This window comes from Lycium barbarum, chromosome 2 (assembly GCF_019175385.1).
Source record: "Lycium barbarum isolate Lr01 chromosome 2, ASM1917538v2, whole genome shotgun sequence".
Classification (NCBI taxonomy): Eukaryota; Viridiplantae; Streptophyta; class Magnoliopsida; order Solanales; family Solanaceae; genus Lycium; species Lycium barbarum.
The window spans coordinates 123,076,664-123,148,752 of record NC_083338.1 but is presented as its reverse complement, the minus strand read 5'-3'; the positions used below and the strand labels follow the sequence as shown (position 1 = coordinate 123,148,752).

At 36.7% G+C, this 72,089-nt stretch overlaps 2 protein-coding genes, 1 long non-coding RNA gene and 1 other non-coding gene across 4 annotated transcripts; all 4 read left to right on the top strand.

The window, feature by feature from the left end:
- The first annotated feature begins 19,094 nt into the window (after positions 1–19,094).
- Positions 19,095–23,390, top strand: LOC132627024 (uncharacterized). Its single transcript, XR_009577747.1, has 2 exons — positions 19,095–19,415; positions 19,709–23,390. It is a non-coding gene; the product is annotated as an uncharacterized LOC132627024 (long non-coding RNA).
- Positions 23,391–43,691: 20,301 nt separating this feature from the next.
- On the top strand, positions 43,692–43,798 carry LOC132629578 (small nucleolar RNA R71). Its single transcript, XR_009578346.1, has one exon. It is a non-coding gene; the product is annotated as a small nucleolar RNA R71 (small nucleolar RNA).
- A 7,931-nt stretch (positions 43,799–51,729) lies between these two features.
- On the top strand, positions 51,730–66,044 carry LOC132628843 (LRR receptor-like serine/threonine-protein kinase EFR). Its single transcript, XM_060344605.1, has 6 exons — positions 51,730–51,786; positions 51,859–51,912; positions 52,043–52,075; positions 56,796–56,869; positions 56,925–57,047; positions 64,766–66,044. Exons 1-6 carry the CDS (start codon positions 51,730–51,732, stop codon positions 66,042–66,044), a joined length of 1,620 nt encoding a protein of 539 aa, XP_060200588.1.
- Positions 64,731–67,990, top strand: LOC132627021 (probable LRR receptor-like serine/threonine-protein kinase At3g47570). The gene is made up of 2 exons (XM_060342073.1): positions 64,731–66,997; positions 67,485–67,990. The coding sequence occupies exons 1-2, from the start codon at positions 66,235–66,237 to the stop codon at positions 67,868–67,870; spliced, it is 1,149 nt and encodes a 382-aa protein (XP_060198056.1). The 5' UTR covers positions 64,731–66,234; the 3' UTR covers positions 67,871–67,990.
- The last annotated feature ends 4,099 nt before the right edge of the window (positions 67,991–72,089 follow it).

Sequence of the window (72,089 nt, the reverse complement as noted above, 5' to 3'; positions counted from 1 at the left end):
CGCAAACCGTTTGGCGGTCCGTCAAAGTGGTCATCAAATTATGTCGGCGGGATTTTATGTGAGGCTTTATATTTTGTTTTTCCTCATTTGGATTCATTATCCTTCGATTTCACACCCTAAGGCTCTCCAAAACCCTTTTCCCAAGTTCATATACTAATCAAGGCCAAGCCCAAGAGAATCAAGAAATTCAAGATATTCAAGTGCTAGAAAGCTCACTAGGGTTAGTGGAGTTCAAGTATCTCTTTGGTGTTGAAGTTGGAGGTTTCATGCTAGTGAAGTAATTTGATCCAGAGCTTGTTCTTGTGTGATTAAGGTATGGTTTCATCTCCATTATATGTTCTTGAGGTTGTTTGATTGTTATACAACTTGATTGAAGGAAGAAAGTAAAAAAGGAAGTCAAATATGGATTAGAGACCATGTTGATGAGTTTATGGACTGTTTTGATCATGTTGTCGTTGTGCTATTGAGATAATTTCCTTGTATTTGGATAGTAGTTGATGTTGTTGTCATGTTGTTATTATTTTGCTAGAAGGGTATGTAGAGAAAAGGTGTATAAATACTGTTATAGACTATGTATCTACCAAACAATGTATGGAGGGACCTGGTTGAGTACCGGTTCCCTTATGCAATGCAGCAAGTAAAGAAGGCACTATTTTTACCGTAGAAAACTCCTTGCTCAAGGGATTAAAAACTATGACCTACCCCAGTAAGATTTCAACTCCACTACACAAGCAACTTCAGGTTACAACTTATCGTAAGCTAGGAACTAACTCTCATAATCCCTCAACCCTTATAATTGTGGCAACCTAGGAACTAACTCCCGTAGTCCCTCAACCTTTGCAATACACCGATTGCAAACACTTCCACTTGAATAACTCTAGCCAAGAAAACTAAGGTTGACCACCTCTAGCCAAACCCAACTAATACACCTTAGACTAAACTAGGCAAGGGTACCACTTAATAGATTGAAAGGGAAATTGCTTTACAACTATTAACAATTTGAAATACCTCCAACAACTTCTTATAAGACAAGAGTAGGTTTACAAGTTAAAGTGTATGGAACAAAGCTTAAAACAAACTAAGAGAATAAAGCATCTTCAGTGTTATAAACAGGTCCTTCAGTTTGTGATTAGCTTTGTTAAACACTTGGAGAGTCTTGTGATGGCTGCACCTTTTGGGTGATTTTTAGGTTTTTCAAGTGATACACAATACGTTGCAACATGTTATATATATAGTGGGAAGCATGTGGGATGTATAAATACCACTCATTCAATATTTGAATTAAAGCATGGGCCAGCTCAACTGTTGTATTTATGTGCAGTAAGTAGCTCGGCTTTACAACTGTCTTTGCTTACCGTACAAGATGCACAGAGAGCAGATCATAGACTAGGTCTCTATCTGGTTCTAAATTAGTTTGACAATCATCAAAACACGAATACACTTGAGCTTATCAAATACTATATACGAAGTATATATTGGGCTGTTTGAGACGTATCTTGTAATACTTGTTGAAGTAAGTATAAAGGGATTGTATAAGCTTGTGTTGTTGTTGGTTGATGTATATGTTGTTGCTAAGGAATAGGGGGAAATGCTGCCCGTTTCATTTTAGAAACGAATTATCCTTTGATATATGTGATATACTAGCACCATCTAAGTTTGTATATGCATTTCTTTGTTATAGGATTGGCACACTAGTTGTGGGAAGTTCGTTGTTGTACTGTTTGGATGACTTGAGGTATGTTAAGGTTAACTTTACTTCTTTTGGCATGACCCTTATGAACAGAACGTACAAGTGACGCTACTCCATAACGAATTTATTCTTAGTAGCTAAGGATGTTCCATGTTGATTCATGTTCTAGTAAGGATGCTCATCTTTCTTTAGATTCAATAAGATTCATAAAGTCAGATGTTAATGGAAAAGCTATCTCATAACGATGTTCGGAGGTATAACGACCTTACGTCACTCCAACAGATTCAGGATGTACTTATATATATATATATATGACAGGCACCTAGACCTAACCTACCGAGTACCACTAAACATACATCTCATGATCATTTCTAGGTGGGCCATAAGCTAGCTCATGTGTGTCATACTCTTTAAGGACATATAGCACAAAATAATGGCACATCTTTGTGTAAATATAATACAACAATATGAACTGTTAAGGCTATGAAATATCTAGATACATTCATATGTCTAAGAGCCTCTATATATAGAATATAAGAATCCATAAAGATGGGGAAGGACTCCACCGTGCCCAAGTATATACACAAAAGAGTAGTACCAATAAGCTGCAGCTCCGGGACAATTGGAGCCTTTCTGGAACTTCACTGATAAACCTCCTAAAGATTAGGTCCGTCCACCAGTCTACCTGTGGGCATGAACGTAGCATTCACAAGAAAGGACGTCAGTACGAATAATGTACTGAGTAGATGAGGCATGAATAATAACATGATATGAGTAATGGAACATAACATGAGGTAAAGGAATTGTACATTTGATTGCCTCTTAAGGCAGATATCATGCATGCTTAACTTTCTAAAAAAACATTTCTCATTTGCATGTATAACATAATCATTAGCCCGCGTCCGGGCCTCCCGCGTTCAGGGTACTCATCTCACGCCGCCCACTAGTGGTATTGCCCAGCCATATAGGCACGGTGTTACTATTATTTCCATAGCTACCCACCGTAGTGGTGCTGGCCGGCCATATAGGCACGGTGTAATTACATATAAATATAAGCATGCATGAGAGCCCAATCAAAGCTACAACTCTATCGGAGTGACGTAAGGTTGGTAACTTCCGATTTATATTATGGAACAATCATCATCTCTATATCTCACCTTGAAGGAACAATCATCATAAGGTGAGATCAACAACAGTGAATAAAATCATGGAATTCATGGAATAATTCAATAATCTCATAATAGCATTAAAATCATAAGTTTTGGAATTTTTAGAATGGAATCATCATCATCATTATGATCATAATAGAAAACATCTTATCTTTAACATCATAAGAAACTTTTATGAATCAAGAATTTCTAACTTCTGGAAGTAAGAAAGTTATGGAAATATGTGCGGAATCATAACATAGGAATCATGCCTTTTGAAAGAAAGGGACTAGCCTTAACATACCTGATTGACTTCCTACTACTTAACGCTTATTCTCCCGAGCTCGTAAATCTACATTCAAGAGAAATCGTACTACTATTAGACTTATCATCATATGCTTATCTCAAGTCTTTAAATTAAACTTCTTTAGAATTCTATCGAAATTCGGGCAGAATCTCCCCTGTTTATATGCCTAACCCGCAATCACAATTCAACAACCAACAACAACAATAACAATACCAGTGTCGAAAACAAGATTATCATCACCAATAGGCTCCATAAAACATCCCGCATGATGTTTTCCAAATTTCTCAACCAACCAACTTGTTATACGACTATTTAATAACTTTATCTCATAAATAAACCTAAAGCAATATTAATAAGGGAAGATTCATACGTTACTCCCGCTAGAACCGCAATACTCTAATATCCATCTTGAATCCAAGTCATGATCCCTCGCAAGACAATATTACAATCGTAACTATACACTGTCCGAACCTAAATCCAGGGAATTCCACTTAATTCGCGTCAAAATTTCATGATTGGAAGTTGGGGGAAATTTCTAGAATGTTTGGGGTGTTTGGAGATATGTTTGGATGAAAAATGAGGGGGTAAGCCCCCTTTAATTAAGTTCTAGAGTCGGGTTGCACCGAACTCGAAATTGCTCAGCACGTTCGCGCCACCTTGGGATGCGTTCGCCCTGAGTCATACACTGGCTCCTCTACAAGTTCGCGCCACCTTCAGGCGCGTTCGCGCAGAGTTAATCTCTGCTCTAGCATCCTGTTTTAAAACACTCATAACATTTGATTCTAATGTCAGATCGGCACGTGGTTTGTTGTGTTGCAAACTAGACTTCCCGAACTTCATTTAGGATTTTGTTTCACTTCAAAACTCCTAATATACTAAAAGATATTATTTCCCCAAGTTAGACCAAAATTATCGTACGAAATCCTACCCAACTTTTCTTCAAAGTTCCAAAAACTTAGCCTCCTTGATTCATTTGTTCTCTAACCCTTCTGTGCCCTACTACATGAGTTTAAACCCTCATAATCGTAAGATAAGCAGATATAATCTCATATATCTTTCGACAATAACTCCCAGTGTACACAATTGAATGATTAATACTTAGCGAACCTTAACATACAAAACTACGAGGTGTAATATTCCGCCCCCTCCCCCTCCCCCCTAGAAACATTCGTCCTCAAATGTTAACCTCTTAGAAATTCTACGAAAATTTTACCAGAGTTTCCCCTGTAATTGTACCACGACTATCCTATCATAACTGATAACGTCCAAATACACTCCTCAAAGAGAAAGTGTACACGGTCGTATGTAATATATTTACCCAACTATGAGTCGGGGTCGATCCCACAGGGAATAATATGCTAGGCGATTAAGAAAGTAAGGAATTTTCACCAACTACGCTAAAGCCAAACGATAAATGGTATTTTGGTTTTTTGTTTGAGTAAATTATGACTAATGCGGAAATGTAAACTAACCTAGAAAGCAAGTAAAATGATCAATGGCCACAAGTTTGGATACAAAGGAAATTACACTCAAGTAACGATCCAATATATTTCACGATTTTACAACTAAGAACGGGTTTATGTCAATAGATAATGATATCTAAAATCTCATTGAAAGTCTTCCAACCAAATCAATGAATTTCACTCTAAGCTTTTTCAAGCCTTAGAGTGTGATATTAGGCACAATCAATTTAACCTCAAGTAACTATTCTCTTCCAAGCTCAAGTTATTAGATGAGTTTAATGACCCAAATTCTTGTTAATTAATCTTTCACAACCTAGATTTCCTTTTCCAAGCTCAATCTAAGTAAATGGGTGAGTCCTAGGGTTAGCTAATCCCTTTGGAAACATTCAAGAACGGGATTAATTAAATCAACAAAGACCCACTTCAATAGCAATAAAAATCATTCAATACATAAGCAAAACAAGAATTTCAATCCAAACTTTAATCAAGAATATTTTCATAAACAAGATTCAAGTCTAGAAATGAAATACTACACACTAAAATATTCAATACAAAACAAGGAATTGAAGAAAGGTTTAAGAATTATCTCATTAAAGTGCTCCAATCTTCTCCTCCAATTGTGTAGGTGAAAACCCTAGCCTCCAAAACTTGCAAAATGGCAAAAGATGTAAAATGTTTTGCCCTAGCCTCTCTTTTGTAGCTCCCCCCAATTTTTCCAAGTCCAAAAAATATCAAAATCTGCCCCCATATTTCTGTTTTTGCAATTCTGCCCGTTTTTGCAAAACTGTCCACTTTTGACAGTTTTGCAAATCTGTCCCGTTTTTGCAAAACTGTCCAGTTTTGACAGTTTTGCAAAAATGTCCAGTTTGACCTCTTTTTGACTTTCTTTTCACTTGGTTTCTTCCGATCACTCATTTCAGCTACTTGGCTTGTTTTGCTCTATTTTGTTCCATTTTGGTCCATTTTGATCCATTTTGCTCTTTTATGCTCTCCGGGCATCTTTTCCTACAAAACAACATAAAAACACAAAAAGTAACAACAAAAGTGCTTAAGGAGTCACAAAAGCTTAAGGAATTAGCGTCGAATATCGCGTAATTTCACGACTCATCAATAACCACCCAAAATATACAATGACTCACAGGGCTACAACATTAATATCTATGCTGGCCACGCACAACCAAGAAATTCCTCAAAGAAGCATTACGTACCTGAGGGTGCTGGTGTCTCCGTCTGCACGTCTTCTGGAAGTGAAACAAATGCGGGTACCTAGACTTCATATCTTCCTCAGCTTCCCAAGTCATTTTTTCCCATTTATTATTATTTCTCCACAGGACTTTAACTGAGGCTACATCTTTGGTTCTAAGTCTTCGAACTTGCCTATCAAGAATGGCAATGGGTACTTCTTCATAGGATAACTTCTCAGTAACCTGGACATCATTTACAGGCACAATTCTGGAAGGATCTCCAACGCACTTACGAAGCATTAATACTTGGAACACTGGGTAGACTGATTCCAACTCTAAAGGCAGATCTAACTCGTAAGCTACTTGGCCTACCTTGCGCACAATCTTGTAAGGCCCAATATACCAGGGACTAAGTTTAACTTTCTTACCAAATCTCATCACACCTTTTATCGGCGACACCTTCAAGAATACCCAATTATTAACTTTAAATTCCAAGTCTCGTAGACAGTTGTCCACATAGGATTTTTTATGACTTTGGGTTGTTAACAACCCATCTTGAATAAGCTTGATCTTTTTCACCGTTTGTTGGATTAGATCTGGCCCCACTAAATTTGGCTCCCCTACTTTGAACTATCCAATAAGCGATCTACATTTCCTTCCATATAGAGCTTCATACGGGGCCATCTGAATACTGGAGTGATAGCTATTGTTGTAAGAAAATTCAATAAGTGGAAAATGATCATCCCAACTCCCTTCAAAATCCAGCGCACATGCTCTCAGCATATCTTTAAGGGTCTAGATAGTGTCCTCAGCATATGTATACATACATATATATATATAGACATATATAGACCTATGACCCCTCAGACATTATATACGCATATATTATGTATTATATATGGGATATGGGGAGGGTGACGACATTATATACGCGCTACCACCTGATCACATGATGATGATGACGATGAAGATGATGCCCACAGAGATCGATATGATACGATGGGATGCCCACAAAGTCTTAACGGGCGTTATATACACATATATATGTATGACCCTTATGCATACATGCACAATATTTATGTACATCATTGGCCCACAAAGGCAGTTCAGACATATAGGTTGTATACCTTTCATCCTATGTTCTCTTATGTCTCTTTCATGTTACTTTCATACCTGGTATACTTAGTGTTTTGTCCGTACTGACGTTCTTTTTTTGGGGGCGCTGCAATTGATGCCCGCAGGTTCAGGTAGATAGGTTGACAATCCGCTATTGCTAGGGCTGAACACGAAAAACCGAAAAACCGAACCAAACCGATAACCAAACCAAACCGGAAAAAAAACCCGACATTTATTTGGTTTGGTTTTTAAATTTAAAAACCGACTATATTTGGTTTGGTTTTGGTTTCAAGTCTAAAAAAACCGAAAAAAACCGAACCAAACCGACGTTATATATACATATTTTAAAAATTAAATTTGTATATATATGTGTGTGTATTTTGATTTTTTTATGAAAAAATTACAATTTATATTGGGTTTTTATACTCTTGATCTTGGGCCATGCTTTTGAATTAAACTATATTGGGTCAAAATATTTTGATGGACTTCTAATGAAATGAGCCCATCTTGCACGGTTGGACCCAAAGTAAAAGTAAACAAAATGTGGACTTCATATGCAGAGCCACTCACAATTACAAATTTACAATTTACACATTTCACATTTGTATTCTCCGAAAACCCTAACTCAAGAGTCAAGAGGTGTCCATGGAAGCAGTATCTCCTAGCAATGATCATGTAATTTCATCTCTTAAGCACCTTTTGTTATCTTTTCGAGTATATTGTTCTTTGTATTGTTAGTTTCTTCTTTTTCTTCTTTCCTTTTTCAATGGGTGATTTAGAAATTAATTTTCTGGTGCATGAGAAAAGATTATGCCATTTTCGAAGCTTGGTACAGTGAAGGAGTCCATTTTGGGACGATGAAACACTAGGGTTTGCAAAGAGTTTTGATTTTATATTTTCTTTCAATTTGTTAAAGAGAAGAACTAAATGGGGGAACCAAATAAGAATAATTAATAACGAAATAAATGGAAGGGGGGGGGATGGGGAAAAAAATAGGGAGCGAAATTTCTAGTTTTTTCTATCATCATTTTTTTTTAATTTTTCTTCACTTGTGATTCCATCTTTCGTCTTTCTCGCAGATGGAACCAAAAGCTTCAGAAGCAGAGGTGAAAGATCTTTCAGAAGCAGAGATAATTTCTCGACCAAAAGGTAACAAAAGGCGAGTTGCTGATTCAAGTATTCCCTCTCCTCCAAAAAAGCACAAAAGAACAACACTGGCTGAAACTGATCTTGGCATTGAAATGGGAAGGGAAACATCTCAAATTTGGAAATACTTTTCCAAATGTATTGATAAAGATGGTAAGCGAAAGGCCTCGTGCAATTATTGTGCTAAAAAAATTGCTTCTGATAGTAGGACAAATGGGACAACTACATTATGGAATCATTTGAATAATACTTGTAAAAAGTCCCCTTTTAGATTCATTGACAGGAAGCAAGGGAGAATCAGGTCTTACTCTATTGAAGGAGGGGGACAAGGAGGTAATAGTGGTACTGGTAAGATGGAAAAAGTCGTGTTTAATATCAACGAAGTGCGAAAGGCTATTGTTGAATTTGTTATAATTGATGAATAACCATTCAGAGTCGTCGAAGGGGAAGGTTTTAAGAGATTGATGTCACTTATTTTGCCTAATTTTGTTTTGCCCTCTCGTATGACTGTTGCTAGACATTGTTTGAGAATCTATAACGAGGAAAAAGAAAAGCTAAAAAAGCTTATTAAGAACCAACATATATGTCACACTAGTGATACATGGACATCGCTTCAAAACCTAACCTATATGGTTATAACTGCCCATTGGATTGATGATAATTGGAACTTGCAAAAGAAAATTCTTAACTTTTTTCAAGTTCCAGATCATAAGGGTGAGACAATTGCAAAGACGATCGAGGCTTGTTTGATAGATTGGGAGGTTGACACTCCATTCACCGTGACCCTAGATAATTCTACTGCCAATGATGCTGCAATTAGACACTTGAAGGTGAGGATTAATGACTGGAAAGGTATCATCTTGAACAATGACTTTCTACATGTAAGATGTAATGCTCACATTCTGAATTTAATTGTAAAGGAAGGGTTAAGTGATCATAATGAGTCCATTTCTCGGGTCAGGAATGTTGTGAAGTATGTTAAGTCCTCTCCTGTCAGATTTGCTTCATTTAAGTTGTTTGTTGAAAAGGTTAAAATAGATAGTCATGGTCTTTTGAGTTTAGATGTCGAAACTAGGTGGAACTCAACATACATGATGTTGAGTGCAGCTATTAAGTTTGAAAAGGCCTTTTCAAGAATGTTTGTTGATGATCACAAGTACCAAAAGCATTGTCTTAAAATGACTGGGACCAGAGGGCATCCAAGTGGGGATGATTGGAAGAAGGTAAAAGGTTTTACAAAGTTTCTCGACATTTTCTATCAGATTACTTTGAAATTTTCGGGAACTTTGTATGTTACTTCAAATTCTTTCTTCCATGAGCTTTTTAATCTTCTTGGTTTTATTAAAAAAAATTCTCATGGTGATGATTTGGTGTTGATTGATATGGCTGATAAGATGCAAGGCAAGTTTGATAAATATTGGGGCGATTTTGATAATATAAATATTTTATTATTTGTCGCTGTTGTATTGGATCCCCGGTACAAGATGAGGTATGTGAAGTTCATTTTTGCCAATGCTTATGGTAGTTTGGTGGGAAATTTGAGATCGGAGAAAGTGATGAATACTTTAACTCGTTTGTATCAACATTACCGAGATTCTTCTTCTAAGACTTCTGATATTAATTTGGGAGGTCAATTTAACATGTTGACTGAAAGTGATAGTGGCGAGATATGTCAATCACAATGGGAAAAATATTTGCAAGAGGAAGATAATGTTGGAAATAAGAATGATCTTAAAAGGTACTTGATAGATGATATGGAGTTAACCAAAGATTTGAATATCATGGCTTGGTGGAAAGATGCAAGCAAAAGGTATCCAATTGTTTCTAGGATTGCGAGAGATGTTCTTGCAATTCCTATTTCTACTGTTGCTTCCGAATCGGCTTTTAGCACCGGAGGACAGATTCTTGATTCATATCGAAGTTCTTTGTTCCCAAAAACTGTAGAAGCTTTAATTTGCACTCAACAATGGCTCAGGTCAACTCCCAAAGAATACAACATTGAAGATATTCTAGAGGAAATTCAAAAACTTGAAATAGTTGAAAAAGGTAATTTTATACCTTTAACTCTTTGTGAATATGTTTAAGTTTCTGAATTCATTTAATGTTAATATTTCAATTCTTTTCTTTCAGAATATCCCGATGATGTTTTGAGCATTGATTAGCTCAAATGATGGAAGCAACTTCTACTATATTCTTATTGCTTGAAGTTCCGGATGAATTTTGTTTTAATTTGCTATGTGAAAGAGTGTTTTACAGGACCCTATTATGATGTTGTTATTGTAATACAACTCTTTTTAAAGTTGGATGATGAAAATGACATTACTATTTTCTGTTTACGTTGAGCCCTCTATTTAAAGTTGATTCATGTGTTGAGCCATGTTTTATTTTCTGTTTATTCATATGTATGGTGTGTTAAATATGAAGTAGAGACTCATAAACTTTAGTAGATTTTTCGAGCAGTTTCATAATCCTAAGCTTGCCTGAAATTATGAACAAAATGGAAACTGATTGAAAAGACTTCTCTTTCTCCATTTAGCATATCTGAATTGCAGCAAGACCTTCCATCAATATTTTATGAATCTAGCTATTGTTAAGATTTATTATTCTACTTAAAAGAAGAACAGAACAAGAGCCACGTTTTTTTGCTGTATAAGATTTATTATTCTTTTGTTGTATAAGCTTTATAAACTGACTCTTTATAAGAAAAAGAGTATGATTGCTGAAGCCATGAGATACTATGGACTATGGTACTGAAGGGGCATCTTGCAATTTGAGGAATGGCTTTAACAATTTCAAATTTTGTTTTGTGCTAGCTCTACTGTTCTTGGCAAAACTACCCATTGCTAAGAATAAGTATGCTCCTGAGTTTAGTTTTAGGAGTGACTATTCTTGGCAATACTATTGCAAATAAGTTTAAATTCAAATAGTGACTACAAGGTGTTTTAAAAACCGACAAAAACTGAAAAAACCGATAAAAACCGACAAAAACCGAATACTAAAAACCGATATAGTTTGGTTTGACAATTTGAATAACCGACTCAATTGGTTTGGTTATTTTTTAAATAAAAACCGATCCAAACCGAACCGTGAGTACCCCTAGCTATTGCAGGCTGCTGTTCAGTAGATATTAGAGCATTCCTCTTGTTTCGGAGTTGCTGTTGTATTTTGGTACGTTATATTTTTTTGTGTGTATATGGGTATGGCGGGGCGCTGTCCCAACCTTGTTACGTCATATACTCCAGTAGAGTCTTGTAGACAAACATAGTATGGTTAGACTTTGTAAAGCCACCTCGGCCTATATTTTGTTGTATAGTTTTTCATGATGGCCTAGTCGGCTTGCATAGTTGTATAGTATGTCTTCTTCGGCTAATCCCTTTTTCAGTATATCTCTTATATGATTTAATAGATTTTCATTTGGTAATCCCGAGATCCACTCTTATTTATGATTATGATAGGAAAATATGTTTAGCGGTGCTCGGCAGGTGGGGTACGGGTGCCTGTCCCGGCCCTCCTACAGGTCGTGACAAACTTGGTATCAGAGTAGTTGCGTTCTAGGGTTGTTTACAAGCTGTGTCTAGTAGAGTCTTGTTTATGATGTGTTGTGCACCACACTTATAAACATGAGGCTGTAGGGCATTTAGAAAAATGGTCTTTCTTTCTTATCTTAGCTCGTGTGATAGAGTCGTACTATCAGAATTTTTTTTCCTGATAAAGTATTGTCATTTCGGCGATGCTTGTGATGAGGAGAGCTTCAGCCAGGCAGAGAGGTAAGGCTGTGATAGATGAGGGTGCCAGTAGAGTGCTACCAGTCGATGGGGGTCAGGGTGAGTCCTAGAGTGAGGCCCCCATCTCATTCTTCTCAGAGCCTTTCCACCCTAGCGGACCCTAGAGGGGTTGCGACTACAGTACCTCATGTTCCACCATATGATGCATCATGCTACGAGATGCGAGATGCTATTTAGTTTTTGACCCAGTTAGTAGCCACTCAGGCCCAGTGTTAGCGTATAGGTACTGGTTATGGTGATATGTCTGTTAGTGCCAGGGTTCGAGACTTCATCATTTTGAACCCTCTAGAATTCTTTGGATCGAAACTAGATGAGTACCTACAAAATTTTATAAATCGGATGCTGAGGACATTGCGGGTAATGTATGCTTCAAACATTGAGTCAGTAGAATTGGCTTCGTACCAGTTGCGAGGTGTTCTTGTTCAGTGGTATGAGACCCGGGTGTCGTCTAGAGGGGCTAATGTACCCTCAGCAGTATGGTAGGAGTTTAGAGAGGCTTTTCTTCGGCACTATTTTCTAGCAGAGGCTCGATGGCCTCGAGTTGATTAGTTTCTAAATTTATGCCAAGGGAATATGAGTGTTCGAGAGTATAGTTGTTTTTTTAATTCACTAGCTAGGTGTGCTCCCACAATTGTAGCTGAGATGAAGGATCGGTTTTACCGGATCCTCAGCCGATATCTGTTCCTCCATATAGGATGGCACTTGCTGGGTTGAGGGAGCTGAAGGAGCAGTTGAAGGACTTGCTCGAGAAAGACTTTATCAGGCCTAGTACATCACCGTGGGGAGCGCTTGTGTTGTTTGTAAGATAGAAAGATGGCTCGTTATGGATGTGTGTTGACTATAGGCAGCTAAATAAGGTGACGATAAAGAACAAGTATCTACTCCCGATAATTGATGATTTATTTGACTAGTTGTAAGGTGCCAGATGTTTTACGAAGATAGATCTGAGATCGGGTTCCCATCAAGTTAGAGTCAAGCAGAAAGACATTCCGAAGACAACTTTCAGGACCAGATATGTTCACTTTGAGTTTAGTGTGATGTCATTCGGCTTGACAAATGCCCCAGTAGTATTTATAGATTTAATGAACCGCGTATTTAGGCCTTTCTTGGATCAGTTCATGATCATATTTATCGATAATATTATAGTCTACTCTTGATAGACTGAGCATGCGGATTATTTGCGTGCAGTACTCAGACTCCTTCAGGATCTGAAGTTGTATGCAAAGTTCTCCAAATGTGAGTTCTGGTTGAACTCTGTGGCCTTCCTGGGGCATATTATATCATAAAAGGGCATCAAGGTTGATACATACAAGATAGAAGTTATGAAAAATTGTCGTAGATCCACGACACCGACAGAGGTTCGTAGTTTTCTGGTTTGGCAGGTTATTACAGGATATTAGTAGAAGGTTTATTTTCCCTTTCCGTACCGCTGATGAAGCTAGCTCAGAAGGCAGCTAAGTTCCAATGGACTGACGCTTGTGAGCGGAGTTTTCAGTAGTTGGAGGGCGGATTGAATTCAGCACTAGTTCTGACACTTCCAGAGGGGCCATAGGGTTATGTTATTTATTGTGATGGTTTAGGCATTGGATTGGGTTGTGCGTTGATGCAGTGTGGTAAGGTTATTGCTTATGCTTTGAGGCAGCTCAGGAAGCACGAGAAGAATTATCTGACCCAAGATTTGGAATTAGCTGTAGTGATTCAAGCACTGAATATGTGGAGGCATTACTTATATGGTGTTCATGTTGATATATATAGATCATAAGAGCCTTCAGTACATCTTCAAGCAGAAGGAGTTGAATTGGCGTCATAGGCGATAGTTAGAGCCATTACAAGATTATGATGTTGACATTCTATATCATCTAGGGAACGCAAAATGTAGTGGATAATGCCCTTAGCCGCATATCCATAGGTAGCATATCTTATTGGCGTCCAGAGAAACAAGAGATAGCTCATGAGCTTCATCAGTTAGCTAGCCTAGGAGTTCGATTATTGGACTCAGGAGATGCAAAAGTTATGATTCAGGATTTAGTAACATCATCCTTAGTAGCTGAGGTTAAAGAGCGCCAGTATGAGGATCCCATGCTAGTCCATTATAGAGATACAGTTCCTCAGAAAGAGAAGACATCATTTGAGATTACTGGAGATGGAGTCCTTAAATATCGAAACAGACTATGTGTTCCTGATGTTCCAGGATTACGCTGACAGATTATGGGAGAAGCTCATCATTCATGTTATTCTATTCATCTAGAGATTACAAAGATGTATCATGATGTCAGAGGGGTGTACTGGTGGGACGGTATGAAGAAAGATATAGCCTAGTTTGTACCTCAGTGTCATAATTGTTAGCAGGTTAAAGTTGAGCACCAGAAGCCCGGTGGGTTGCTACAGAGTATAAATATTCTGACTTGGAAATGGGAGGTGATCAATATGGATTTCATTACAGGCTTTCCCCGTTCTCAGCGTAAGTTTGATTCGATATGGGTGATTATTGATAGGCTTACAAAGTCAACACATTTTCTACCTGTCATGACCACTTATTCTGCTGAAGATTATGCGAAGTTGTATATTAATGAGATAGTGCGACTTCATGGTGTTCCAGTATCTATTATTTCATATAGAGGTGCACAATTCACAACTAGCTTCTAGAGATCTTTCCAGAAAGGATTGGGAATACAGGTGAGTCGTGTCATAACATTCCATCCTGATGTAGGCTATGTGTCCCCCAAACACTATATGAAGAGACTTGGTTGAGTACCAGTTCCCTTATGCAATGCAATAAGTACAGAAGGCAAGATTTTACCGTAAAAAACTCCTTACTCAAGAGATTAAAAACCACGACCTACCCCAGTAGAATTTCAACTCCACTACACGAGCAACTTCAGATTATAATCTTGTAAGCTAGGAACTAACTCCCGTTGACACCTATGATTTATTTTAATTACCAGAGTCTTTGGATATCTAACGGAGCGAAATGTGTTTTTTTTTACAAGTCAAAATGATTTCATAAATTATTTAAATAATATTTTTTGCCATTTCATTTGGCGAACTAATTTCTATAATATTATAAATCATTTATAAATTAATTCACACATTTTTATAATTAATATGAGTAATTTACCAAGTTTAATTAAGAAGATAATTTAAAATAATTATTTAATTAATTGAAAGTTCAAATTAGCAAGCATTTTGCTCCATTTAAATCAAAAAAATCTGATTAATTAAATGAATTAGCCATTTTACCCCTCAAATCTTAATTCTGCATAATCAATTTGCCTTTATGCAATTTTTAGATTGATCATAATTAATTAAGTGCTTAACTGTGGCTATATTTATAAATTGGTCACTATATGATTAATTTTGACCTTAATTGAAATAGCCAACTTCATGGTTTAAGTCAATTTGGTTCACATTTTGAAAAATTAGCCTTTAATTGGTTAAATAAAGCCTTATTTGAAATTGCCAAACTCATGGCTTAAGTCAATTAAGGTCATTCCTGCAAAAAAATAACTTTGAATTGTTTGAGTAGATTAATTATGGCCTTAATGGAAATAGTCAATTCCATGGTGAAAGTCAATTGAAGACATATTTGCAATTTAAGTCCTTTTGCATATTAACCATATCCATTAGTTTGGTTAATTGGTTAATTAAGTTGTATTTGGTTTTTAATTGAAGGGTTAAATTCGTTAATTGTCTTAGTTAGGGCCATTTGTTTAATTAAAGTACCTAAGTCATTTTATATATATACATGCATATCTACGGATATACATGTGTATACATGTATATCACGTATACGTGTGTGTATATAAGTCCCCCTCCTATCCTCTTTTTAAATCGGTCGGGCCCATTTCATTAAAGGACTGACCCAACCCATCCACGTTTATATCCACACAAACAGACCTCAGGGCTCTCATTGGTGAAAGAGGGAATCGCCGACTTTTGTAGGACAAAAAAAAAAAAGTTGAACCAAACTAACACAAAAAAAAAAAAACACATAAGTAGGTTTCACGCACTAATTTAGTGCGTGAAAGGACCAAACTGCAAAAATAAAAGTTTGGCCTTTCACGCACTAAATTCATGCGTGAATGAGCATGCGTGCATAGTGTACTAAATTAGTACTAAATTGTTATTCTTCATCATAAGTTGGCGAGTCTTCTTTATTGACTTGTGCACTTATCTCCCTTGCAACAGGCACCAGTCAATAAAGAAGACTTGCCAACTTATGATGAAGAATAACAATTTAGTACTAATTTAGTACACTATTCACGCATGCTCATTCACGCACTAATTTAGTGCGTGAAAGGCCAAACTTTTATTTTTGCAGTTTGGTCCTTTCACGCATTAAATTAGTGCGTGAAACCTACTTATTTTTTTTTTTTTTGTGTTAGTTTGGTTCAACTTTTTTTTTTGTCCTACAAAAGTCGCGGATTCGTGAAAGAGGCCAAGGGTTCCAAAGGGAAACCCTAGCCGCCTCTTTACCCCTCCCTCTCTCTTACATCACTTGTCGAAATTTGAAATTTTGAGGGCCCACGTTGGTGTTTGTGGTCGTTGTACGGTCGAGAATGGCAAGAGCATTTATTGATCTGTCATTCCTCACCTACTTCCACCAAAGAACCAACCCAAACACGACATTACACTCCTTCTCTTTGCTTTTTTTGTATTTTTTGGGTCAAACTAGTACAAGTCCTTAGTAGATTTTTTTCCTAAGGTGTTTTGATTCCTCGAATCCTATTGGCACAATTGGAACCAAAAGGATCCGTTAGAGGTCGCCTAAATCTGACCGTTTGTGCTTTTGTTTGCTTGAATCTTGACCCTTGAATGTGATGTGAGGAAGCAATTATGAGGAATTGGCATTTGTCCCACATCGATTTCAAACTAGGGTTTGGGGATTTTTGGGGTTCTATATAAAGAACCCCTAATTCACACTTTCAACAGGACTAAATATCTGATATTCACACAAAAAACTCAAAATACCTTGGGTCTTAGCAACTTTTCTTGAGACCTTTAATTTTTTGAGTTGAGTTTAAGTTTTAAAAGTTTGGTTTTTGTTTTCTGGGTGTGTAGCTAGCGATTTGAGTGGAGGTGAAAGGTTCTCAAATCCATTCTCAACCATTGGCTGCGCCTAAGAAAGGTCAATCATCTTCCTTTAAGTTATTTTCAGTAATTGTTTGAGTGTTTTTAACTGCTTATGAGATTTAGAGTAGTTTAGTTCCTGTTTGTAGTTGCTTTAGTTGTATTATGCATAATTAGTCTTTGATTATTCTTGTTTAGTTTAGTTCTGTATTTGTTAGCTTTATATATAAGTTTTAGATCAATATTATGCTTTAAGCTTACATGTATTTGTTTGTAATAATCACTTGTTAGTTTAAATTAGGTAGCCTGTTGAGCATATTCCTGTGCACTAGCTTTTTGCATGATTAGTCTGCCTAAACTAAGTCAGTTGGGTTCTATTTTGATTTAGCATTATATAGTTCGGGTCTGAACCTGCTTAGTTGTGCTATAAGGATCAATTTTGTCTCAGATATTTCTTAATTTAGCCTACAACTTGTTTAATCAAACCTTTACATGCCAAGTGCTGCTAACATGTTACTTTAAATCCATTTATTGCTCTGTATGCTCAGTGTTGGATCATGTTAGTGAGTCTATGATTTCATATGTTCAAATATTGTGATCTGGGCTCATATTTTGGTGTCTTAAATTGTTGTGAGTCTGCTTTAGATTAGCATGACTCTTGAAAGCTTATTAGCACTTGCTCTGCTCAGTTTTAACTAGTTATAGTTGCTTATGACTATGTTTAAAATGAATTTAGTATAATATTAACCTGTTGTTATTGTAGCCCATTGGATCCTGTTTGCTTGAGAATGTTATGTGAAGTTCTGTTAGTTGGATCATAATTGCATATTGACTCATAACCTGTGAAAGCATGCTAATTTGAAAACAAATAGCGTGAAGGATCTTGTTTGGTCTAGTCCAGTGTGTGCATATCACTTAAATTGTTTTTTGTGGTTAAGTTTGCATGATAAATCACTTACAAATTGGAGGCACATCTGATTAAACCACTTTTTGCCGAATATTAGTTTATTCATGTAAGATTCCATGTGAATATCATGCTGCACCTAATTGAATGTCTCTATTTTATTGAGTGATTACTTCTGCATAGTATCAATTGTTGGTTTGAGCCTGTTTAAAGTCCATAAATACTTCCTTTAACCCTGTTTAACATTATCCTATCAGTGAAATAACTGGTTCTGTGTTTGAAAGGCAGAAATGAAGCTTAAAGACTTGCACATAGAGACTATATGCCTTTTTGAAACTTGTTTGTTTGACTTTTAGGACAACTAATGTAACATGATCTAAGTTTGTGAGTGTGTATCCTTATCTTAGATGGTACTATGTTGCACTTATAAAAATTGCCTATTTATCCAATTAATCATCTATGGAAGCATGTCTACTCTGTTTGCTTAGGATCATATAGGGCTGTCATTGAGAATAAACCATTTAGTGCGCATATCCATATGATAGAAGGGTTTAAACATCCTGTCAGTCCTGCCTGTCTATATTCGGTTAAACTTATCAAATACTTATGCCTCTTAACTGAGTGATTGTGTATTGTTTCTTTGTGAACCTGCTGGTGTTGACACCCAATTTTGGCCCTCCTTTTTTGTTTAATTAATTTCACTATGCTTCTCAGTCATGAAAATTCCCCAAAAATGAGTTTGAAATATTTTCACTAATTACTACACTATTTTTAAGATATTGTTTCTCCAAATTAAGAAAGGTTTCTATCGTTTCTCAAAAATCACCAAACATCATATTTTTATAATTAAAAATTACTAAACATCATTCTTTACAATTAAATCACTCAAAAATAGCATTGGTGTTCCTATATGACATTTTTCCTTTAATCCTATTTATTACTATATTAATCATCTTCTTACTCTATTTTTAAAACTTAATACGTATATTAAATTACTTGTATTGAAATTTATATAAGTACACATCTTGTGGGAATTATTTAGGTCAAAGAAGCATATTTTAATTAATTGATTAGAGTAAAAAGGGGTTAGAAATTAATTCATCTACATAATATTGGGCCAATTCCCTTCTCCTCCAAATTAAATCAGCAACCCAACACCTCTAGCCCAATTCCCCACCGACCCGAACCGCCCCAGCCCAAAACCCCACCGACCCGGCCCAAATCTAACTAAACTAAAAAAAAAACCCTAAGTCCCAAAGTCAGTAACCATTTCATCTAACCAAACGACCCTCTTCAACCAAACAGCCCTAACCAAATGACCGCCGGTTCCATCGACGGACCAGCGTACACAAGCCGTCCTCGACGCCACAGCCGTCACGTCCCTTCAGTCCTCTCAGCCTCTTTACGAGATTATAGAACCATTAATGCTCTGCAAACTAGCTTGTTCAACTTCCAAAGAGGGCAAACGTGAGAATCTTGCGAATACAAGGACGATTGAATGGATAAAAAGACCTCACCCTACCTTCAGAGCTCGGTTTGCTGAAAAATCTTTCGGATTTTCAGTTTCAACAGTCTCAATCTTTCAAATCATCTCTGAAAAAGGTGATTTCTTTCTCTTCCGTTCTTGGTTTCCTTTTGTTTGAAGTTTATTTCAAACGATTTCACCCCCCTTTTTGTGGTTTTCAATGTTGAATTTGAGTTCCCATTTTTTCAGCTATAAATACAGCCCCTCTACGGGCTGTTGAGGACAAGTTGAAAAAACCATAAAAAATCCCTTTTATTTTTCACAAGCTTCCCCCTCATAAAATTCCTTTTGTTAAAAGCTTGGATTCTGTGAAAAATCTTTTTTTTTTTTTTACTCTTAAGTTTTTGATTGTCGAAATCCCTTCTTTTAGTTCTCGGCTGAGCAAGGACTGTTTGGAGCGGATTCGGAGACTCGACGATGACATTAGCCCCAGTTCGCTGTCCTAAAGAAGGTAAACATACTCGTCTTCTCTTCATCTTTAATTTTACAGAAGTGGAAATGTAGTCGTTTAATAGTTCTTGTCATTCGCTTGGATTTCTGCCTGCTTAAATCTCCTCGCTGCTCTGTTTTGTTCTAGTCTTAGATAAAATAGTTAATAAGGATTAATTGCACTCAGAAATGTTAATTACCTAGTCGACTACATGAGCATTGATATTCATTTTGTTTCGAGGGGTTGTTTGCATCATTATTAAAGGATTGTTGTTACCATAATATTACCACGAATCAGTAGATATTAATTTAGGTCGGATTGGATAAATCTACTTAATTCTCCGAGCATATTGTGAGCTTGAACTTTGTGCTTACTGGTTTTCGCAAGCCTTGTGGCTTAAGTTCCGTGTCTCAAAAGTAGTCCTCCTCTCTGTTAAGATACAATCATGTATCATGCTAATAAATATAGGATCCTTTAGTTGAACGACTTGAATGATATGTCCCCTAGCGAATTGCATGAATCTGTTTTGGTAAACGCAACTCGACCTCTGTGTGTGGTAGCCACCTCTTAGTGTATCTGGGGTCATAAGATTGATGTGAATCTTTATGTTTAAATTACAAAGTTATTATAAGTGTTTTTGCTGAATATTTCCACATCTTGGTTATCATTTCTTTGTGACAAATATAACCCGTCTCTTTGTCTAAAGGTCTTTATATACATATATATGTACAGTCATTGTTCAAAAGAGTTCAGTGTCTTAATTTAAATGACGTAAGATTAGTTGATAAGTGGATAAATGGAGTCATTAGTTTAAAAGCTTTCGTTCTTGTTATCAGCTTGCTTAAGTTAGTTCAACGTTTGAGTTCCTGTGCTACATGTGATATTTGCTTCTGTTTCTGATTATGTAGTTAGCAATGCGATCGCTTTGAGTTTAAAGATTTCTGAGAAGAGCATGAATAAATTTATGTTTTCCCTTAGTAGTAAAAGGTGTATTTTCTGAATATTAGCTTGTAGCTTGGTTAATAGTATGCTGCCAGTTGAAGTTGTTATTTGAAATGGTTTGAATGAGGTTCTGTTAAGATTTAATCAAGTTCCCACTGTGCTTTAATCTTGGTAAGGAGTTCCCTTTTGATCATGACTTATAGCTAATCCCTGTTTGAAGACAATAAGGAATTCACTGTCTTGTTCTAGCATCTGTTGAACTTGGATTTGTCCCCTTAAAATCCCTTTCGAGTTTTGATATGAGTTTTAGATGTTAAATCTTGAAAAGTCACCGTTTGTATGAGGTTCCGTGTCATAACGTGATTAAATCTTGAGACATGTTCAAAAAAAATACTTTAAACTTGTCAGGTGCTTTGTTGAACACAATAAATCAATATTGAAATCTGTTTCCCACATCCTTATCATGCTATAAGGAGCTTCATGACTTCCTCTCATTTTAGTTAGTTGCTATCACTGTTAGCTTCACCATCCACTAACCTACCTAATTGCATTTAAGTTTTAAAAATCATACGAATAGTTTGGTTGCTAGTGTACTTCTTTTGGGTCTGATTGTTGATACTTAAGATCAAGAATATGTTCCTCTTTGAGCTTAAATAACTAATTTTTTAAGATTTTGGAACACTTAAACTTGCATTAAAAGGGAAATGGGGCTATTATATTCGAGTTGCTGGTATGATTAATGTGCTGACTTACGTATTTTGGAGAATAGGATATGTTTTAGAAATCTTGTCTAGTGAACTATATCTTTTGTCTAAAATTGGTTTTGAATGTGCTCATGTTAAAAATTGAATTGATATTTAATTTCTTGAGAAGATATGTGATTATGCCTTGTTTCTTTGTTAGATACCTTAGCCGCATATTAGAATTTTAAGTGGCAGGATTAACTAATGCCTTAATCAAAAACTCAGAAACTTTTTTTTTTCTCTGGTAAACTTCTTATTTTTTTTAGCTACTGGTGAAAAGGGGGTTTGCACTAGTAAGATTTTGGGAATGAATTTAATAAAGTAAACTGTCTTACTTCTCTTTTCCATCCATTCATGAGATTTGAAAATACGTTTGAATCCAATGACTGCTTTGCTTCTTCGATATGCCCATAAATGGTTAATAATGAACTTGTAAAGTGTGCTAAAATTGTTGAAGTCTGTCACAGTTTTTTAAATGGTTTGATAAAGTATATTATTTTCATAAGAAAAAGGTCACTTTAACTTAGTCTTATTGGTATAGTCTCTCCTCGCCCCCTCCGTATGTTAGCTCGCTTAAGTTGTAGCTTTATTTTTAGGAGAGTTCTTTGTGTGTTGAGACGAAGTGGCTGCTTTCATGTAAGTTTGCTAAAAAAAAAGTTACTATTTTGACTAGACAAAAAAAAAAGTTACTCGTCTTGATTAAAGGAAAAGTTATTGATTCATGAAAATAAAATCCGTCGAACATGTGAATAACTTCGTCGCAGGGCTAACTTTTCTGTTTCCTCAAGTCGTTCGTATGTTGCTTGTTTGACTTACTGTTATATGCATGTTTCATTAGACTTTGTGCGTTTGACTGTCAAAATATATGAGTCTCTTCCTTCAAACCAGTGACAACAAGTATTCGGAGATGTGGTCACCGAAAAACTACAGTGGACTTTTGAATTTGTGTTCGAGTTCTATGGTGAAGTATGTACTATAAAGTACATATTTAGTTTAGGATGGGTCTATTAGGAGTATTAAGCTTTTGTTGTTTTGAGGATCTTAAGGCAGTTTCAGTTGTCCATAAAATATATGAAAGGAGATTTTGTTTGTTTGTTTTACCCAAAAAAAAAAAAAAAAGGAAAAAAGAAAGAAAATGAAGCATGGATATATGCAGGGATTCAGTAGCTGTTTGTTTTGCTTGTTTATTTTGGAAGTTGCTATTTATATGAGCTTAGTAAAGTGTGTTGAAAACTATTGTTGAGATTTGTTAATGTTCCTAAGGTTGTAAGAATTTTGTTTGATTAAGAATTTTTTCCAGAATATGATTAACTCTTTAACAACTTCCTTGAAGTTCAGGCTTTAAATTCCTCGTTAGCATTCTGGTTGTATTTTTTTTTCCCTTGTGAACTACTATAACTAGATAATTTTTGGTGTATTACCAAACCATACAAAGATTTATGAGCTGTCCAAACCATACAAAGATTTATGAGTTCTTCTTACTTGAGCATCTAAGTTTGTTTGCTGCATAACATTAGTGACAAGTATAATATTGTAGCTCCATGTTTCGAATGTTAAAAGGAAGATGTTTCTTTAGATACCATGTGATATTTAGCCTTCGTTATTGACGATCTAGAATTCTCCCTAATCCTTATTATTATTTTTTTCTTTCCTTTTCATGAAACACTCGGGGGCATTTGGAGTTATGGCAACTCCGGATTCTATCCGGATCAGAGAAAAAACAGTAGCAGCCTCCTTTGCTTGTGTCTAGCGTCGTTCGTTCATGTCAAGCGTCCCCGTTCTCCTCCCTTTGTTCAAACTTTATGTCTTTGCGTTAGCATACATGTTTATATTTTTGACTAACACTTTGATTGGATTGTATTTGTAGCATATTTGTTTCTTGCTTGTGAATGAACCCGTGGAAAAATGGCTGAGCATAACAGCGAGTTTAGTCCTTATCTTCCACCTCTTTTGATACTAGATTTAGCATAACCTTTTGAGATTTTTTTTTTCTTTTAAAGATTTCCCAACAAATTTTCAGGTCACAATTGGTTTTTCAGAAAGAGGCAAAAACCAGATTGTTTTTCATAAAAAGGGGCATTGTTGTCAATCACATATTTTTAGGTCTGTTAGGGTAAAAATGAGACCAGAAAAACAGTTCGGTTTAGAAACAAAAAGAAAAGCAGCAGGACGTTTTGGGGCCACATAATATGTATAAAATGGGAAATCATATCTGAGCTTTAGCGCGACTACTCTAAGAACAGGGTATATCTCAAGGCCAAAAACATTTGCAGCATTTATTTTTAACTAACATGAGCAGGCCTTATTATTTAAGTACAAGAACTCCATATTAGGGTCCAAGTATAGTGGCCAAGCTATCTTATAAGAGCTATAAGGTACATACTCTATTTTCATACACATATACATACTATATATACTATCTTATTTTTGTTAATTCCTTCAATCACCTTTTGCATTATACGTATATATTACAGTACTATATGTTATTATCAGTTGCTATTTTCTGAAACTGTGTATATATTGTTTTATGCTATATATATTTTATGCTATTTTTACTTATGATAAACCCACCCCATATTTATGTAATTTTCTCATAAATTACATACCTTCTTACTCTACACCGCATATATTATTTTATATACAATATACTCTTTTTTTTCCTCGTGCATACATTATCATTAACTATCTCTTTTACGTGTTCACTCGCATAGTTATAATTACCTTAAAACTTTTTTTTTTCTACGTAAATTGTTTTAGGAAAGTAGTGTTCTTTTTTCACCGATTTCTAAGAAAAAATATAGGTAATAATAAAGTAATTAAAGAATTTCCCTCTAGTGTTAGTTAAGCTAAGTTTAAAGATTGTCTTCGGATAGGCTCTGAGGGATGCTTAACACCTTTCCCTCGGGGTAAACAAAACTCTTACCTAGAATCTCAAAGGTTTCAAAGACTAAAAATGGAATTTACATTTTTTTTTACAAATGGTTTCCTAATATTTCCTAAAATTAGGTGGCGACTCTGAAAATTTGAAAAAACCAGAGGAAATATATTCATAAGTTGTGAACTAGTTTTAACCTGTTAAAAATAGAGCATGACAGCTGGTACCTATCAGAGCATGCTTATCAACCAACTTAAGTAAGTTAAGGTCTAGTGTGGCATATGTTCAATGTGGAATTGAAAAGAATGTAAAAACAATTTGACAGGAGTTCATGAAGGCCTTAAATCACTCTTTGAAGTTTAAAATGACATGAAATGTCTTAATCCTAAAAGTAGTGCACTTATGGTTTATTTGGCTTTTAATTCCTATCTATATATATTTCATGTTGTGCTCTTTTTTCTTTCCCTTTTTGGATGTAAAAAATGAATAAATGTGCTTCTCTCTGGATCTAAATACTAATTTCTCTACGGATATACAAGAAATATACCTAAATATATTATATACATACAGTTTTGTATACAATTGGTGTATAAACACTTGTATATCTAATATAAATATGGTATATCACTTATGTGGATTTGGAATTGCTATTTTGCCTTATAAGTAGTATTGATTTGGGCTTGTTTCTTTATGCTTCATGACTATGTTGGGCTTTTGTCTCGTACTCATTGTGAGTTAGGATCTTTTCCTTTACTTGGGCTGCATCTTTCATCATCCTGTTTCCAACGGGGCTTGTGGTTATAATCTGGGCTGGTTGTTTTCTCTATGTATGCCAACTGCTTAAGGATAATTTTATGCATGCTTCGCATATACTTGGTATATTTGTATAGTTTAGTTTATATTAGATGAATGGACATGTCCTAGATATCTTCTAATCCTTGTTTTATTTTTATGTCCCATGTGATTAAATGTCGAGGCCACTTGGGCCTTGCATTTGAAACCTATTGGACCTGAGGCCCAACCTTATTATTTTTTATCGAGTCTGATAGAATTGAAAGGGAAGCAAATATTTGCATTAGAAGGCCCAGTCATGGGTGAAAATGACTTGCATTATTGAAGGCCCAACTATGGGTGAAAATAACAACTGGTGGGCTTAGGCAGGCCCACCAGCCTAAACTTTTCTCCTATATTTCCATTCTTGTATATATGTATTTGAAAAACAACTTGTATAATATTGAAATCCTATGGATGCTAAAACTTCGGAAAATGATTAGTATTATTAGGATGACGCCTAAACACTTTTAAAACCACGCTTAATTTAACACTTTGCATGAAATCAACCTTTCTCAAAGTTTAAAACTGATCCAAAAGATGGAAATGAGAATGGTTTTGGGCCTTGCGCCCCCTTTAAATAGTCAAAAAATGTTTGAAGGTGTAAATTGATTTTTGGACCTCAAGCCCACTAATGGACCGCCTTTTCCAGAATAAAACTGATCAGATTTGTACTCTTTGGGCTTCACTTATATTTGGACTGAAATTGACTTCAAAAATGATTTAATCTTGTAAAATTTGAAATTTATTGGACTTGGGACACAATTTTGGAATTAAAAACTCAGATTTTCTATCAAAGTAACTTTGGCAAAACCTGTTTGGACTGGGACAATTTTGTAGAAAAGAACAAGTGTTTCGGGCCAAAAGCCCAACTTGAAGGTACAAAAAGTAAAGGAAATCTACTTGGACCAAATTTGAGAATAAGATGGCTTTGGTGTGGATTAAGTTGACCTATTGAGCTTCAACAAATAAATTGGACTTAAATAAAAAATGACTTAAATAAAAACATTATCATTTTCCTTATATATGTGTGTGTATAAAAGCGGAGATATACTCCATATTTTCCTATATTATATTATAAAACCTGTAAGTACTATACCCATTTATTAGGACTAGAATAGTAGTGACTCTACTTGGGAGAGATTTCGGGTGTGTCCTAGTCCGATAATAAAGTGAGTTGAATACTTATGTAGATTTTCAAAACCAAAAACCCCTTTTCTAAGGGGACTTTTTTGTCGAAATTTCTTTTGATGTTTATGATAAATGAATGACGTTTTTTTTTGCGAAAAATTAAACATTTAAGTAGATAATACATTAATCTCATATTGAAGCTCGTAGGTCAACTGTATTCTACAGATCTTTAATACTAGGGTGCGTAAAACCTTCCCTTGGAATCACCAAAATCCTTACCTCGAACTTTGGTACCAAAAAGATTTCTCTTTTGCTTGAAAAATCTTTTATCCGATTCTCCTAGTTTTCTTTGATAAATTAGGTCGCAAATCTAAAAAATACTAAAATCTAATTAGAGCACTAACAACCTCTTTGTAGCTTTTATGCACCAACCTAAAAGTGAATCGTAACAACTCCCATAATCCCTCAGCCCTTACAACAGTACCAACGTAGGAACAAACTCCCATAGTCCCTCAACCTTTGCAATACTCCGATTGCAAATACCTCATTTTGACTAACTCTAGCCAAGAAAACTAATACACCTAGACTAGCTCTAGCCTAGTGTACCACTCAAAGGTACCCTTTGAGATTTTACTGTGACTAACTCTAGCCACACAATAATACAACTAAGCTAGCTCTAGCATAGTGTACCATTTAAGAGCTTGTGGAAGCAACCTTAAGAATTTAGAAAACCTATAAATAGCTTTCTTTCTAGGAAAAGTAGGTTTACAATTTAAGCACAAGTAAGCAAAGACTTACAGCAACCCAAAGAACATAGACAATATCTTATGTCTAGATTAGGTTCTTCACCTTATAGATGGCTTTGTTCTTAAGAGCACTTGAGAAACTTGTGTCGGTAGGTTTTGCACAATATGGATTAGGTTTTTTAAGTCTACTCAATATGTTGTCATTATCTTGTATATATAGTGGGAACATGTGGGATGGATGGAGACCACTCATTCACTTTGGCCTAAAACATGGGCCAACTCACAACTGTACTTGTGTGTAGCAAGTGGCTTAGCTTTACAACTGTTCTCTATTGACGATGCAAGGTTGATACGCTCAAATTACACCTATTAATGGCGTAAAGCGGACGTTGTCAAATATAGTAACCCAACAAGGTTGGGGTCGAATCCCACAGGGAATATGAAGAGAAAAGAGTACTAATCGTATGCGATACCAGTCTTTAAATGCTTTAATCCTATTCCGGATAGTTTGAATTGATTGTTGAATAATGTAATTGAATACTTTGACTTAAAATGTAATTAATGTGAGAGAGAGACTAAGATTGTGTTCCCCAATTTGATTAGATATTATGTTTCAGGTTTCAATGTGATATACTTCTAATGGTTGTTCTATGAATATGCACTTGGTCTCTTAAGGACTTCTTAATGTTTCGCAACAGTTAAGCAGTATTTCCTCTTTATGATTCTTCCGAATATAAAAGAGTTACAATCGAAGAGCGATCAATAATGCCAATTTAGACTTATTCTTATTCCTAAGTTAGTCTATTAAACGAGGGTTAACGCCTCGAGTCATTGTTATTCAATCTTACCAATATTGACTCTCTTTCCCAAGAAAAGTCAATATAATGGCTTCGACTAATGCTTGCAATCATTACCCAACGTTACAGCTCAAAGATAGAATAAATAACTGTTGACACCCAATTTTGTCCCTCTCCTATTTAATTTACCCGGGTTTCTAAATTTACTGACGAGCTAAATACTTTATTTTCACTACTATTATTTTCGCTACTTTTATTTTTTTTAAACATTATAAGTATTACTTTATCACAGATTTTAAACGGTTAGTCATCGTTTCATTTTCGGGTTTGGAATCGTTAAATTAATTACAAGACAACACTTTGCAAAATCTTTATTTTTTCTTCTACATATTAATTATTAATTACATAATATATATTATACCAGTTAGAATCCCAAAAAACAAATATAATTAAATAGCGGAGGAAGGACTAATATTTTTCAGCCAAATTAATGGCCCAAAATACAAATATAATATCATTTCCCTACCCAAATAATCACCCCACATTTTAATACCCAACCCACATTTATATCAGCCCATATTTAAATTAAACGGACCAGCCCACTACCATTTTAATTTCAGCCCAGCCCATATTTCACCCGACCCGGTCCACTTCTTTTCCTCTTCTCCTTTACCCTAAACCTAATCCCATTTTCCGCCTCCCTCTCCTTCTTGACCCTCATCTCTCTTTCTTTCTTTTCTCCTTCTTTTCCGCCTCTATCTTCATCTCTCAACGCCGCTCCCCTTCCCTTTCCTCCCTCTTCTCACGCTCTCTCCCACTCACCACTGTCCCCCACGCCTCACACTCCTTCCACTTCTCTTTGTCCCCTGCTCCTTCACGGTCCTCTCTTTATTTTAATACAAACGAAACCCTATAAATGAATCCGAGTTGAATCGTTAATGGGGAGAGATCAGGAAAGGAAAAGAAAAGGAAAAAAACAAAATCAAGAAGAAACAAGATAAAAGAATCAGAAAAAGATCGAAAAAGGGGGGAGTGAAACAAATCAAAAGGAGAAATCGAAAAAGAGGGGGATGAAAATCAACTCAAACAAACCAGAAGAGATCGAAAAAAGGGGGTTTCGTTGTTTTGGAGTTTTGATTTTAGAAAGGGGGGAAGACATGGGTATTCTCTCAAAATTTTGAGTTCTCTTTCGTTTTCAAAAAATTCAGGTTTTTATTTTAGCCGTCGCTGCAACTACCCGAAACTTTACCACACTCAACAATTCCCCTTTTTTTCCCACTACAAGTCTTATATTATTATTTTAATTGGGTTCGAGTTTCGTTCGAGTTCGAGCGTAGATTCGAAACCCCGACGACCTCAGTTCACTGCACACAAAAAAGGTAAATTTCGATACGTTTCTTATTTTCAGTCTTTAGTTTTTGTTCTGGTTAGTTAATTATGTATTTTCCCGGTCGTCGTGTTGTTGGTTTGATGTTTGGATGCTGTTAGGATAGGAGGATACTTGCTAAAATGAATTTGAAAGGTGTGTACTGTGGTTTAGATGTTTAGACTGAATCTCCCAGACTTAGAACCTATTTAAAGTCGAATATACATAGGATATACAGCGGATTATCAAGATAAGAAAAAGATATACGTTCGATATACATCTGACATATACATCGTGGTGTGTATATCTGAGGTATACTGGGTGTATATGGTTAAAACAGGTAGTAATACATAAGGCCTATATGTTAGACGAGTAAAGGGATGTGCTCAGCTTTCTGCCCACTTTTATGTTATCCGAATATGCTTGACGCTGTACATGCTTAGTCTAAAAATAGTATGGTTTGAATGCAAATTGGATAGTCTCGTCGATTTCTATATGCTACTATAGGATATAATGTATTCTGTCTAAGCTTGGCAGCCTTACAAGTAATTTTCATTTTCGGCCTATGCATAGACACTACGGTATACTTAGTATAAAGGATTGTATATCTCCAAAATGTGCTCATGAATCATGTCCATTTACGCGTCCTCGGTAGTTGCGAGTGAAATGTTTGTCATGAACCAAAATATCGATCTGGCACTGTTTACATCACTCTGCTCTCGTATCCAAAATCTGATTTTCTTAAATCACATCTTCTCTTGCTTCATATTGTTTTAAGTCATTTCTGTCTGTGACCAAACTAAAACTGTTCCATTTATGTTGGGTCCGCTTTATTCATTTCTTTCGTTACTTGCACATGTTATTGGGCTTACACACATTCTAATACCTATCTAACTAAGTTAGAAACACACACACTCGTATGCAGCTTGATTTCCCCTTCTCTTTGCTGTTGTTTTAATTTGGTTCAGCTCTGTTATATTAGTGTGGTAGCCCTGTTCCTGCTTAATTAAAAATTAACAAGACTATGTGACTAGTATCTAAAGTTTTTGGTATAGTGTAGCTGTTGAGATGATATAGTCTTAAGAGATGAACTGGGTGATTAAAACTCGTTATTAATTTAGTATGATCCAATGCACTCATGCTGCTCACTCATATTTTGTGTTGAATCGCTATATGCTAAGTCGGGATAGATGTTAACTCTGAAAAAAAAATGTTAGATATGGCTGTAAGGTGGTCCGGAAGCATGTCGTTATGTTTTACTCGAGATATTAAAATCTTTACCATTTGATACATGAGTGTTTCAGTCAAGTACCCCCTGTGAGAAAACTATGAATGAGCATTTATGTTTCAGTTTGTGGTTCGTGTAGCGAAAAAATATGTTCTTTAAAGAGTTTCTTTCAAGATAGAGATCACTATTTAGGTTCTATATTTATGTCCAAGCTTAGTTAGGTGCCAGATGTGTGTTCATTTTGTTGGAGTCAAGATTTAAGAGTTCTTTTATCTTATATTCTGGATATACATAATAATCTGGGAATACTGTTTTAAGAGTGAATTGACTTTCAAATTAATCTCATGCTCCAGTAGGGTATGTAATAAACATTTTAAAGCAGTAATAGTTTTTTGTTGATAATCCTATCCTTTAATTTAACTCATTTCACTCTTCGCATGCTCTGATGTTTTCTCTTTTATCTCTGAATTCATGGGGATTAGTTTTTGGTACAAGGTTGTTTCTGTTTTTTTTGTATGTGATCTTTTTTTTCTACTCATTTCCCTCGGTTCCCTCATGTTTGTGCCAAGCAAAAATTCAATAAATTAAGAGCATATTTGGTTCAGCTCAGTGGTCTTTCTCCTTCAAGTTTAAGCAGGAGTTCAATTGGACTTATAATTAAATATGCATATTTCAGTCCCTTCCTCTTGTATCTTAGCATAGTATAGATACAGCAGTGAGTTCTTTGTGCGTGTCTCTTTCTCTAGTCTGCTGTGAATGGTCATAGGAATTATAGTGCAAGTAATTTATCTCTTGGAATGCAATTGAAGTGTTCTGTCTCGTTGAATCAAAGCATAGGAAAAGAATATAAGCAACATGTGATATTATAGGCAGCGGGAGTTTTTATGAGGAAAGTGTGTGTTTATGTATGCTTAGATTAATACATTTGTGGGAGATTGGCCGGTCAGTATGGATTAAGCTTAAACCCTCCCGGTGTTAGCTATGCATGGGATTCGTGAAATCCCTTGGAACTTGTGTAATATCGGGAAGACGAGGGTGAAAGCTTTCCAACATGTACACTTTATACCTCTGTATGAATGTATATACATAAGATATACTAAAATATACACGGTGTATACATAATTTACTGATTTATTTTTTGAGTTATATTTTACATGTTTAACCTTGTTTATTGATCGTATACTAATCATTTTATTTCGTTTTTATGCATGACTATCGCATACGAGTCCAAGCGACTCGTCATCTTCCACATTCGGTATTGGGCCAAAGCCCAATAAGATCCTCTTCTCGAGTCAGCCCAACAGCAACACGCAGCAGCAGTTCTAAAATGGGCTGAGCCCATTAATTATATTTGTTCCTCCTTTTTTTTTTTTTTTTTTTTTTTGGGTGTCTAATTTGTATTATGCAGCTAACATTTTACTTTGTTTTGGTTTTCTTAACTAGATTGAACCTTAGTAGGATTAATGGGTTAATGTTAGTATAATGGGTGGTTAGTCTAAAAGAGAAACCAATAATTAATTCCATAAATCTCATTTTTCTTCTTTTTATGTTATTTATAATACTCACAATATTTATCTTTCTTAGAATTATTGGTTTTCAAAACACTATGACTACATATTTTGAGCCAAAAAAATCAAGATTCACTCTTACTAGGCTAGAAATTTAAAACATCATAAATTTTACACTAATTAGCTTATTTTGAGGAATAAGAAAAGCGAACCAATTTTCATAAACAACCGTTCACTTTAGCTTCCTCCCAATATTTGAAACACACATTTGTTAACAACCTTTACACAATTTGTATTGAACTAATATTTTTTCTATAAATTTGTCAACGTGTTATTAAAATTAATTTCACAAACAATTGTTTTCATTTATTAGTCAACGTAACTCCTTTTCTTCAGGTATTTATAAAACATTGCACCGTTTTGCGTTTTCTTCAGTTTATTTACAACTAAACTCTCTTTATGCACATCATTATTTTCTACAAGCCCTACTTTAATAACATTTTTACGTGTCCATCTATAACTTTAGCGATACTTACAAAATTATTATTTTCTATAATACTATATTCGCACTTAGCCTAATTAAATTTTAGTCTGGTCGGTTAACCATTGTTAATGGGTCTTAAAGGGTGCCTAATACCTTCTCTTTAGACTAATTGAACCCTTACTTAGAATCTTAAGTTTCGCAGACCTTAGACAGAGCTAACTGTAAAAGATAACTTTAATAAATTTAGGTGTCCTAATTCACCATAAAATAATTAGGTGGCGACTCCTTTAAAACAAACAAAAACAGGAATCTCCAATATGTCGTACTTCTAACTTCAACTCTCCGGGGTTAAAAAATAGGGTGTGACAATAACAACAACCATTATGCATATATCAATAATAGAAACCCATCCACATAATACCCATCATGGGATTCACAACCTTAGAATTGAAATTAGTTTCTCATAATGTTTGTTGACAGAAAAATCTTAAAGATTAACATAATACACTTACAATGCTAATACAATATGGAATGAAAGTGAAGTTGTTGCCTTAAATGCTCAAACAACTTCTAAGATTAAAGACCTAGGGTTTGTGCCTCCAAAACAAAATCTGAATAATCAAATAAAACCCTACATTAAGTATTTATAGAGCCAAAAATCGCGCCAAGTTTCTGGACAGAAATGCCCTTACGCTGCATTGTTACGGACCGTAACCTGTGTTACGGTCTGTCCTTCAGTTCGTCATTTGTCAGCTTTGATGTTACGGCCACCATGCGATGGACCGTAACCTGTGTTACGGTCCGTCCTTCTGCGGCGTAACTTGTGACTTTACTTGGCAACTCTCTGGAAATTTGGCTGATGTTACGGTGATATGTTACGGACCGTAACATGAGTTACGGACCGTAACACTACACCGTAACACTGATGGTTTCAATGAAAACTTTCTGGAAATTTAAGCCCTGCTACGGTTCAATGGTACGAACCGTAACATGAGTTACGGATCCCGTTACGGTCCGTAACATGAGTTACGGATCCCGTCATTTAGCTCCAATTTGTCCGTTTTTTCAGCGTTTCATCTCATTTCCGATCCTTAGTCAACCAATCCTATAAAACACAAAAATAACATAAGAAACAATGTAACAACACTTAAAAACAAGTATCATTTCTAGTTACAAAGGCATAAAATGTGCCGAAATTCACGGCACATCAACACCCCCAACTTAAGCTTTTGCTTGTCCTCAAGCAACTACAACAATGCTCACTACTAACACACGACATCTTAGCAAAATAAGAATGACTACGGTGGTTTTGGCATGTGTTTCTAGCACGGACTCTTCAATTCAAGAAAACTATTTAGGCTCTTATCCATCTCCTATTTGTGACACAAGACGCACATTTCAGAAAAATTGCAATTCACTATGCAACCTCAATTAATGACACAATCATAGTATGGGGGTCTCTATGCACATGAATTTCAATTTCCGGAAAGCCAGTTACTTTGAAACCTACAATCCTTACGCCCTCACATAGACCAAAGAATGTCCCAACACACATGTACAACATAAATGGGACAGAAGACTAAAGAGACAGAAGAACACTCACACTCATAAAGAAATTTGCATATCATGCTTGCACATACCATAGGCTTGCCTTTATTTTCCCTGCTTTCAACTTTGAACAATTTGATTGTGATCACATTAGGACTTTTTGGGCTTGTAACATTGGCCTAGGGACGGGTAGGATGAATATTTGGATATCGGTGACTCACCCTCCTCGACACTTCTTTTTGACTTCATTCACCATTCTTCCTATTATTTCCAACCCTCCATCTTCAGCGTGGATTTATTTCGAACTTATATACCTATATATCTATTTTATTTTATTTTATTATGTTTTTTCACATATATATATATATATATATATATCCACGCTGAATTATTCCCCTTTATATTCGTGATCACCCCCAACAGGCCTTTGGCTTCATTTTCCGCATCTTTGACTTATCACCCCCAACTTAGGCTTTTAGCCTCATTTTCCGCATTTTTGACTTATCACCCCCAACTTAGGCTTTTAGCCTCATTTGTCATTCTTCCGTGTCAAGGAGGGACTTGGTGCCAAATGGGTTTATTCACAGAAGGGAAAGAGGTTAGTTCATGGTTAATCGAAGAAGAAGTCTATAGGCTCAAAAATGGGAGACTAGAGATCATTTTCTGTACGGGCCAGGCTCATTTAAGATACTTTGGGGTTAATACAAAGAAAGCCTAAGATCACTTCACAATCAAATTCTCTTTAGAATTCACGCACGACCAACCGGGCAAGTTCTAGATTGCAAGCATCATATGCAAATAGAAGCTAAGAACTCACAACACAATGGCATAAGGATTGTTTAAATACTCCGACTTCATTTCTGTTTGAAGATTTCACATGCATAAACACCCTTTCTTTGCAATGCCATTAAATGAACCATACATGTCAATATCAACAACTCATTCTTGATGTACATCACAAATTATTTTTCGGAGGGATAACATTGAACTTGTAAAAACCATTTTTATCTATGCTAGAAACACGGACCACCACCACTTAAGTCATCATTAATTTACTTCTATATTAAACATCCTAAACATGCTAGGTTCAACATACACATAGCATTCTTCGGGAATAGAAACACATAGCAAAGAACAGCCGAAGAACGTCCTAACACATACTTGCTAATAAAAACAATACCAACAAAACAAAACAATAATTGTCTTAAACACATGCTTACTATCACAATTTTGGGCTAAAATGCCCACAAAAATAAAAACAATATCCAGTATACCAAAGCAATACCAACAAAACAAATAAAAACAGTAATTACCCACACCCCCAACGGAAAAACATGCATTTCCCCCAATGCATCAATATAAAGCATCAAAATAATGGAGGGCCTCCCTGGAGCTCACTAGGCGCTCGGGTCTGCAGCAACATTAGAAGGCTGGCCAGCACTAGGCGTCACAGTCGCCGTGGGTGGGTGGGGGGGGGGGGGGGAGTATGGTGAGCCGGCTCAATGGGATGGGCTGAGCTAGAAGTAGCTCCAGCGGTGTCAGAACTCAACCGGGACTCCTGGCGGATTCTTTTCAATGTACGCCGCTCCTCTTCCTCATTCTGTGGGCGCAACTCAGCATATGGATCAAGACTGCGGAGAATGGGCTCGAGGTCTGGCGAGGCTCTCCTGCGCTTCCCTTTAGCTAAAGAGTGGGCATCCTCTTCCAAATCTTCGTTGTGCTCCTCCTCAACCGTGTCCTCCATGTCATCATCCCCAAGCAAACTCTGAACTGGCTGGTATAAGCTTTGTACCAACTCTGTGTGTACTTTCGGAATTTGATTCGTCACAACACCCACTTCCTGTGTCTTCAACTTCTGCACATCATCTTTGACAGACCGCAACTCAGTTCGAATGGTGCCCAACTCCATAGCAGGGTGTGTCTTAGTCAGCTCGGTCATTCTGTTTTCGATGCCATCTATCCGAGAGTGGATTTGTAGGTGGTCCGCAGCCATTTGTTCTTTTATCGGTCGCAGCACTGCATCAATAGCCCTTGTTGTGTACAATTTTAGCTCAGTCATGAGCTGCTTGACCTGCCTATCTGTGCGATCCGCTTGCAGGACCACTGCCCCAAAATTTTCCCGGTTGAACATCATTTTTCTCGCAAGCTCGGGTGGGACTCCTGGTATTGGCTGAGCTGGTGCTGGACTTTAGGATGTTTTTCCAAATCCGCGTGGTGGCTGTCAACTTTGGCACTATGGCCCATTCAGGATCTGTTGTCCGTGCAATAACTGAAGCTACCCATTTTCGGATGGGGATTGTATCCTTCTGTTCAATTTTGTATGCAAACTCCCCTTCTTCCACTGCTGTAGGCTCTATATAATCTTCCCCGAATAGTATTTTATTTATGGCCGACGGAGAGACATCTATCTTCTTTTTCTGGAATACTACATCATTCATTGCCGGCACTTGAGTTGCTCGCTGCCCTTTCTTCACTGCTTTGAATACAGCAGCCCCATATGAAGCGTAGAATTCCCTAACAAAAACCGAGATGTAGGACCCCACGGGGTTTCTCAAAAACTACAGCTTGAGGAATCGGATAGTGTCACGAATGCCCGGATATCCTTCTAGACCATCGAAAATGACGTTCCGTTCCTCGAAAATACTTCGCCTTGGGTCCGTCCCCTCATTCTTTACTAGCTCACAACCTTTATTGTACAAGTCTTCAGATCCCTCCATAGAAAATCGGAGGATCTTCTCATTCAAAGTTTGCAGCCGAATGTCAAGTTCTCTCCTTTCCTGCTCGCGTTCCTGTTCGCGCTCTTCCGCAGCAGGCTGTCTAATGGATGGTTGAGGGCGGTGTGTTGGTGTGACAGCCTGCCTGGGCTCACTCTGGCTCGACGAACTCGACTCCTCAGCCGAGGAGGAACTTCCTGATGGTGTGGTTGGCCGGCTGGGTGCGACTGGTGGGGCTGGCCTGCTAGGTGCGACTGGCCGCTTTTTAGTCTTGGCTTCCTTGATTAGATCGTCGTCGCGCAGCTGTGAGGTTACTTTGCTTGTAGCACGACCTTTTCCTTTTTCCGCGACTTTAGGTGAAACCTTCTTTGATTGTCGTGGTTTACCCATACCTGTGGAAGGAAAAGTTAGATATGATGTACAAGAAGTTTGTTTAATTAGACATCTTATGACTTCAAGTTAAGGACTTCAATTAGGCCACCGTAACACAGTCGACGTACCGTCGATGGTGTTACGGGCCGTATCTTCAACCGTAACTCAAATGATTCAATTAAGCAAAGGGACCGTAACACATTCGACGGACCGTCATACGTGTTACGGTCCGTAACATGGAAGCGTAACACGACTGAAGTTTCAGGAAGTTTACTGGAAATTTGAGAGGTGTTACGGTTCGATGTTACGGACCGTCACTCGTGTTACGGTCCGTAACATCCCACCGTAACATCAGTCAAATTTCCAGAATGTTGTCGTGGAAATTCTCGCTGTTACGGTGAGATGTTACGGTCCATAACATACGTTACGGTCCGTAACACATAATGACGGGCAACAGATGAACAAACAAATTGCTTGGCCAAAATTTCTTGTTTTAAGCACGAGGCCAAGATTTTCGACTTAATGATCTATGGGTATGGTGTAAAACAACATTTTACCCCCTCACATATCTCGGGTTACTCAGACTTCACCCAGTTTTATCAAAATTTTCATTGAGGACTTTTATCAAACAGTTAGTGGGCAAACCGATTTAATAATTTCACGAATGAAACTTTTGATCAGAATGCCCTCCGACTCAGTGGGAAACAACATGCTTGTGCCCACGAGTCTTTTAAACAACACACATACCAATCTCCGCCCCCAACCATTACGAAATCCCGCTCAATTTCTCAATGGGGATTCAAACCCATTCCACATATTCAAAACATAACTTACAAATTATTGCACATGAATTTAGTCATGAGAGATGCAATCTTGTTGATACATTATCGAAGAAAAAGAATTAAGACATGGGTATACCTGATAGTTGTCGATGCTGGAATGAAACTTGAATTTAAGCAAAGATTATGACAAGAATTATAGCGATTGTTGGGAAAGAATTATGAGGGGGGTGGAAGATGAAGAGAGGGGAAAATGAAGAGAGGAAGAGAGGATTTATGAGGGAGAGGAAATTGAAAAATATTTGAAGAAACCGTTTCATTTGAAATGGGAATCGTCGGGTAATGTATTTAAACATTTCCGACAGTTACGTTACCTGTTACGGACCGTATTATGAGATACGGGCCGTATCTTATGTTACGGTCCATCAAACGACCCCATTTCATTTATTCATTAATGACCTGGCAGTACAATCGACGGACCGTAACTCGTGTTACGGTCCGTATCACCTGGCGTAACGTGTTCGAAATTTCCAGTGAATGCCCAGATTTTGTATCAAAGTTACGGCCATGTGTTACGGTCCGTAACCTGTATGAAGGTCCGTAACTCAGACCGTAACACTATTCCTTCATCCTTCAGTGATTTCTAGGTTTCGTCTAGCCTGTTACGCTACATGATATTGGCCGTAACATGAGTTACGGTCCGTAACATGGAGCGTCTCGTGCTGGAAATACTCAGCAGGTAATTTGCCTTTTCAATGCTCCAAATCCTACCACATTAGCACATTAAAAACACACAAGAACACAAAGAAAATACAAACTTTAAACTACTTACAAAGCAGTAAATGTGGGTTGCCTACCACACAGCGCTTGGTTTAACGTCACAGCTCGACGTGGTACCTCATTTTCGAGTTCAGGAGCCATATTTCAAACGATACCTATCTACGACCTTACCATCATCAATACACCAATGGTAATGCTTCACTCTTTGTGCATTCACCTTAAAAGTCCGAGTGCCATCCTCGGATTTCACCTCAATGACGCTTCCATTCGGAGAAACACTTTCGATTTCAAAAGGACCAGACCACCGAGACTTTAACTTGCCTGGAAAGAACTTTAGGCGCGAATTGTACAACAAGACCAAATCCTTTGGCTGAAAATCCCTTTTTAGGATCTTCGAGTCGTGATAGTATTTCATCTTTTCCTTGTACAGTGTTGCACTTTCATAGGCATTGTACCTAAATTCATCCATCTCGTTGATTTGAAACAATCGCAGCTTTGTTGCTTCATGCCAATCCATATTCAGCTTTTTCAATGCCCAAAGGGCTTTATGCTCAAGCTCAATAGGCAAATGACATGCCTTCCCAAATACCAACTTATACGGTGAAGTCCCTATAGGCATTTTGAATGCCGTGCGATATGCACATAAAGCATCATCCAACTTTTTAGACCAATCAGTGCGATTCACATTGACCGTCTTTGCCAAGATGCTTTTTATTTCTCTGTTTGAGACCTCAACCTGACCACTCGTCTGAGGATGATATGGAGTGGCAACCCTGTGATGCACGCCATATTTTTCAAGAAGGTCAGCAAATGGTTTATTGCAGAAATGAGAGCCACCATCACTAATAATAGCTCTAGGAGTGCCAAATCTAGTAAAGATGTTCTTTTTGAGAAACGCATTGACTCTCCTCCCATCATTGTTAGGCAAGGCCACCGCCTCCACCCATTTGGAGACATAATCCACCGCGACAAGAATGTATTTCAGGCCGTAGGAGCTTACGAAGGGCCCCATAAAATCAATCCCCCATACATCAAAGAGATCCACCTCAAGAACAAAATTCATCAGAGTTTCATGCCTCCGATCTATTGTGCCCTGGCGTTGGCATTTATCACACGAGCGTGCCAACATATTTGCATCACGATAAATGGCTGGCCAGTAGTAGCCACACTCTAGCACCTTGGCTGCGGTTCGATTTCCACTGTGATGTCCACCAACCGGAGAATCATGCCACGCCTTCAAAATATCCATCACCTCAGATTCCGCCACACATCTCCGGATCATATTGTCAGCACACGTTCTGAACAAGTAAGGCTCATCCCAACAATACTGTCGACAGTCTCTCAAGAACTTCTTCTTTTGATATGTCTTCAACTCTTTAGGAACGATGCCAGTTACCAAATAATTGGCAATATCGGCATACAATGGTGCCACATCATTGGAGATGACCAAGACTCTTTCATCCGGAAAAGTGTCATCAATATCCAGCACATCAATTGGTCTCCCTGGTGCTTCAAGTCTGGAAAGATAGTCAGCTACTTGATTTTCTGACCCTTTTCGATCTTTGACTTCAAAGTCAAATTCCTGTAGCAACAATACCCATCTTATCAACCGAGGCTTAACATCCTTCTTCGCCATCAAATAGCGCAATGCAGCATGGTCAGTGTGAACCACTACCTTGGCACCCAACAAATAAGCCCGGAACTTTTCAAAAGCATAAACAATAGCAAGTAATTCTTGCTCCGTTACTGTATAGTTCAGCTGAGCTCCATTCAATGTTTTGCTGGCATAATAAATTGGGTGCAGGATTTTGTTTAGCCGCTGACCAAACACAGCGCCAATTGCAAGACCACTGGCGTCACACATTAATTCAAAGGGAAGTGACCAATCTGGGGACACAACAATAGGCGCGGAGGTTAATTTCAGCTTCAACTCGTCGAACGCCTTGATACACTTCTCATCAAAATTGAATTTGGAATCTTTTTCCAAGAGTTTGCACCTTGGATTTGCAATTTTGGAGAAGTCTTTGATAAACCTTCTATAGAATCCGGCGTGTCCCAAGAAACTCCTAACTCCTATTACTGAAACGGGCGGAAGGAGTTGTGAAATCACATCGATTTTAGCTTAATCAACCTCAATCCCTCTTTCTGAAATCTTATGGCCAAGGACAATGCCCTCCTTGACCATAAAATGACACTTCTCCCAGTTGAGCACAAGGTTGGTCTCCTCACACCGTTGTAGCACCCGATCAAGATGAACCAAACATTCATCGAATGAATCTCCCACCACAGAGAAATCATCCATGAAAACTTCAAGAAAATTTTCAACCATATCAGAGAATATGGACATCATGCAACGTTGGAAGGTAGCTGGGGCATTGCAAAGACCAAATGGCATCCGGCTGAAAGCGAATGTCCCATAGGGACAAGTGAAAGTAGTCTTTTCTTGGTCTTCCAATGCGATATTGATTTGGTTTTACCCTGAGTACCCATCCAAGAAACAGTAATAAGATCTTCCAGCTAGACGATCAAGCATTTGATCAATAAAAGGCATAGGGAAGTGATCCTTGCAAGATGCAGTAGTCAGCTTCCGGTAGTCCATACACACTCTCCAACCGGTGACAATCCTTGTTGGAATCAACTCATTTTTAGAGTTGGGGATAACAGTGATGCCTCCTTTCTTTGGCACACACTGGACTGGGCTTACCCATGGACTGTTGGTAATCGGGTAAACCACCCCAGCATCTAGCCACTTAATAATCTCCTTCTTCACCACCTCTTGCATCAGTGGATTTAATCTTCGCTGATGCTCAACACTTGGCGAACTTTCCTCCTCCAACTGTATTTGGTGCTCACAAATTCCGGAGGGAATCCCCCGGATGTCTGCAATAGTCCAACACAAAGCTCTTAAATTCTTCCTCAATACTACGATGAGTCTTTGGATTTGGCCCTCATTCAGAAGTGATGACACAATGACTGGGAGGGTGGCATTTGCTCCAAGAAACACATATTTAAGATGGGACGGAAGTTGCTTGAGGTCCAACTTCGGTGGCGCAATAATTGATGGTTTTGTTGGAGGAGTTGTTCGTTTCTCTAAATCAAGAGACAGTTTCTTGGGCTCATAAGAGTAAGACCCCAGACCGGTGAGTGCATTCACTGTCTCAGTATATCCCTCCATTTGTTCAGCATCAAAATTCACCAAGATGGCCGATAGTGCTTCACTCAAACATTCCTCCTCCATTTTGAATTCCACCACTTCATCCACTTCATCAACAGAATTGATGACTGAAATACTTTGATAAGGACTAGGTAATTTCATACCTCTGCTTGCGTGAAAAGTCACCTCCTCATCATTCACCCGGAACTTTATTTCATGCTTTTCGGAGTCCATAAGAGCCCTCCCTGTGGCAAGGAAGGGTCTTCCCAGAATAATAGGAATTTCTTGATCAATAGCACAATCAAGAATCACGAAATCTGCTGGCAGTAGAAATTCCCCGATTTGAACCAGCACATCATCAACTACCCCAACTGGCCTTTTTATCGATCTGTCAGCCATCTGCAATCTCATGGTAGTTGGCCTTGGCATCGCTAGCCCCGATCTCTTAAAAATTTCCAGGGGCATAAGATTTATGCTAGCCTCGTTATCACACAAAGCCCTGGCAAAATTTTGCTGCCCTATGGTGCATGGTATTGTGAATGCTCCAGGATCTTCCCTCTTTTGCACTGTGGTCTTGGAAAGAATGACACTAACGCGGTGAGTGATACCCACAGTGTCGTGTTTCAATGGCTTTTTCTTCTTTGTTAAGAGATCCTTCAAATACTTAGCAAAGCCAGGCATTTCTTGGACAGCATCCATGAAAGGAATGTTCATCGTCAACTGCTTGAGTTGATCATAAAATCGCAAGCACTTCTCATCTTCTGTTTGAAGACTTGAACAATTTGCTCAAAGGGCGAAGAGCACCGGAAAGTTTTGCCTTCCCTTTTTCCTGGTTTTCCACCAGTGCCTTTGGTTTATCAAAATTCTGCTCTTCTTCAGCTACAATAGGGACTTCCTCCCCTGCTTCTTCCTCCACGATATCATTAGATACATCAAGCTGCCCTTCTTCTTCAAAAATTTGCTCAAGCTCAATCACCTTTTTATTAGCATCTTGAAGTACTTTTCCACTTCTGGTGCTAATAGCAAGTACATTCTCCACAGAGTTTACTCCACTACCTTTTGGATTTGGAACTGTATCACTCGGTAGTTGTCCCCGTTGAGGAGTATGCACTTCTTGGGAAAGGTCTCTGAATTGCGCTTCAAGCTTCTGAATGGAGGCTGAATGAGATAGTTGGACCTGAGACATTCCCTTGATTGTGCTCTCTGTTCTGTCTTGATTCATCAGCATTTTCTGCATCATACTCTTTAATTCAGCAGAGTCATTAGATGTGTTGCCAGCAGAGTTGCTAGCTGAATTATCTCTCCATTGTTGGGAATTTGATGCTTGCCCCCTAGGTGGAATGTAGGGGTTGGAGCTCTTGTTGCCATAATTATAGTTGTTGTAATTCCCTTGATTGGGATTGCCCTGATCATTTCTTCCATAATTATTTCCTTGGAATTGTTGTTGAGGCTTTTGACATGGGTGATTACCGGGACCTTGATAGTTTTGCCGTTGATAACCCCCTTGCGAGTTATTGACATAATTCACATCCTCATATTGTGGCTGCCCCTCTAGATAAGTTTCGTCTGAGACTTGGTACATTCCGGGAGCATGAGGTGGCATCTCATCGACAACATTCACACCTTTGGCTTCTTTCTCCATAAGCCTTTTCGATAATAAATCCACGGTGGTTTGCAATTGAGCGAATGCATGATCTCGCTCATGATTTTCTTTGGCCACCGCGGCAGCAGAGGGATTACCATATGATAGGACTTCGCTATCACTCGAATGCCAGGCTTGATTGTGGGTAGTAAGCTTGTCGAGCAACCTGGTGATGTTGACAAAGGATTTGTCCATGAAGCATCCCCCAGCTGCAGTGTTGACAGCAATTTGATTCATGGTATCTAGCCCCTTGTAGAACTTCTTGGTGAGGATTGCATCCGGAAATCCATAAGTCGGAGATTGAGCCAGATAATATTTGAAACGCTCCCATGCTGCATATAACTGTTCCCCTGGAAGTTGTTTGAATTCAAAGATCTTGTCCCCAAGCTCAGCCTTTTTGCTTGGTGGGAACCATTTTTTCAGAAATATATTGGCCAACTCATTCCAGGTGTGAATAGTATTGCTGGGAAGCTTTTCATACCATTCCCTCGCTTGGCCAGCCAAGGAATATTTGAAAACCCTTAATCGCAGTGCATCAGCAGGGACGACACCTTGGGATTGTTGAGAACATACATGCAGGAAATTCCTCAGGTGTCGGAGTGGACAATCCTCCGAAGAATTTCGGAAATAGCCTTCAAGTTTCAATAGCTGGTAGATAGAACTATCAATTTTGAAATTTGCATTTCCTGTTCTAGGCGGAACTACAGCTGAAGCATAATCAGCTTTGTCGATGAATTCCGCAAATACATTCTCATCCTCCTCTTCTTCTGGTGTAGGATGGTTCACTTGGATTCCCCCTTGATTTCCTTAATTGCGATGGGGTCTTCCTGCCATGTTCACCTGGTTCACTAAAACAGCAAACGAGGTGTGATGGAATAGAAAAAGTTTTAAAGAATAGTACACAACAATTAGTAATTTCTAAACCGTATTCCCCGGCAACGGCGCAAAAATTTGATACGCTCAAATTTCACCTATTAATGGCGTAAAGCGGACGTTGTCAAATATAGTAACCCAACAAGGTTGGGGTCGAATCGCACAGGGAATATGGAGAGAAAAGAGTACTAATCGTATGCGATACCAGTCTTTAAATGCTTTAATCCTATTCCGGATAGTTTGAATTGATTGTTGAATAATGTAATTGAATACTTTGACTTAAAATGTAATTAATGTGAGAGAGAGACTAAGGTTGTGTTCCCCAATTTGATTAGATATTATGCTTCAGGTTTCAATGTGATATACTTCTAATGGTTGTTCTATGAATATGCACTTGGTCTCTTAAGGACTTCTTAATGTTTCCCAACAGTTAAGCAGTATTTCCTCTTTATGATTCTTCCGAATATAAAAGAGTTACAATCGAAGAGCGACCAATAATGCCAATTTAGACTTATTCTTATTCCTAAGTTAGTCTATTAAATGAGGTTTAACGCCTCGAGTCATTGTTATTCAATCTTACCAATATTGACTCTCTTTCCCAAGAAAAGTCAATATAATGGCTTCGGCTAATGCTTGCAATCATTACCCAACGTTACAGCTCAAAGATAGAATAAATAACAACAACCATTATGCATATATCAATAATAGAAACCCATCCACATAATACCCATCATGGGATTCACAACCTTAGAATTGAAATTAGTTACTCATAATGTTTGTTGACAGAAAATCTTAAAGATTAACATAATACACTTACAATGCTAATACAATATGGAATGAAAGTGAAGTTGTTGCCTTAAATGCTCAAACAACTTCTAAGATTAAAGACCTAGGGTTTGTGCCTCCAAAACAAAATCTGAATAATCAAATAAAACCCTACATTAAGTATTTATAGAGCCAAAAATCGCGCCAAGTTTCTGGACAGAAATGCCCTTACGCTGCATTGTTACGGACCGTAACCTGTGTTACGGTCTGTCCTTCAGTTCGTCATTTGTCAGCTTTGATGTTACGGCCACCATGCGATGGACCGTAACCTGTGTTACGGTCCGTCCTTCTGCGGCGTAACTTGTGACTTTACTTGGCAACTCTCTGGAAATTTGGCTGATGTTACGGTGATATGTTACGGACCGTAACATGAGTTACGGACCGTAACACTACACCGTAACACTGATGGTTTCATTGAAAACTCTCTGGAATTTTAGCTCATGTTACGGTGATATATTACGGACCGTAACACTACACCGTAACACTGATGGTTTCAATGAAAACTTTCTGGAAATTTAAGCCCTGTTACGGTTCAATGGTACGAACCGTAACATGAGTTACGGATCCCGTTACGGTCCATAACATGAGTTACGGATCCCGTTACGGTCCGTAACATGAGTTACGGATCCCGTCATTTAGCTCCAATTTGTCCGTTTTTTCAGCGTTTCATCTCATTTCCGATCCTTAGTCAACCAATCCTATAAAACACAAAAATAACACAAGAAACAATGTAACAACACTTAAAAACAAGCATCATTTCTAGTTACAAAGGCATAAAATGTGCCGAAATTCACGGCACATCAAAGGTGCACAGAGAGTAAGTTACAAACCAGGTCTCTATCTGGTTCTGATAGTTTGACAATCATCAAAACACAAATGCACTTGGACTTATCAATTTTTCTCTTTTTGATAATGACAAAATCATAGACGATGTTCCCTCTAAAAACTAGCTTCCCTCTTGTTCCCCCTGCAAAGCAGGCCATCATTTTACTGCACCTGCAACATGATAGCAACATAGCTAATAATTGCCACAATATCATCACATATCAATCTTCCAGTTCTTCCCCCTTGCTTGGTACATCTTCCCACAGTTGTGAATTTACAGTCCCTCTTAATCACCGTATGTTCAATTCAGTTCACTTTCACCTCATGTTCAATTCAGTTCACTTTTTCACTACACAATTATACTTCCCCCTTTTGACATCATAAAAAAGATTAAAGCACGACCAACAAGAAGTTCAAATATATTAACTCAGAGCCACATGGGTAACATAATCATAAGTAAGATAGAAGAAGGCAAGCTAGCAATGATGCACAGGAACATAGCAATATGCCAATAAATAGATTAGCACAAGTGCATATAGTAATCAATTCAGTATACACTGATGATAGTTAAACTGCAAATCTGCCAAAATTCAAGAAAAGGAGACTTCAATTTTATGCAAAAAGGATAGGGGCTAGGAAGGATTATCTGGACAGTGTAGAGACTTGAAGGGGTTGAACAAGTATAGGTCAACTTTTATGGGCTTATCTCTGCACTTGCTGCTTCTTGAGCTTCAATTAGAATTGAAATGGTGGATGGACTTCCAGCACCTAGTCCCTGTGGCACAAACTCACACTCCTTCAAGGTGGCCGGAGAGAACACATGGTCCTTAGTTCCCAAGGAGGCTCTCCCAGTTCTTACATTAAAGTGTGCAAGGACTTTCATTAAGAAAAATCCATATGGGAGACCAGGTCCTCCTTGCACAATTCATATAACCTTACTCATTCTATAGATCATGATGGCCGATAAGTTGATTAGTTAAAAATATGTAAGAGCTTCCATTAGAATTAAGTCTGCCACCGTGACAATAGATCGTCTCTCCATCCTTGGCAAGAGTATCTTGCTGACAAACTCGAAAGTTAGTTGATATTTAGGCTTAAGCTCACTCTTACAGAGACTAGCTTTTGTTGCTAACCTTACAGCTTTAGCAATGACCTTTTTGAATTCTGGAGATCTCTTATCGGCTACAGCTCTTAGTCCCACTGTCTTTACTCCTAAGATTTTCCCAAGTATTGACTCAGTGAGCACAAACTCTGTCAAATTCACTGTTAGGGCTAGAGCATTATCACTTATACAGAGCAGATTCTTATAGAATTCAACCACTTCTGCTTCATATACATATGGTGGTGGTTGAGTAAAGAGATGGCTCTACTCCTGGAACTCCACCATTTCTATCAAATCCTTGATTTCTGGCTCCTCTCTCAACTTGACATCAAAAACCCTCCCAAAAAGAACCTTTTGATTTTGTAGGTTCTTTTTACTACTTCTCTTTTTTGAGAAACCTGGTCTCTCACTTGTACTCATCTTTATTTTCTTAAGAAACGATAGGTCACTGGGTTCCTTTTCTCCCTTCTCTTCTTGACTCTGAAGACCTATATTTTCACTCCTATCACTTTCAACTTATGGTCAAGAAAATGCTTAATTTCACCCACCATTTCTTTCTTTGAATTTTTTTCGTATCAAAGGAGTCTATTTGCTTAGGCTTGAAAAGAATTGGTGATGTTTGGAAAGAACTTGGTAACAAGATAGAGAAAGGGAGTGATTTGGATTGAGTATTGTACGAGAGAGATGTACAGATGAAGTCTTGTGCTTCGAAGGTTTGGGGAAGTGAAAAGAGAGAAAGATGAGAAGGATGTCCTTTAAAGAGGCTGAGGTGATGCTTTTAGAATAGGTGTAATAGAGGACAACAAATTGGTTTAAGTGAGTGGTGACGATTTGGCACAGACACTATTTTGAAATTTCTTGGAAGAGGAAAGGCCATATAATTTATTTGGCAATTTCACAGTTCGAATACATTTATGAGTACTGAAAGGATTACTGACCTGAGATATGGAGATCAGGTCGCTAAATGGTAATTTGAATATATCAGCAATCACTGTGAGTTGTGCAGAATTGCTTGCGCTTAAGTTCTCCTGATCCTCCCATGAATGTATACTTGCAATGGTAAAAAAGTGAGTTAGATATAGCCAAAAAACACTTGCCAGTGATGTACATAACCTCCTTTATAGCCATTGAGAGATCCCGTCCTGCACTATTTGTTAAAAAAAAAAACTCATCTCCATACGACACGCATCCTGCTATAAGCGCTTTGAAAAGGAGACCTTTTGACCTCAGTCTTGCATCTTGGAGCTATCACGATTTATCAATTTATGTCAATTGCTCCTTCTCTCTCCCACCCTTTAGGCGATGTCAGTAGTTAGATTTAGGAACCCAAACCAGCTTGGGTCCTTTGTAGTTGTAGAAAGGATGGATCATGGTCTTTCTAGACCACTCGACAGCATGTTCCTTTTCTTCCTTCGAGATCCTTTTTCTTGGGTACCTGTTTCTTTCTCTCTCATTCCTTTCTTGACAAAATTCCTCTCTGTTTGAACAGATTCAGTCCTTGTTTCACAGGTTTCCTGGTAGTGATCAACTTGTCCACTGTGTGTGCATGCCTAATTTTTCATATTAAAAGCATGATTATTGTGAAGATTATATGCCTATCTACTTATCTTGTTGATTTCATGCTTATATGCGTGAAACAAAGCCAAGTCCTCTTTTACTATTTCCGTTACTCTCATTTTTGGAAGAAAATTCATCAGACAACTAGATTCATTTGAGAATTTTGTCAAGATCGAACTTAGCCCTTTCTAATTCCTTCTTGAGCTGCTCATTCTTTTTAGTTTCAGCAGTGAGGTTCATCTTTGCTTTCTTCAGCTTCTCTTCAAGCTCCAAGAAAGTCTTGCTTGCTCCTCCTCTTCTTTTGAAGGAGATTTCCTCATCTTTTCTCACTTGACTTTCTAACAAGATATTTCGTTGGTTTGTCTCATGAACTTGATTCTTCATATCTTTAGCTAACATATACAAGTACTCCCTATCCAATTCTATTTTATTAAGAGTAAAATTTAACTCCTGTGTCTCTACGACCAGGGCGTGATACACATCAATCAACATGCCTGAAAGTGATATGAGTTTCCTTTAAGAGTAGATTCTCAGTTTTTTCTTTATATCGAAGAAATTTACCTCTTTGTTCTCCTCATCATCATCATTCGTGTCAGATTCAGCCATGAATGCAAGGTCTGACTTATGCTCAGTTGCTCCATCATCAATTTCCCTTTGTCATTTTCATCCTCAGGAGTCTCCCCAGGCTGCAAGTGGTTGCTTCAAAATCTTATCAGCGGCCTCTTTCCTTCTGAAACTCCTATCGGGAACCTGGTTCCTCTTTGCAGTCCTGTCATAATTGTCCTGCTTGTTTTGAGGACAATCTTTCATAAAATAACCAGGTTTCCTACATATATGACAGCAGTAGTCATTTCCCTAAAGTTTCTATTGGAGCTTCTTGTTCTGGGAATCCCCGACTTCTCTTGATCATTTTGTGAAAGATCCGCGTGAGATAAGCCATTTCAGACTCGTCATCATTTGAGTCTCCTCTTGCGGCTTTGAGAACTAAGCTCTTCTCCTTCTTTACCTCATTCTTTTCTGCCTTCTTCACGATTATCTTTATTTCATGAGTCTTAAGGTTCCCAATAAGCTCATCGACTGTTAATTTGCTAAGATCCTTGGCCTCAAAGATAGCATTTACCTTGCTATCCTAGGAGTCAGGTAATATACCAAGAAACTTTCTTACCAGCTTGGTGGTTGTCATGACTTCTCTGAGAGAGTGAAGCTCATTGATTATGGAGGTGAATCTGTTGTGCATCTCATGAATGGATTCACCCTATTTCATTTTGAACATCTCATACTCATTGGTGAGCATGTCGATTTTGGAGTTTTTTACCTGAGGTGTTCCTTCATGGGTAGTTTGGAGAGCTTCCCAGATCTTCTTGGTCGATAAACAAGCTGAGACTCGGTTGTACTCATCTAGTCTTATTCCATACACTAGAATCTTCTTGGCTTTATAGTTTTTCTCCACTTTTTTTCTATCAGCTTCGTTGTATTCCTTTCTCGTTTTGACAATGGTATTTTTACCGTCTTTACTTGTATGAACTGGGATATAGGGACCGTGACAAATGACATCCCATATCTCTAAGTCTTCAGCCATGATGAAATCGTGCATCCTAGTCTTCCACCACCTATAGTACTTTCCATTAAACTTGGGAGGTCTGGTGAATGACTGTCCTTCTTCCATATTTGGTGGGGTTGCCATTTCACTAATTCTTTCTAGGTGTTAATCTTTTAGAAAGTACCTGATCTAATACAAATTGATGTAGGCTATGAGTCCACAAACACAATATGAAGAGACCTGGTTGAGTACCAACTCCCTCATGTAATGTAGTAAGTACAAAAGGCAAGATTTTAAAGTGTAAAACTCCTTCCTCAAGGGATTAAAAATCATGACCTACCCCAGTAGGATTTAAACTCCACTACATGAGAAACTTTAGATTATAACCTATCGTAAGCTAGGAACTAACTCCCCTAATCCATCAACCCTTAAAATGGTGGCAACCTAGGAACTAACTCCCGTAGTTCCTCAACCTTTGTAATACACCGATTGCAAATACCTCCATTTGAATAACTCTGGCTAAGGAAACTAATATACCTAGACTAACTCTAGCCTAGTGTACCACTCAAAGGCACCTTTTGAGATTTTATCGAGACTGACTCTAGCCACACGCTAATACAACTAAGCTAACTCTAGCCTAGTGTATCACTCAAGAGCTTGTGGAAGCAATCGTGAGAATTTAGAACACCTACAAACAACTTTCTTTTTGGGAAGAGTAGGTTTACAATTTAAGCAGAAGTAAGCAAAGACTTACAACAACCTAAAGAACATAGACAATATCTTGTGTTTGGATCAGGTTCTTCAGCTTGTAGATGGATTTGTTTTTAAGAGCACTTGAAAGACTTGTGTCGGCAGATTTTGCACAATATGGATTAGGTTTTTCAAGTCTACTCAATATGTTGCTATCATGTTGTATATATAGTGGGAGCATATGGGATAGATAGAGGCCACTCATTCACTTTGACCTAAAGCATGGGCTAACTCACAACTGTACTTATGTGCAGCAAGTGGCTCGGCTTTACAACTGTTCTATACTAATGGTGCAAGGTGCACAGATATCAGGTTACTAACCAAGTCTCTATCTGGTTCTGAATTAGTTTGATAATTATCAAAACACAAATGCACTTGTACTTATCATATCCCCAGACAGATGGACAGGCTGAACGCACAATTTAGACGCTTGAGGATATGTTACGGGTATGTGTAATGGACTTTGAAGGTAGTTGGGATGATCATTTTCCACTCATTGAGTTCATATAAAATAATAGCTACCATTCCGATATTCAGGTGACCCCATATGAAGCCCTATATGAGCAGAAGTGCAGGTCACCTATTGGCTGGTTTGAAGTTGGAGAATCAAAGTTGATCAGACCAAATTTGATTTAGCAGGCAGCGAAGAAGGTTAAGCATATACAAGAAAGGTTATTAGCAGCTCATAGTCTCCAGAAGTTCTATGGAGATAATCAACGGCGAGAGCTGGAATTTCAAGTAGTTGAATGGGTATTTTTGAAGGTATCGCCAATGAAGGGCGTTATGAGATTTGGCAAAAAGGGCGAGCTTAGCCCTAGATACATTGAACCTTACAGGATTATGCGAAGAATGGGTCAGATGGCCTATGAGTTAGATCTCCCTTCAGAATTAGAGTCTGTACATCAGGTCTTCTATGTGTCTATGCTTCGTAAGTGTATTGGAGATCCTTCCAGAGTCGTACCTTTTAATACTGTTCAGGTTACAGAGCAGCTATCATATGAGGAAGTTCCTATTGCTATCCTAGATCGACAGGTCTGTAGGTTAAGAACAAAGTAGGTGGCATCGGTAAAGGTACTTTAGAGGAACAAGAATGTTGAGGAGATGGCTTGGAAAGACGAGGAAAAGATGAAGTCTAGGTACCCCTATTTGTTTCTGGTTCCAGAGCATAAGCAGACTTCGATACCATCGTCTTCAGGTATGTATTATTTATCTGCTACTCTTGTTGGTCGTGTGGGACTATTGTTGTTATTTATTATTATGGTCCTATGTGGCATTATATAGTTTGGTTTGCTGTGTGGTAGTTTAGTAGTGGTACAGTTACAGAGGAGACTCCGTTAAAATGTATAAGATTCCTGAGAGTTTAACATTCGAGGACGAATGTTCCTAAGGGGGGAAGAAAGTTGCACCTCGTAGTTTCGCACGTGGAGATTCGTTGTATGTTATTCGTCCTAGTCTTAGAATGGGATTACCTTTGATGTTATATGACACTAGACATGTTCATGTTATGTATGTGAAGGTTTAAGTTCGTGTTTAGTAAGTATTGGAAGGATTAGATGTTAAACGAATCGTAGAAAATAAGTTTGTCGAAAGAGTGCTTTGATGCCCCATTTGATGGTCTACAGAACTGTTTGACGACCGTAAATAGGTGGATCCTCAATCGTGAAATATTCAGAGAAAGTTCATGCTGGTTGGACCATTTGACGGGCCACAGACCGTTTGACGGTTCGTCAAACTGGTAGTCCAATTATATTTCATTTTCCCTCATTTGGGTTCATTATCTACCCATTTCAAACCCTAAGGCTCTCCAAAATCCTCTTCCCAAGTTCATATACTAATCATGGCCAAACCCAAGAGAATCAAGAAAATCAAGAGATTGAAGTGCTAAAAAACTCACTGGGGTTAGTGGAGTTCAAGTATCTCTTTGGTGTTGAAGTTGGAGGTTTCATCCTAGTGAAGTAATTTGATCCAGAGCGTTTTTTGTGTGATTAAGGCAAGGTTTTATCTCTATTACATGTTCTTGAGGTTGTTAGATTGTTATACAACTTGATTGAAGGAAGAAGGTGAATAAGGAAGTTCAAATATAGATTAGAGACCATGTTGAGTTAATGGACTGTTTTGATCATGTTGTTGTTGAGGTGATTTCCTTGCAGTTGGATAGTATTTGATGTTTTTTTCATGTTGTTATGATTTTGCTAGAAGGGTATGTAGAGAAAAGTTGTATAAATACCGTATATGAAGTGTATATTGGGCTGTTTGAGATGTATCTTGTAATACTTGTTGAAGTAAGTATAAGGGGCTTGTATGAGATTGAGTTGTTGTTGTTGGCTACTGTGTATGTTGTTGTAGCCAAGGAGCAAGGGGAAATGCTGCCCGTTTCATTTTTGAATCGAATTATCCTTTGATATAAGTGATATACTATCACCATCTAAGTTCGTATATGCATTCCTTTGTTATAGGATTGGCACACTAGTTATGGGAACTTCGTTGTTGGATTGTTTGGACGACTTGAGGTATGTTAAGGTTAACTTTCCTTCTTTTGACATGATCTTTCTGAACAGAACGTACAAGTAACACTACTCCATAATGAATCTATTCTTAGTAGCTAGGGATGTTTCATGTTAATTAATGTTCTAGTAAGGATGCTCAGTATTTCATTCTTCAGATTCAGTAAGATTCATAGAGTCGCATTTATGTTAATGGAAATGCTATCTCATAATGATGTTCGGAGGTATAACGACCTTATGTCACCCCGACAGATTCAGGATGTGCTTTTATCATATTCATGCATGGCACTATATATATATATATATATATATATATATATATATATATACATACCTATGACCCATCAGACATTATATACGCATATATTATGTATTATATATGGGGTATGGGGAAGGTGACGACATTATATACGCACTACCACTTAATCAGCAGGTCACATGATGATGATAACGATGATGATGATGCCCACAGAGACCGATATGATACGATGGGATGCCTACAGAGGCATGCATGCACAGTATATATGTATATCCTTGGCCCACAGGGTAGTTCAGACATACAGGTTGTATACATTTCATCCTATGTTCTCTTGCATCTCTTTTTGTTACTTTCATGCCTTGCATACACTTTGTCCTTACTAACGTCCCTTTTCTGGGGGAGGTAGACAGGTTAACGATCCGCCACTGTAGGCTGTTGTTCATTGGATATTGGAGCTCTCCTCTTGTTTCAGAGTTGCTGTTGTGGTTTGGTACGTTATATTTATTTGTGTGCATATAGGTATGGCGAGGCCCTATCCCGACCTTTTTACGTCATATACTCCAGTAGAGGCTTATAGACACACATGGTATAGTTAAACTTTGTATGGCCCCTTCGACCTATATTTTGCTGTATAGTTTTTCGTGATGCCCTAGTCGAATTGCATAGTCAGCATAGTTGTATAGTATGTCTTCTTGGGCTCTTACCTTTTTTAGCATGTCTCTTATATGATTTAGCAATTTTAATTTAGTAATCCCTAGGTCCACTCTTATTTATGATTATGACAAGAAAGCACGTTTAACGGTGCTCAGCAGGTAGGGCCCGGATACCAGTCATGTCCCTCCTATTTTGGTCGTGACATTTACAAATGAAAAAAAAAATAGTAAGTGGGTAACCTGCTCTAACAGGTTGTTGTTACATAATGGTGTAAAAAAATAATACACCGATGGTGCACCAAACTTAAACCAATCTTCATATTCTATTTTACACTAAATGATTTCATTTGCTCCTTACTCTATATCCAACTAAATCCAGGAAAGTTATTCAAAAAACTTTTTAACTTTATGGTAAATTAAAATTGTAGTATGTTGAAGAGTAAATACTAGTTAGGATACTTATGAGTTTCTCCATAGAGGAAGCGGATCTGAAGCAACCACGAATTGTGTCACTGATCATTGGGAATCATCACAAAGTGGATGGACTCCCTTTGTCCACTACTTAGATATCTCTCTAACAGATGATACATAGATTTTACCCTAACCCTAGCCATTTTCTATAATGGATAATCATCTTTTTTCTTACACCCATAATGGTGTATTTATAGGCTAGTAATAGAGTTTAGGAAGAGGAGTGGCTAATGAGTTAACGGGCTACTTAGCACCTCTTATGGGTGGATCCGGCCCAATATAAACTTTTCAACATCTCTCACTCACACATAAGGAGTGCTTATGCTTCACTAAGCTAAGAAAAACATATTCTCCTTGAAATTCTCTTGCTTCATTTCATACAGGATAAATAGGCCTTGCAACCGGCATACTATGAGAGCACTTTGCTATAAATCTATTAGGAATACAGTCAATCCTCTCTATAACAGCATGGTTGGTCCAAAATTTTTCAGCTGTGATAGAGAATGACTGTTATACACCTATAACAGCATTAACATTTAAATAATACTTCGCTATTATAGGCAAAAAATATGCATAAAATCAATTTTTCATTTTTAATTGTCAAATTCTAAGCTTAATTACACTTTGTATAACGGAGGAAAATCGTTTAATGATGATATATATATATATATATATATATATATATATTCATATGATTTTTTTTGTCATAAATAGTGTATTAAATGATCAAATATTTGGTCAAAATTTCTACTCTTATTATTGGTAATCATAGATATTCTATTTTTATAAAGATGGTTAATTATTATATTACCAAAAAAAGAAGATAACTGTTATATGGGGGATAATTTTACAAAGAACGTACTGCTATAAAGTTGGTTGTTGCTGTTATAGGTGAAATGTTGTTATAGAGAAGTAAAATATAACATAAAAAATCGGTTTCAAAAAATCTTAGCTGTTATAGAGAGGTGTTGTTATATGCGGGTGCCGTTATAGAGAGGTCTGATTGTATATAGCCTCTCATCGTCGTCATAAAAATCATCAAGTAGATCATAAGAAGTATGCTCAGTGCCCTAGATCATTCGAATCACATAGATCCATCACACTTTGATCTCATGTATCAAAGTTCTTGTGTTCACAATTATGGCCCATAAGTCATAACCGGAACCAACAAACACAAACTAAATGAGATTTCGTTAATAATCTTCTTCTTCTCATGAGTCTCTCAACTTGTATCCAACTCTCTTTTCCAGCCATGCTCCGCCAAACCGAATCTCTCATGGTCATTTCGTAGCATGCTAAGATAGCGAACATCGAACCAGGCTTCAAGCCACTGATCGGAGTCACAAGGGTACTCAATAAGGTCTCACACAACAATAAGTTAAGATAAAACTTAAGTTAGCCCTTTTGGTCGACATTTGCACATAACTTATGAAACATGTGCTACAACATTTTCTCTTTTCCCATGGAGCGTATGTCTTTATCGCATAAGATAATACTGTACGTATGATATTCAGACACCATATGCATCTGAACTGAGTTCCTTGATCTAATCAATAAACATGAACTGATATCTGGCCTCTCGAAGTAGACTAGGTGAAGCTCATTTCCACCATTAAACCACTGTAATAACCTTTTGTCATTACTTGTGCGACGCTAAAGATCGTTAAGCCACGTGCTCTCAAATTATCCTTATGATTATTTGCTTAAGATCTGGTCTCATCTCCCATCAACACTAAATTGATGGAGGCGGTCACCTATGTGACAAGGTTGACCTCTGTCTATTCGACACACTTTTCAATAATATCAAAGAATGAACCAAAAGCATTTCATAATATGAATGTACAATAAACATTCACAGTAAGAATGTACACAAACATTCAAATAATAAGTGTATGCAAATCAAACTTATTTGATTTTTAAGAAAACAGTAAACATGAACGTCGGGAAAAAATATAAAAAACCAATGACTCTATTTTAAAGCCCACACAGTCCTTGAGATCTTACATGAATAAAAACATGTATCTCTAGGATCCAACTGAGTCAATGGATCTGCAACCATTTGTGCAGATATACTTTATGTTCAGTTCTTTGCGTGCAATCATGTCATCACAAAATTAAGTTTAATGTCAATGTGTTTAGCTTTACGATGATATTTAGGATTCTTGGTGCTCAAAATAGTAGCTTGACGGTCACAAAGACTGTCATTAGTTCAATACTAATTGCAGCATCAGCATATGATTCAAGAACCTTTTTAACTAAACAACCTATTGCGCTGCTGAGGTGAGACCACAAGCTCAACTCTCATCATGAATAAAGCTACATGTGATTGTTATCATTGTCTACAATATGTCATTATTATTGAGCATAGAACACATTCTGAGGTGGACCTACTCTCTTCTACAATTAACATCAATGTATCCCCTCAATTCCATGTCATGCCTTATGGCAAAACGCATAAACAAAAGTTCCCATATGGTACCTCATGATTTGTTTTAACTGTATTTTCAATATACTGGATTTAAGTTGGTTTTATATTTGTCTGCAAGCCAATTGAGAAACAGATATCAAGTCTAGCAAACATATTTTTCATACGACTACCAACTGTAAATACCATAAGAAACTTTACTTATTTGTTCATCTTATTTTGGAGTCTTAGAACACAGTCTAGCATACAAGGCATTGTCTTTCTTCATTAGAGTTTTGATACGGTCACAATTTAGGAAGTTCAATCATTTAGAGAATAATTTCTTTAATCATTTTCTCAAAATCTTTATTTCAAGAATATATGCATCTTTACCCATATCTTTCATCTCCAAGTGAGATGATAACAAGGATTTTGCCTTTTTTATATAATTCAAATTATTTTTTAGCTATCAATATGTCATCAACACAAAATGACATAAGTGTAAAATTGCTCTCAGATCTTTTGGTATAAACGTAATGATCCCTTGTGAATCATTCTGAAGTCAATAGAATTGACCACACTAAGAAAACGTATATACCACTACCTTGAAGATTGTTTGTGGCATAACAAGGCTACAAAAGTCTACAAACGATATGTTTGTGGCCTTTTGGATGAAACCCTTAAGTTATTCCAAATTAATTATTCACTTAGTTCTCTATCGAGAGAAGACAGTCTTTACATCCATTTGATGCCATTATAGATCTAAGCTAGCAGTAGTAGTCAGAATTAAGCTCATAGAGGTGAATCCATATAACAAGCGAGAAAGACTTGTCATAGTCAATCACTCCTATTACGTATACACCTTAGCAACAAGTCGAGCCATATGTCTCAACTGTGCTACAAGTCTTGTGTTTATCTTTGGAAACCCATTTGGTTTCAATAGTTTTGTGTTCTTTCGGGAGATCAACAAGTTCCTAAACTTGGTTGATTCTCCTACACTCTGTGTATTCTTCCATTGCATTTATTCATTTTATTCTTTGAAGGGAATAAAAGAGCTAATTCTTCGCTCATTTCCATCTTGTAGGAGCACTATATCTTGATTGAGATTCATATAATCTCATATTAATCCTGTTTGGATTAATTTTGCTCCTACTTGGACCCGAAATATTCATCTAGCTCCCACTTGGAACAAGATTCATCTCACTCCCATTTGAAATAAGAAGATTATTATCGCTCCCACTCAGAGAAGGATCATTCTCATTCGCATCCGATGATGAAGGTTGATCTAAATGATAAATTAATTCATCATCACTTAAAAATCTCCAACTCAGATGAAGGGATCCTATTTGATCTCGGTCCTTAGGTTGAGTAGTTAAGCCAAAACCTATCTCGCCCTCCTTGGATAGATGTGAAACTTCTTGAGTCGAATTCAGTTACCCTCCCACTGTGATGTAGCTTCAAAAACACGTAATTTATAGTATCTCATATAGACACTTTTGCTTCCTCTTTAGCCCAATATGCCATAAGAAAAATTATGTACATAATTAAGTTGTGCATCACAGAGGTCTCACAAAATACATGAGATATATGTTACTCCATAACTCATATGGTGTAGATGTAACTGATTCCATTGGCACAAGATTAAGAACGCAAGCAACAAATTAGTGGAACACATCTCCAATTGGAAACATGTAACTTACTTGCGCCATCATTGATCTAATCATTTCAAGGAGCATTCTAGTTATGTTTTCCACAATACCTTTTATTGTGAAATATTGGAATAGTCAACTTATTAACAATTCCACTTTCATCAGCAAAAACTCACTTAATGGGACCAAGACGTATTCATGGCCTCGATTAACTGGTTCTCCATATTTTTATTAATTTGTCCAATTGATTTCCAAATTTTTTTTCACATACTTCTTAAAACAAATCGTTGCCTTAGAGTAAGTGACATCAAATGGATAAGTGACATCAAATGGACATCACCAAAACAAGTAATTTTATCAATCAATATGATGAAATTAGAAGCTCTTTGTCACATTTTCGCATTCATGGAAATACAACTTCAGAATAAATCCATGCAATGAAAAATCAGTCATGGTGGTGTTATTAAATGATTTTCTATTAGCTTTTTTGAACTAGATAGCATTTACAAGTGGAATTACCCACATGTCATAGGCCCATATAACCAAGTCTAGCATGTAAAATTTCACATCATCCTTGTGATTATGCAATAAGGAAATTGGGGAAGCTAATAATTGGATTAAAGGAACTAATATCCAAAATCCATTATAAATAAAATCATTTTTGAAACCAGAACCAAAATAAGTGTTCTTATGCCTAAATGCCATGAAAATTCCAATTGAAACCTAAATATAATATACCAACAGAAAATAATATCCCTAAAAGTATAAGAAACAACTAAAAGTGTTATGTAGGATAAAATCTCATTTTCATGTAAAACTAATTCACATGATACAATCTTATTAACAACCTTAATGTCGTTTCCTACATATATCCACATTGCATGTGTGGGATCCGTTGGAAGTTCACAGAGGCTTCATTCCCTCAGAATGTGGTATATGGCTTCTATGTCAATTACGATAAAAGACTAGTCTCAGAAAGAATGAAAAAAAAAAAAAACGCAGCTAGCAACACATATATTACTAGCGTAAGGAACACAAAGTAACTTTCTAGACTAATTATGAAGTGCTTTATTAGCTCAGTTCAATCACTAGCATGGTGATCCTTTTGATCACAACTGAAGCATTTCAGTTTAGTCAATATTTTTTTTTCTTTCTATCGTCGTGTTAGTTATCATTTTAGGATTCTTATTTGGTTGAACCTTAACTTTCCAATTTCCTCTAATTTTACATTTAAAATCATTTATTGAGTTAGAAATTATTTTGTGCAATTTTGCACCTTATTTTGCAGCCTCATGCCGCTCTTCTTCTAACTCAGGTGCTGTTTCACATCATAAGTCAGGGGCATCTTCATATGCTCCTAATTTGGGGAAGAAAACAGATAACTGCTTGAACTTGGTGCTCATTAGTCAACTTATGACCTTAAGTCTGGTAACCGTAGTGCTACCAAACTTGGATTCAAGAGCACCGCACATAATTTTGGTAACCTTATGGGTAAAATTCCCTGTGACATCTTCACAGCTTCGCAACATAATGCGAGCTAGGAAATATTTTTCAAGCATCATAAGCTTCATCCATGACATTATTTACAAAAAAAAAAAAAAAAACAAAAAAAAAAAAGGTCTTCCAGCACATATTACAGTTTAAAATTTTATAATTTTTGAGGTGAGCTTTTCACTTCGCTTTTCACTTCTGATAAGCTCTACAACAATATTCTAAAGCAGTAGACATGGTAATTATGGAACTTCTACATATTTGTAAACATAAAGTTTCACAATTAACATAAAAGCACACATGTTTAATGTTTTCGCATACACATAAATGTAACTTTAGCAATTGACAGGGCTATTAAACATAACCATGAATCCTAGAGTCGAAAGTTCACTACGTTTTCAATCATCGTCTAAGGATAGATGTTAAACATAAAATAACCATATCAACTCAAACTAAGTCACCAAATATTTCAATAAATATTTTATTTCTTAATTAAATAAGTGGTATATGCCCAAAAAATATACACACCAAATAGAAAAATTCAGATCTTATTCTAGATACACTTATATATCAAACGAATAATTTAATTATATCTGAAAAATTAATTTTCATATGTTTCCTAGAACGAATTGAGGAGAAAATCAATATTTATACCTAATTTCATTTAAAAATAAAAAAATTATTTTCCATAAACTTTTAGGTAGAGTTAGACATGTTCTACGCATCATATACAGATTTTCATATTTTTATTTTTGAAAAATACAACATAAATTAATTAATACGAAATTAACAATTTCAGAACGGTATTAATTACGGGAAAAAAATAATTCCAGTGTCTAAAAATTATTTAAAAAATATGAAAAAATCATAAATTTAATTTCGAGCAAAACAAAAAATGAATTATTGAAATCGAAGTTCTGCGTAAACCGCAATCTCTAGAAATATGTTTCAACCGAGAGTGGGCTTCACTAGCAAACAAAACTGGTCATCCTATTCAGCTAACTCCACCCATTTTGCTAGAATGGGTCAAAACTACCCAGTCGCGTTTTTCTTCACATTTTGGCTATTGTGATTACATTAAAACACAAAGTTTTGTCCGGAACGTATTTTAGGATTGATTTCAAGCATCAACTGCTAGAAAAATCGTCAAATAAGGTGCCAAATTGGAAAAAAATGAGTTGTTTTTTCTTCTCCGACGGATCTGCTGTTTTCTGGCAAATCTAAGTAAAACAGTCCAGAGATTGATCCATATGATCAAAACTTGATGGGTTTTGTTCTAAACAAACCCTAGTGGATTTTCCTTCAAATCCTATCCAACTTTTCGATGAAAATCACAATTGATTATATGATTTTGCTAAAAAAAACATATGGGTAGCATATTACCTAAGTCAATTCGCACAAAAATTGCATGAAACTGGGATTATTGAATTTTTGGGGTTAAATTCGTGATAATTAAAACCTAAAATTTCAAAATTTAATATCTCAAACTACAAGGCCAAAAAATATGATCCACATATCGATGGAAAGCTCTCGAAGAGATCTATAAAAGCCTTAAGGTTTCATGCAAAAACTAGGCATTTACAGACGTGAAATAATGCAATTAAGATTCGGGATTATTCATAAAAACCCTAATTTTCATGTATTGCTTACGATCATGTCTCTAATCGGAACATGAGCCTATGGATCTAATGCCAATGTAGTATTTTGGAGCGTAAATACTAGCTAGGAGATTTATGGGTTTCTTCGTAGCGGAAGCGGATCTTTAGGAACTATGACTCGTGTCACCGATTGTTGGGAATCGCCACAAAGCGGATGAACTCCCTTTATCTACGACCTAGATATCTCTCTAAATGATGATGCATAGAATTTACCCTAACCCAAGCTGTTTTCTATTGTAGAAGATCATCTTTTTTCTTACACTCATAGTGGTGTCTTTAAAGGCTAGTAATGGGGTTTTCAGGAGGAGGACTAGCTAATGGGTTAACGGGCTAGTTAGCACCCCTTATAGGTGGACCCAACCCAATAACAATTTTGCAACAAAAACAGTTTCTACCAAAGATATTTTCTTCGGTACGAAATAAAATTTCTGCAACTAACTAGGTACGACTGACTTGTGACCACAATTCCAAAACAGTACTAATGCAGACAGATCATAAATATGAATTACTAAAAACTCATATTGACGAAGACTTCATATCTAGACATGGAAAAGAAAATGTCTTTCAATTACTATCACTTTCTCATAATAGTTAACTGGAGGATGGTGCATGAATACATGAACTACAAGCTAGGAAATTAAACTTAAGTTGACGAAGACTTTTGTCTCAACTATCACTTTCTCATAACGTGTACAAGGTAATTACGCGTGGAGCAAATGAAAAAGATCGGCATGATCACATTATACCGAAAATAATTAACGGAAACTGACAAAACTAAATGTGAAGCGTGAGGAAAAAAGAGCAAGACCAACGAAATGGCAGTGCCGAGAAATTCTAATTTGAAGTGGTTTTATAATCAAAATGACCATATTTTGAATTGTACGTAATAAGAACCATCCCAGGATCCATCCAATTGTAAACAGCAGTGGTCATTTGTAGGGGTGGGCGTTCGGTATTTTCAAAGTTCAGGTTTGGTAATTAGGTAATCGGTAATTGAAAGTAGATACCAAATACCGAATTTTCAAACTTCGGTTCGGTAATTCAGTAAATCAAATTTCGGTTCGGCACGATATTTGATAATACCATATTAAGTCGAGTTCACTGTATTACAAGCACAGATTCAGGGTTTCTTAATTTTTTTTAGCTGTAAATTTGGATACCCAGATTTGTGCATTTTGAATGAATATATGTGATTAATAGTGACAGTTGATTTGGGGATTTAACTTTCAAGATTTGAGCAAAATCTTATGATTAGAATGCATATTGCTATTGTTATATGACTATTGAATATTAGAATCCATCCGCTTATCTAATTTCTACTTGGAAAGTATAAAAATCATAAATTTAACGTGGGTCAGATTTCCACAATATGGTCTAAACTGATGGGTATTGTTGCAAACTTGCTATTGATGCATGGGCTGATGGACTGAACTATTAATTTAATGGCCCTCTTTTAATAACTATTTCGGTATTCGGTAAATACTGAGTTACCGAACCTATAATTACTTCATACCGATTTTTTTTTAATTTTATTATCGAAATACCGAATATCGAAATATCGAAATCCCCGGTTCGGTTCGTAATTCGGTTTTCGGTGTTTTATGCCCAGCCCTAGGACTCATTTGAGTACTGTGACCCCTTGAAACTTCCGTGGCAAAAGAAAAGAAAACTAACAGATTGGACAGGAGATTACCGCAAATGAAACAATTAATTCCAGTCAATTGATGGACTACGGCAAATATAACCAAGAAGCACGTTTAAAGACTCTTCTTTGACATAGACACCTTTCCACATTTGTCTAGAGGCGAGGCAGTCAGGCAACTTCTAGCAATGGGTCAGTACTCAGTACAATCCAATAACTTTAATTTGGCTAAAGTTTGTATTTGTGTTTAGAAATTCACTGAATATGTATAAATAAATTTATACAGTACTAGCTGCCTTTTCTATAATCCAAAATCTATAAACTCAAAATTTTCGATACGCCTTAGCAGCGAGGTTTTTGCAATTCGCTGTATAGGTATACTAGTCTTAATTACAAAGTAGTTTGTACGATTTGTTATAGATCGAGTAGTTGTCTACTTAATTCTTTGTATTCAATCTCTGGAAAAATGGATAACACATTAGAAAAAAAAAATAGACTGAAATAACAATATACTGTACTAAAGAAGAACTCGATTGCTATAAATTGGAGGAATAATCAACTACTCTTACTACATAAAGAAACTCAAGAAATTCTTATAACCCATCTTCACACGAACCAAAAATCACATTTCCTTTAAGTCCATTACAATTAATCTCACCATCCACTGGCTAGAATAATGGATTCTGCCATTTTGCACTGGGTTTGCTACTATATCCTCCTCCTCTCCTCCTCCATACTACTCCACTATACTCACCTAATTTCATCGTCGAAAGTACTTCTTGGAAATGATACAGATCAATTGACATTACTTTCCTTCAAGAAAGGAATTGTCTCCGACCCACTAAGCATTACATTTTCATGGAACGAATCAGTCCATTTCTGCAATTGGATAGGTATAACTTGTGGTCACAAACATGACCAGCGAGTCATCACAATAGACCTACGGCCTAGCAGATTGGTTGGTACATTGTCCCCTGCAGTGGGTAATCTAAGTTTTCTGTGCCAACTCCGGCTTGACAACAATAGCTTTACCGGACAAATTCCCCAAGAGATAGGCAAACTATCAAGATTGCAAACATTAGTTCTAAGAAATAACTCATTTTCTGGGGAGATATTTCGTGTTGCTTAAAACTGACTATGCTTCATTTGGCCAGGAATAAACTAAAGGGCAACATTCCGGTGGAGTTTGCTTCACTGAATAAGCTTGAGGAGATGCATGTTTTCTTCAACAATTTGTCTGGAGAGATCCCATCTTGTTTTGGCAACTTGTCTTCAATTCGAGCGATCAGCCTATTAGCAAATAATTTCCATGGAACCATGCCTGATTTTCTTGGAAACTTAGGAAATTTAGAGGTCCTTGAACTTGCCCAAAATAATCTCTCTGGAGTCATCCCTGCATCAATTTTCAACTTGTCATCATTGCGCAATCTTGAGTTATCAATCAATCAACTTCAAGGGCGCCTTCCGTCAAGCATGGGCTTCACACTTCCAAGACTAGAGGTTTTTAATTTGGGGGCAAATCAATTAACTGGAAAGCTTCCTGCATCAGTATTAAACCTGACAAATCTTCAACTTTTTGCTGTCGACACCAACTGGTTCAGCGGAGAGGTACCTAGCTTTGGAAGTTCCAAATATTTGTACTGGCTAGGACTTGAGGAAAATTATCTTGGAAATGGCAAGTTAGATGACTTGCTTTTCATGTCTTCCTTGCAAAATTGTTCTGCCCTGCAACTTCTCCAGCTCGATGACAATCGATTTGGAGGAGTTATTCCGCGATACTTTGGCAATATGTCCAGCCTTCAGTACTTAACCATGTCAAGAAATCTTATCCATGGAACCATTCCTGTAGAGATTTCGCAACTTCACAGCTTGCAGGAACTCTCTTTGTGGAAAAATCATCTCACTGGGGAAATTCCTGATTCTATTGGAAAACTTGAGGTACTAATTGAGTTGTACCTCAATGAGAACCAATTGTCAGGGAAAATTCCATCTTGTTTAGGAAATTTGACAATGCTGACTAAACTCAACCTTGGAGCAAATAATTTACATGGTTCTATTCCATCTAGTCTTGGAAAGATCAAGTCTCTGTTACTCCTGAATCTCAGCAGGAATCATCTTAGTGGCGACATACCAAAAGAAATTTGGCAGCTCCCTGAGGCACTTTTCCAACTAGACCTCTCAAGCAACCACATCACGGGTTCTCTAAACAACATTATTCGCTTGAAAAACTTGGTCTATTTGCGCCTTTCCAACAATAATTTATCAGGTGAAATACCAAGCAGCTTCAAAACATTGACAAGCTTAAAAGAGCTCTACGTCAATCATAACGATCTCCAAGGAGCTATCTCTCCATTTTTAAGTTCTTTGACAAGTCTTGAATTCGTAGATCTTTCACACAATAAATTTGTGAGTAAGATACCCGAATTTTGTTAGTCTCAGATCCCTGAAATTCTTGAATTTGTCCTATAATGATTTGGAGGGCGAGTTACCATCGGATGGAGTTTTCAAAAATAAAAGTGCAGTCTCAATTACCGGGAATAGTAAGCTTTGCGGAGGTATTCCGGAGTTACAATTACGAAAATGCTCTGAAAATGATCCTAATTATGGCAAACCATCTCGAAAAATGATTTTAATCATATTACTAATTGTTGGAGGTGTCGTGGGTGTCATAGTGGTGGCACTCCTTTTGCGGCGTAGTAAAAAGAGATCGGATCATCAGAGTTCGACAACTATGGACACAATAATCCCTAGAGTGACTTACCAACGACTTCACAGAGCAACGAATGGCTTCTCCGCGGAGAATTTGATTGGTTCAGGAAACTTTAGCTCTGTATACAAAGGCATTTTGGATGAATCAGTTGTTGGGATTATGCAGATTGCTGTAAAGGTACTGAAACTTCAAGTGAAAGGAGCTAGCAAGTCCTTTGTTGCTGAGTGTGAAGCATTGAGGCATATTAGGCATCGAAACTTGGTAAAGCTTTTAACTTGTTGTTCAAGTATTGACCACCAAGGTCATGATTTTAAGGCCGTAATTTACGAGTTCATGACCAACGGTAATTTGCACAATTGGTTGCACCAAAGTTGTCGGAGTACTATTGGTCATGAGGAGAATAATATGCAGCCTAGAAGAAGTTTAAACATTAGACAAAGGCTGGATATTGCAATTGATGTAGCTAGTGCATTGGATTATCTTCACAATCAATCTGGAATGCCATTGATACATTGCGATCTCAAACCAAGTAATGTGCTTTTGGATGAAGAATTTGTTGCTCATTTAGGTGATTTTGGATTGGAAAGGTTTATGCAAGCTGATGCCACACATGTACTCACCTCAATCCAGAGCAGCTCAAGTACAGTAAAAGGGACGCTTGGATATATACCGCCGGGTAACACACTTCTTAACACTTATTTTTTATGAGCTAGTTTGAGTTTTAAACACTGATGATATGCAAAATATCTTACTTTTTTCTTTGAAAAATGATCCGTTAAAAATATCTCTTTTTATCTTTAGTAACTCTTTAGTTCTAACACGTTTCTCAAATAGCACAAGATGCAAAGGACATTTCGATATATTATAGACATCTTTATTTTAAGATCTCAATATAGTATTCATATCTTTTAAACCATCTCTCAATGCTTTGTTTTTGTTTTTGTTTTTGTTTTGGTTTTATCTTTAGTTTAATTGTTGGGATTACTCAACATATTTTGTAATTGACCACAACAACAACAAAAAGCACTCACACGCACGCACACGCACACGCTTTTTTTTTTTTTTTTTTGCTGGGAAAGGTTCAGGGCCGATTTTTTTTCTCATACATAAGAAGATTTTCTATTTGATAAGTATAAATTAATTAGCCAATATGTATCATGCAGAATATGCGACAGGGAGTAAGTCGTCGACCTATGGTGACGTGTACAGCTATGGAATTCTATTGTTGGAAACATTCATGGGAAAGAGCCCCACAGATGAAATATTCAAGGATGGTCTGAACCTTCATGATTTTGTGAAGATGGCAGTACCTGAACAAGTAATGAATGTTTGTGATCCTACACTACTTCTCTGCCTTGAATATAAGGATGGTGTGCCCATTAATTGCAGTGAAAAAGTAATTGAGGAGTGCCTGTGTTCAGTGTTACGAATTGGGATTGCTTGCTCAATGGAGTTGGCAGAAGAACGCAAGGACATTGCCAATGTCCTTAAGGAACTGCACTTAATCAGAAATGCTCTTTTTTCTAATCAGAGGCGATCCGAGATTTGAAGTTTTATGGGTTGTTCTAGTAACCTCAAATTAATATACAATAATAACTAGATTAATTCATTGATACATATTTATGTAATTTTATGAATTTCTTAATAGAAATACAGGATTTATGCAAAAGCTCGTGCATTACCTGTGAACTCATACACTATGCTCTACATCCGCAACTGCCTCTCTTGGCGGAACTCAAGCTATACACTGATTGTGAACCTTCAACGTTAATTAGCTGCTACATTTTGTTTTCATTATATTTTTCTCCTTTCTGTTTCTCTATATATCTTTGACCACTAAGTATCCGTTTTATAAATATCAGAAGAAAATATGTTAGAAATGACTTTTAAAAGTATCCTCCATTGACTGTGTGAAATTTATAAACTCTTTCTGAAAGAATCAAATTCTGAGCTAATGATTTCTAATGTTATTTGAGTAATTGTATTTCCTCACGTAGCTAGAAAAACAATGAGATGCGATCCTGAGCAATTCGGCGTTGAAAAGGATACCTGTGCAAGATTTGTTGTCTTAACGCTAAGTGGACACTCTTTTTTAATGGGAGGGAGTAACTTTTAATTTGGAGTAATTATAGTTTTAGATAAGGGGTAATTCAATAGTTAATGTACCTGAACGTGTGGTTGAAGAAGATTTCTTGGCTTGGCAAAATTGAAATTTGATGGTGTACAGTTGAGTTTCATGCTCTATTCTATGTGGATGCTCGAAATCATTGGTGTCCAGATGGTATGGTCATCGATTCGTGTGAATTCAGAACACAATAACAAAGAATATATTTAGAACCGTTTTGTTTCTTTGTTTCTCTTCGTAGCATAGAGAGCAGAACAGCTCGGTTAATCCAATAACAACTATTCGCAAAAGGAAGTTAGAAGTAAGGCATCTCTTCAAAAACGGCTGTAGGTTTGGATTTATTTAGTAGGTTTGTTTTCTTTTCTTTTTTTAAGAAAAAAACAAAGTAGAATATTTACGTAAATAATAAGAAGGGCATTTAAGTAATTTAACTTTTAAGTTATGGAGTTCCTTCTATAGTATAGTGTGTGTGTATATATATATATATATATATATATATATATATATATATATATATATATATATATATATATATATATATATATATATTCTAGTTAAATTGCCCGCGCGAATATCTTTTTATAAATTTAGTCAATATATCTATATATATATATAAACAATACCAAAACTAAAAGAATGGATATATAATATAGGGCATAAATACAGTTTCTTTTAAAAATCAAATCTTATAAGGAAAACTACATATTTTTAAAAAAATGTGTCAACAAATTCAAATAAATGCACTATATGCATTTTTGTAATTTTATACCGATAGAGGAATAAATATAAGTGATCAAATTGAAATAACACTAACACCGAAAAAAAGATAGAAACGTTAAAAACAGGAAGACAAAATTACCAGACATTGCTTGTTAAATATCTTCAAAAGTATCTTCCCCAAGAGTTGTTGACCTTTGGTTTTCCTATTTAATCAATGACCTTCTCTACAGCAATAATGTCTCCCAAAGAAAATTACATACTTAACCATTATCTTATATAAAATCTTCAATTTGAAAGGCCGCACGCTGCCGTCCCAGTAAGTATTAAGACTAAAATATTTACAAATAGCTATCTTGAGTTAGATATAGAATATGCCAACAAAAAGAGTTTGGTCCGCATTAGAGATATAAGATATATTCATACGAAATTAATTAGAAAAACAATGAAAATAACTCTGATATAAATACACCACTGAAATAACTCAATGACGTTTGTAAATATACTCTTTTGGATTAGCTGAAAAAAAGTGGCTTATAAGCATAAGTGCTTAAAGTGTTTTTTAAGTGCTGAAAGTTATTTTATAAATAAGGTGTTTGGATAAAAATGCTTAAAGGGTTAATATCAAGTAAGGGTAGTATTGGGATTAACAAAAAAAATATAAGCGATAAAAGGGTAAAGTTATTGGTCAAACTAAAATGGCTTTTAAGCCAAAAAAAAAAAAAAATGGGGTTGAGCAACTTCTTGGTTTTGACTTAATTTAAACACTTTTTAACTTAATTTAAGTTATTTTCTATTTTACCAAACACTCAAATAAGTTAAAAAATGACTTATAAGTTGATTTGACCAACATATAAGGCAATCTAAAAGGGCTATATTCATACGAAATTAATTAGAAAAACAAAGAAAATAACTCTGATATAAATACACCACGGAAATAACTCAGTGACGTGTATAAATATACTCTTTTTTCCCAATATTCTTAGACACGAGAACTAAATTCAAATATCTCAGATTACAATTTAAAGATTATTGGTCCGACTTTTTGAACTTTTAGAAATTAGCTAGTATTCATAAAATAAAGGAATAACTTACCCTTCTTTAAATTAGCTAGTATTCATAAAATAAAGGAATAACTTACCCTTCTTTAAATTAGCTAGTATTCATAAAATAAAGGAATAACTTACCCTTCTTTAAAGCCCCTGCAACCCCAGCAATGAAGTTATCAACTTAACAACTTGTTTTTACCCAAAAAAGAAACAAACAAACAAAGTAGATATAGTTCAAATTATTTTGTTCAACCTCGTCATGCACTTCTTCTTCACTTTCCTCTCATTCTGAATTGGTGATGTCTTTAGCAAACGTCACAGCGACATGCTTGGTCTCCTCTTCTCCAAAACCTGATGTTAAAAGCAAAAGAAAGAAGAAAGAAAAATGAACAGATCACGAAAGTCAATGAGTAAGTAATTAGTATGAATCTACACACTTTTGTAGTCGAAAAGTAAAAGACAATACACTAAATAAAACCAAACATTTAATAATTTCCTTATTTAAAGAGTTCAGCCTGAAACATTTTCCTCAGTTATCTGCTATGTGGTGCACATCAAATAAAGGTAGTAGAAATAAGGTTAGTATTTGGTTAAAAAAATTGAATGTTTGAAAAGATGTTTGAAGTGTGTAAACAATGTGTGTATAAAAAATTGTGGACGGAGGAGTCCGTTACCGATCGGAATTTGCAGGAATATAAATATACAGTAAGTATGTATGATTATTGATATCCTATTATTTCAAACCTTACTTCTGTTCCGCTTCATCTTCTTCGTAAATCCGCCTTAAATCTCTCTTAATCAACATCCTATCAAATCTCTCTTAATCTTACGGTTTAGTTATATTTAACTGACTACTTTAATTACCGCCATAAACGTCCGAAAAGTTTTCTGGAGTGTTTTTTTTTTCCAATAGTGACTGGTGGGATTTTATTTTAATATGATAAATCAATTAAATGGGAGAAAAGTAAAAAAAAAAAAAAAAAAAAAAAAAAAGGAGAAAATAGATAAATAGGTTTCTTGATTTTTAAGAGTGTCACATCACCGGGCCAATGTGCTTTTATATATATATAGAGAGAGAGAGAGAGAGAGAGAAAGAGAAAGAGCACCGTCAGTGTAGAAGAATTTTTACACCATCAGGTAATTTTAAAGGTAATCACATTATTTTTTAAAATTATAATTAGATGTTAAAAAAATACCCCTCGTCCCAATTAAAGTGTCTTACTTTCCTTTTTGGTCTATCCCAAAAAGAATGCCCCTTTTTATATTTAGTAAGTTGACAATTCAAACATCTTACGTGACAAGTTTATCGCCAAAAGATTTAAAAGACATTTTAGTACATTATACACATCTTTAATTTAGGACCACCCGATTTAAAAGTCTCTATTTATTTCTTAAACTTTGTACCTAATTAAACTAAGACACTTAAATTGGGACGGAGAGAGTATTAAAGGTAATTTGAATCTTAATTGTACTATAACTAAGATTATTTCCTCACTCTAAAACTATTTCCTTTCCGAGTTCACTGCTCTTCTTTCTTTCTCGTCGGCACTGTCATGGCAGCAGCAAAAAGCGACATTGTCACTGTTCCTTCTTGTATACGGTGAAAACCGGATATGAACCAGACCGGTGGCCAGGTAAACCGGTGATAGGAAAGGAGCGAGAACGTACCGGATGCTATCCGGTCCTTTCCGGGGAAGGCGTCTGTACCGGAGCTAAACGAGTCTGTCTTCTCCGTTATCGAAACGGCCAAGTCCGCTGATCCGAGCGTCTATGGCCGTTGTCCCGAATAGCCGTTGGACCGAGTGGCCGTTGGTCCGCATAACCGTCGCATGCGGCCCCGCACCAGTAGCGTGCTGCCATAGTCAACTACCTACCAT

What these genes read in the sequence shown, in the direction of transcription:
- LOC132628843 (XM_060344605.1), top strand. Translation starts at nt 51,730, where the DNA reads ATGGGTCAGATGGCCTATGAGTTAGATCTCCCTTCAGAATTAGAGTCT. An exon ending in AGTTCTTTGCGTGCAATCAT is followed by an intron (nt 56,870 to 56,924) that starts GTCATCACAAAA and finishes GATGATATTTAG; the next exon opens with GATTCTTGGTGCTCAAAATA. An exon ending in CAACCTATTGCGCTGCTGAG is followed by an intron (nt 57,048 to 64,765) that starts GTGAGACCACAA and finishes TCATTTGGCCAG; the next exon opens with GAATAAACTAAAGGGCAACA.
- LOC132627021 (XM_060342073.1), top strand. Translation starts at nt 66,235, where the DNA reads ATGATTTTAATCATATTACTAATTGTTGGAGGTGTCGTGGGTGTCATA. An exon ending in GCTTGGATATATACCGCCGG is followed by an intron (nt 66,998 to 67,484) that starts GTAACACACTTC and finishes TGTATCATGCAG; the next exon opens with AATATGCGACAGGGAGTAAG.